Source organism: Oncorhynchus mykiss, chromosome 18 (genome assembly GCF_013265735.2).
Source record: "Oncorhynchus mykiss isolate Arlee chromosome 18, USDA_OmykA_1.1, whole genome shotgun sequence".
NCBI lineage: Eukaryota > Metazoa > Chordata > Actinopteri > Salmoniformes > Salmonidae > Oncorhynchus > Oncorhynchus mykiss.
Genome location: NC_048582.1, coordinates 30,607,565 through 30,679,421, shown reverse-complemented (window position 1 = coordinate 30,679,421; position 71,857 = coordinate 30,607,565). Strand labels below are relative to the sequence as shown.

Here is a 71,857-nt window from a genome sequence, read left to right as displayed (position 1 = left end):
CAAGCACTAGCATACTCGCACACTCACATGGTCTCCATGCAGGCAGTATCCAACAGGCCTTATTCAGAAACTGACATCCTGGCAAGAACACATAATGGCATCAGTAAATGTTTCATTTAAAAAAAAAGTTATTGCAAACCCAAATATTAATGCTGAACTGTATTATGAAAGCACATTGTGATTTAGCCTACTTGTTAGAACTTTGAATCAAAATACAAATAAATGAATAAATTACATATGTTTTATTGTCACATACACCGGAGAGGTGTAGTGAAATGTGTTGTTTTAAATGTTTTACCTGTCCATGTTGAATTTCCTAGTTATCGTTGTTCCATCTGCAAGTGGAAACGTTTATTTATAAGATGCCGGTGCCTTCCAAATCTAGAATGAAAGGATGTATCTCCAAGTAAAGGTAGGCTGAAAGTGTTCCCCCATCCATAACCCATCCTACGCTAGAACCCTTTACAGAGTAGGCCTACAGGGATCTAACTAGAGCTAGAGGTTCATTTGGTGGGTGCTATATTTTTTTCCTTCTATTTCACATGTACAAGTGTGTAATTTATATGTGTTTTTTTCTTCATTTCCCACTCCCTGAGACACCCTCAGAGAGTGGGCTCACAGCCAGGGTCTGCCATTGTGGATGGTGAAATTAGGGTTACGGTTAAGTGTCTTGCTAAAGTGCACATAGACAGATTTTTCACCTTGTCACTCTAACCACTAGGTGTAGTGAAATGTGTTGTTTTAAAAGTTTTACCTGTCTATGTTGAACTTGCAACCTGAGAAAGTAGATCATGATTGCAGTAACTTTCTCTGTTATCAACCTAATATCTGTGAAACAATGAAATGTGTGTTCTGCACAATGTTAATCTTTCCTTTTAACAATGTCAAATAATCTCCATCCATTTGATAATTTGTGTGTGTTGGGTTTAAAGTTCCTGTAGGGTGTGACTGAAACAATGTTTTCATTCACCACCCTGAATATAAATACTGTAATTGTTATTCAATAGCATCACATACAATTTACTCAGCAGCTAATGAGCTAAAAACCATGAGTCACATCTGTCTATGAAGACCAGCTCAGAAAACCAATAGGTTTAAGGTGAAAATAGTCAGGAAACATTGCAGAAAAATAGAACCAAACATTTGTTCCACATCCTTTGAAATGAATGCATATTACAGTAAGAGATGTAACCATTACATTATTATGTTTAACAACACATTTGTGAGCAGATGCATTGTGGAAATTGTGGTAAGCAAGTTAGGTCCAAAATATTTAGTATACAAGCATGTGGACACACCTTAAAATGAGTGGATTCGGCTACTTCAGCCACACCTGTTGTGTATAATATCGAGCACACAGCCATGCAATCTCCATAGACAAATATTGGCAGTAGAACAACCCGTTCTGAAGAGGTCAGTGACTTTCAATGTGGCACCATCATAGGATGCCAAATTTCCAATAAGTCAGTTTGTCAGATTTCTGCCCTGCTAGAGCTGCCCTGGTCAACTGTAAGTGCTGTTATTGTGAAGTGGAAAAGTCTAGGAGCTACAACGGCTCAGCCACTAAGTGGTAGGCCACACAAGCTCACAGAACATGACCGCTAAGTGCTGAAGTGCGTAGCGGTTGCAACACTCACTACTGAGTTCCAAACTCCCTCCGGAAGCAACGTCAGCACAATAACCATTAGTCGGGAACTTCATGAAATAAGTTTTCATGGCTGAGCAGCCGCACGCAAGCCTCAGATCACCATGCACATTGCCAAGCTTTGGCTGGAGTCGTGTTAAGCACGCCTTCATTGGACTTTGGAGTAATGGAAATGCGTTCTCTGCAGTGATGAATCCCACTTCACCATCTGGCAGTCCGACAGATGAATACAGGTTTGGCGGATGCCAGAAGAACGCTACCTGTCCAAATGCATAGTGCCAACTGTAAAGTTTGGTGGAGGAGGAATAATGGTCTGTGGCTGTTTGTCATGTTTTGTGTGAAGGGAAATCTTAATGCTACAGCATATAATGACAATCAGGACGATTCTGTGCTTCCAACTTTGGGAAGGTCCTTTCCTGTTTCAGCATGACAAAGTCGCCATGCACAAAGCGAGGTCCATACAGAAATGGTTTGTGGAGATCGGTGTGGAAGAACTTGACTGGCCTGCACAGAGCCCTGACCGCAACCCCATCAAACACCTTTGGGATGATTTGGAATGCCGACTGTGAGCCAGGCCTAATCGCCCATCATCAGTGCCCGACCTCACTAATGCTTTTGTGGCTGAATGGAAGAAAGTCCCCGCAGCAAAGTTCCAACATCTAGTGGAAAGCCTTCCCAGAAGAGTGGAGGCTGTTATAGCAGCGATGGAGGGACCAACTCCATATTGATGCCCATGATTTTGGAATGAGATGTGCAACGAGCAGGTGTTCACATACTTTTGGTCTAGTAGTGTAACTCAACCAAAGTAGATCGTTTTAAGACTGTTTTATACATCAGTTGGGGTCTCTATAAGCTGCAATATGAGGTCCTGAACCTAGCATGAAAGTGAATCCTTGTAGCTGTGTGGGCTAATATAGTCAAAAAGGTTGCTTTGGGGTAAATTGTGCCATTTGGCTAGGGGCAAGTTGAGCCAATGGCTAATCATGCTTACCCTGTCCCTATGCTCAATTTACCTCATGCCCAAGGTAAGTTGCACCAAGAGACCACTTTCTTTGGACAAGCTATGTTTTTAAACTGTCATATTAGCTGCTGGACATCTTGCATGTCCAAAAATCTTTGAAAGAAATAGTCATTTCTAAGCAATGCGGCCACATATAGAAGAAGATGACAGCACTTCAGTCACACAGCGCGGCCTTAAGAAAGATATACACACATACAAGAGGCATTTCTCACTCGGTACAAAAAGTGGATTTAATGTCTTTCTGATTATTTCCTAGTTGTCGTCGTTCCATCTGCAACTGGAAACATGCCGGTGCCTTCCAAATCTAGAATGAAAGGATGTATCTCGAAGTAAAGGTGGGCTGAAAGTGTTCCCCCATCCATAACCCATCCTACGCTAGAACCCTTTTACAGAGTAGGCCTACAGGTATCTAACTAGAGCTAGAGGTTCATTTGGTGGGTGCTATATTTTTTTTCTTCTATTTCACATGTACTAGTGTGTAATTTATATGTTTGTTTTTTTCATTTCCCACTCCCTGAGACACCCTCAGAGAGTGGGGTCACAGCCAGGGTCTGCCATTGTGGATGGTGAAATTAGGGTTACGGTTAAGTGTCTTGCTAAAGTGCACATAGACAGATTTTTCACCTTGTCACTCTAACCACTAGGCTAACCCAATAAATTTGTGAAGACAGGCCACTTTCAGCAGTTTGATGATGGTAATACATAGGTCTACACTTTACAATAATCAATTTCACCTGATGTCATAAGGATGCTGGATGACCAACTCAACTGCAATCTATTTGTTGGGGATGATATGCCATTAGATATTACATCTACTGAATATTACAATAACATTTCACAGAAGCTACCAAATGTCATCAATTTATCTATTTTTCATATTTATCAGTATGTTTTACTTAAACGCCCAATGCAGTCAAAAACGCGATTTTCCTGTGTCTTATATAATGGCCAGTTTATTAGGTACACCACCCAATTCACGAAAATGGTTTGCTCATGTGGCCGTGGCTTGCTATATAAAGCAGTCAGAAAGGCATCAAGGCATTCAGTTACTGTTCGATTGAACATTAGAATGGGAAAAAGGAGTGACCTAAGCGATTTTGAGCGTGGTGTGATCGTCGGTGCCAGGCGTGCTGGTATCTCAGAAACAGCCGGCCTCCTGAGCTTTTCACAAGCTAAGGTGTCTAGAGTTTACCGAGAATGATGCGACAACCAAAAAACATCCAGCCAGGGACAGTCCTGTGGGCGAAAACAGCTTGTTGATGAGATGGCAAGAATCGTGCAAGCTAACAAGCGGGCCACAAACAGGCAAATAACAGCACAGCACAACAGTGGTGTGCAGAACGGCATCTCGGAAAGCACAACTCGTCGGTCCTTTTCACAGATGGGCTATTGCAGCAGACGACCACAACAGGTTCCACTCCAATCAGCTAAAAACAAGAAGCATTAGCTCCAGTAGGCAAGCCATCACCAACACTGGACAATTTGAGGAATGGAAAAATATTGCACGGTCCGACAAATCCCGGTTCCTGTTGCATCATGCTGATGGCAGAGCCAGAATTTGGCATAATCAGCAAGAGTCCACGGGCCCATTCTGCCTGGTATCAACTGTACAGGCTGCTGCCGGTGTTGTAATGGTGTGGGGAATTTTTTCCTGACACATGTTAGGTCCCTTGATACCAATTGAGTAATGTTTCCATGCCCTGAAGAATTCAGGCTGTTCCGGAGGCAAAGGTACTAGATGGGTGTACCAAATAAACTGAGTGTATACTTCCACACTTTGAGATTGGAATATAAATCGTGAAAATGTTGATAATGCTGCTTGAAAAGACCGTCTGAAATTTCAGCCTATGGCATTTTTTGCCAGCCTGGTGTCATCACCAGGCAATAAATTAGTTATTAGTCCAATAAGAAATTGTATTTCTGACCAATTTAATTGAAAACAATGACAGTAAAGTACTTAATTGGTACCCAGAAATGATTTGATATTGAGATAAAAATAGCTGCATTGGAAAGTTAAACTCCGCATTGTTGTGGATACAGCAAATGGTTTTGAGTTGCTAATAGAATACACATTAACAGCAACCAAGCATCCGGATTGTGTGGGTGTATGTCTATATAAGATCTGATCAGTGATAACATCTGGACAGAAGGGTTTGTCATGTACAGAGGTGACCCCTGTCTTGGCAGGTGGCACCTGATAAAGATACTGCTCTGTACTGATTGGCTGTAATCTGGAAGACCAACCAAATATAAGGCATGCACCCAGGAGCCCATCAAGCCAGTCATCCAGGTAAGAGATTTCAGATTTTTTAAAGTTTTTTGACTAGTAGGTCTAAAAAAAATCATTGTATTACTCATTTCCCTTGACAATACTATGTTTGGGATGTTTCTGAAGTTATGTATTCTACCATATGTAGAATCCATTTGGCATGCCCTTTAGATGTTTTACTGCTTATACATTCCTGTCAATCTCACAAAGGTTGTTATGTGGTGTCAGGGGATAACCATTTGTATTTGTTTTTGGCCGTAAGGATGAAGGGGTCGCTGCAATGTTTCGCGGTTCTGCTGCTTAGTGGTAAGTACTCGATAGTAAGCAAGCTATTTTTTGTGGACATGACTGTAGGATACTGTATTATAAACTGGGAGGTTCAAGCCCTGAATGCTGATTGGCTGAAAGCCGTGGTATAGCAGACCGTATACACAAATGACAAAATATACTATTTACTGTTCTAATTACGTTGGCAACCAGTTTATAATAGCAATAAGCCACCTCGGGGGTGTGTGGTATTTGGCCAATATACCATGGCTAATTACTTTACCCAGGCACTCCTTTTTGCGTTTTGCATAACAACAGCCCTTAGCCGTGGCATAATCAACGAGGGGCTATGCGTTCTACGAAAAATAATGAACAACGTTCCAAGGAATTGCATTATTTTCCAGATTGTTTACCGTGCAAATATACAGTACGTTATAGGGAAATATTGCATGCTCTAGAATGCCCTTCAAGCCAATCAGAAATAAGTATTCAACAATGCCATGGTAATAATCAAATATATTTTTGAACTATCTGTGGTTTAATGGTCATATACCACACCCTCTCGGGACTTATCACTTAATTATACCATGGAGTTGTGGCATACTTTTTTCTGATTGGCTTGAAGGGCATTCTAGAGAATGTATTATTTACCTGTATATTTGCACGGTAGAATTCAATGGCCATAGTTCATTTTTACAAGTTATGTTTGAGCTGCTTTTGAAAGCAAAAGTTGAATTGAAAACAGTATTGGTATTGTTGAATTGATTTTCATAATAGCACGCTAGGTCTGATGGTTTTGGTTAAATAAACTAGGAAGTCTGTTTGGTTGGTTACCTTGGCAACTACTGTAGGTAGTACACTTGCTAGCTACTTCAGTAGATGTTGAACACATTCCTACTGGCAAATGTGGTAAATTATAGCCATGATGTAAAATGGATCATCAACACGGGGAGAACCTCTGCTACCTGAGAATTCCTGAGAAGACAATAAAAACCTTTGCAAAGAGTGTTGAGAAGAAGAGTCACTTCGGGGGCTGCCCTACAGCACTAGATGATCGAGGGATACTACAGTGTGTTGTATAGTATACTACAAATTAGATAGTAAGGGACAGATTGCTATTTCCAAATAGCAGGTTAGCAGGTTTTACTTGCATGTTCCTCCCCTTTATCAAGGTGTTTAGTACTTTCCTTACTACGCACTACGCTTTTTCATGTGCTAACTTTTACTATACCACAGGTCACTATAGTCTACCTGTCTAATGGTCTATGCTGCACTCTATCCACCATTCATAGTAACAATAGCGGTAGGTGGATCGTTTGTCCAGATCTGCAATAGACTAACTAGCAATCATACCGCACATAAAAGCATTCAAAACTGCATCCATTGTAATATGACTCCATAAGAACCAATAGGAAAAGCTGATAGGCAACGGAGAGGCCATGTGCATCATTGCGCATGAAAGAACAGTCAAGATGTGACACACAGCTGAAAAATATCTCCTATTGTTTAGGGACAATACAATTTTCCTACCTAGACTAGCCTACAACACTACAATGCAATGAATGATAGCATTATTGTTTTCAAGCAAGTACAACAGTGAAAATGTCATTTGAATAACTGCAACAAAAAAAACTGTTATCTGAATGTTTATTTCCATTTAGATCAGTTGTGAGTATACTCTCGACTGTAGATAAGGCACAGTAGCAGGCACGACTGTAGATAAGGCACTGCACAGTAGCAGTAGCTGTATTTTTTACTTCTGTTACTGGATGCACTGTCTGTTGCAGATCATAATTTTCCCAAGTTGTCCTATAGCAATGTGGCCACATATGCCTCCAGCAGGCCCAGTTATTCAGGAAAGCTTAACACATGCCCTGCCTCCTCTCCAATCTGAGCGGTTATTCTTTGCACAATATATCCTAAATATTTATAATTTCACTTAGAAATTATATTACTTTTTATATGTGGCACAGCACAACCAGTCACAATGTTTTAATCTGATTAGGCTACTTCAAAAGTCTCTTGAAGGCCTGCGCATTCCTCCCAAATATAATTTCATCCTCTTCAAAATGGCTTGACATTGATTAGGTTTCCATCCAAAATTTTAATGAGCGTAAAGTAGCCTACACGTCGGATAAAGAAAAATGTCACAACATCATGAGAAAGCATGCAGTTTATTAAGCTTCACAGGGTGGTGAAAGTGCACAGTGATGAGGTTGATGCTCCTTTCCAATAATTATCTAAGGTCTTATTATCCACTGTATCTGCTAACTGTTGGCTAGTGCACATACCAATACCAGAGTGGGCACATTCAGTATAGACTACCTATAATGAAATTTTTTTTGTGACAAAACCATCAGTAGGCACAGAGGTGATAATGCGATAGAAACCCATTTAACTTGTATTTTTTATTCGGTATGTGGGAATTTAACCTCAAAATAAATGTTTATGCGGACTACATATTCACGCACATACTTTTTTCTGCAACAAGTCAATTTGATGGAAACTCAACTCTGAAAAGGAGCCAGGGTTTCCCGTAGCCGATAGACCTAATTGCAGGCTTTTTACCTACAGAAAAATACAAAGCTGATAACAATATAATGCTTATCGCCAGCATATCTCTCTCTCTGGGGCTAGGCCTAAGCTTCTCTTTTTTAGATGAATATCATACAGTAGAAAACCTACAGTGCTTTCAGAAAGCATTCAGACCCCTTGACTTTTTCCACATTTTTTTACGTTACAGCCATATTCTACAAATGTATTAATTCACCCCCCCCCCCCCCCCCCCCCCCCTCATCAATCTACACACAATACCCCGTAATGGTTTTTAGACATTTTTGCAAATGTGTAAATGTGATATTTCAGTTTTTCATGTTCAATATAAGTATTCAGACCCTTTACTCAGTACTTTGTTGAAGCACCTCTGGCAGCGATTACAGCCTTGAGACTTCTTGGGTATAACGCTACACGCGTGGTACACCTGTATTTTGGGAGTTTCTCCCATTCTTCTCTGCAGATCCTCTCAAGTGCTGTCCGGTTTGCCGGGGAGCGTCGCTGCACAGCTATTTTCAGGTCTCTCCAGAGATATTCATATTTCCCTCGATCCCGACTAGTCTCCCAGTCCATGCCGCTAATAACATCCTCACAGCATGATTCTGCCACCACCATGCTTCAACGTAGGGATGGTGCCAGGTTTCCTCCAGATGTGACGCTTGGCACTCAGGCCAAAGTGTTCAATCTTGGTTTCATCAAACCAGAGAATCTTATTCTCATGGTCTGAGAGTCTTTTAGGTGCTTTTTGGAAAACTCCAAGCGGGCTGTCATGTGCCTTTTACTGCACTATCAACTGTGGAAACTTATATAGATAGACGTGTGTGCCTTTCCAAATCATGTCCAATCAATTGAATTTAGCACAGATGGATTCCAACCATATTGCAGAAACATCTAAAGGATGATCTATAGAAACAGAATGCACTTGAGCTCAATTTCGAGTCTCATAGCAAAGGGTCTGAATACTTATGTAAATCATGTATTTTGGGTTTTAACTTTTAATACTTTTGCAAAAATTTCTGAAAACCTCTCTTCACTTTGTCGTTATTGGGTATTGTGGGTAAAATGTTGAGGATTTTTATTATTTAATCCATTTTATAATAAATCTGGAATGTAACAAAATGTGGAAAAATTGAAGGCGTCTGAATATTTTCAGAATCCACTGTAAGCCGATAGGCCTATGCATGCATAGGCTATAAGGTTTTGCATATGCTACACATCAAAACCCAATGAATAGTGTTTTTGATGTTGTTATAGGCTGGTTTAAATAACTTCTTCAGGATCGGTGGGTGCCCTAATGCGATTAGCATGAGGTTGTAAGTAACAAGAACATTTCCCAGGACAAAGACATATCTGATATTGGCAGAAAGCTTAAATTATTGTTCATCTAAATGCACTGTCTAATTTACAGTAGCTAATACAGTGAAAGTATACCATGCTATTGTTGGAGGAGAGTGCACAGTTTTGAACAAGACAAGTTATTAATGAACCAATTAGGCACATTTGGGCATTCTTGATACAACATTTTGAACAGAAATGCAATGGTTCATTGGATCAGTCTACAACTTTTCACATACACTGCTGCCATCTAGTGGACAAAATCTAAATTTCAGCTGGGCTGGAATAATACGTGATGACCTTTCTCTTGCATTTCAAAGATGATGGTACAAAAGAAATACAAAATAACATTGTTTTTTTTCTTTGTATTATCTTTCACCAGATCTTTTGTGTTATATTCTCCTACATTCATTTCACATTTCCACAAACTTCAATGCGTTTCCTTTCAAATGCTATCAACAGTATGCATATCCTTGCTTCAGGGCCTGAGTTACAGGCAGTTAGATTTGGGTATGTCATTTTAGGTGAAAATTGAAAAAAGGAGTCCGATCCTGATGAAAGACATTTAAATGTGCCTCATTTGGCCAATATCCCTTGGTTATAGGCGGCACTGGCTGTGCCAGGTCAGATCTGAAAGGATGTCTGATAAATTTCTCAAATATCCAGTAAATTAAAATCTTCACGGTCACATTGTTCAGCAGAAACACTGGAATACATATATTGTTTTTATACCGATTTTAGAATATTCGCATGAAAATGTGTCTCCAATATGATGGAACCTAGCTATAGACACCCTAAAGACTATGGCAAGTGCGCTAGTCCAGTATCAATTTGATTATGCATGCACATCATGGTTCACCAGCAGCCCCAAGCATCTAAAGACTGGCCAATATCTACAGACCAGACAAACAAGCTTGAAAGAATTGTACTTAAACTCCCCCCCATTCTTATCTGGAGGTTGAGCATATTTTTGTCTGTATATCTGTAACGTGTCTGTATCTACGTAGCCTTGTATACACTACCGTTCAACAGTTTTGGGTCGCTTAGAAATATCCTTGTTTTTGAAAGAAACATTTTTTAAAAAGTCCATTAAAATAACATCAAATTGATCAGATATACAGTATAGCATTGTTAATGTTGAAAATGACTTGTAGCTGGAAGCGGCTGATATTTCATGGAATATCTACATAGGCGTACAGAGGCCCATTATCAGCAACCATCACTCCTATGTTCCAATGGCACGTTGTGTTAGCTAATCCAAGTTTATCATTTTAAAATGCTAATTGATCATTAGAAAACCCTTTTGCAATTATGTTAGCAGACCTGAAAACTGTTGTGCTGATTTAAGGAAGCAGTAAAACTGGCCTTCTTTAGACTAGTTGAGTATCTGTATCATCAGCATTTGTGTGTTCGATTACAGGCTCAAAATAGCCAGAAGCAAATTATTTTCTTCTGAAACAATTTTCAGCTATGCTAACATAATTGCAAAAGGGTTTTCTAATGATCAATTAGCATTTTCAAATGATAAACTTAGATTAGCTAACGCAACCTGTCATTGGACCACAGGAGTGATGGTTGCTGATAATGGCCATTTCTAAGTGACCCCAAGCTTTTGAACGGTAGTGTATATTAATGTAAAAAATGTGACCCACAATGGTAATAAATCCCTGACTTTTTTTGTGCAATCACAGTCACTTTTAAAAATCTTTGCCTATATATGTATTTTTTGGATTGGTTTTATCAGTTAATCCAAAAACTGTGCAGCAGCAATTTGATGAATGGACAGAAACATCTGTTACAAAACACCAAAAAGTTTAATGACATTGCGATATTGTCAAGCCTTAGATACTGGGTAATTTTACAAGGTAGGGAGTGAGGCTGTCCATGAAAAATATATATATTTCTTATAGCATAGCAAAGATTCAAAACAGCCGAAATTGTCAAATTGCGTGAGGCTTAGAACTCACTGCTCAAAAGGCAACATAAGTCGGATCTGTCTTATTTCTGTAGATATATATGGATTGTTAATAAAGCCAGGCACATTTAACTGTTAGGCTATTGATTACAGACCTAATTATCTCTCCTCACTTTTCTTAGACAAGGCAAGGGCTGTTTTCTCTTCACACTCCGCTGCTGCCTCCGTGGTTAACTTTTCCATTATGCACATAGCAACATGGTCTAGGAAAAGGCGCCAATTCAACTGCGCATAGAAGATTAAGCTACGTTTCTGAACTGCAGACCGCAACCGCTCTCCAATGCGGGTGAAATCACATTGGTCATAAAATAATGTTTTTTTTATTAGTGTTGCACCTAGGGTTGCAAAATTCCAGTAATGTTCTATAAATTCACTGATTTTCCAAAAATCGTGGTTGGAGGATTCCGGATTTCCTGTTTATTCCATCCCGATTCCAATACACCTCCATCCTGTATTTTGGGAAAACCAGGGAATTTACTGAAAGTTCCAGTAATTTTGCAACCCTAGTTGCACCATTGTTCTTACATAATATAACCATATACAATTTCAGTAGCACATGTCTTAGAGTGATGGACTGTGCCATCCCTACAGTCTCCACAATGGATTAGTCCACTGAGTCAGGCGCAAATCAGATTGGTGTCTTGTGCGCTATGAAAAAAAAACATATTTGAGACTGCTTTAATTAAGAAATCTCAGTCGACCAAAATGGGGCCAGCTCTAGTAGGGAGGGATGCATTTTCTATTTATCCAGATTGAGAGTCTACTATTTTGGTGTTAAACCAGCAAACAATTATATTGAAGTGCCCAAAGTCGGTTTGTTTTGTTAATTGGTTGTGGCACAGAAACCTGTTGGGGGAAAATTCGTTGCATATATTTTATATAATTATAAATATGGCATCAAAATGTAGGAAATCTGATTTCCCCATAGTTGATCATAGTGGAATGAAACTGTCATGTCTGCCCCCTTTCCTGCTCTCTGGTGCTCGAGGCCGCCAGGCTGTTCATCATTACGCACACCTGTCACCATCGTTACGCGCATCAGCACTTCACTGGACTCACCTAGACTCCATCACGTTATTAATTACCTCCCCTATATCTGTCACTTACTCAGATTCTTTCCTGAGTCAGCATTAATGTCTTTATGTGTCCCTTGTCCAGACGCTGCTCGTGTTTTGTTTCCTGTCTGTTTAATCATTAAATATTCACTCCCTGTATTTTCTTCTCATCTCCCAGCGTATATACTTACAGAAACAGACAGGAAGACTGAGCTCGTCTCTAGTGGTTGGCGAACCCTCAACCTTCTTGCCCGTAGCCCTGTGTGGTGTCTACTGTGCCACAAAAGCATGAAGTCACATAAACATTCATAAACACAGGATCGCTACAGTTATTGTTATTTGTTCTTGTCAACACTATTTTGAGTTAATTACATGAGGAGGGAGCATGTTCAATTTATTTTACAGTACAAGGGGAGGGTCATGTGGCAAATGTCTTTTATGTTTGGGAGGGGGTGTATTTTTGGGGGGATGACAACTTGAGTTGGGCCTGCCTCTCCCCCCAGTACATTTTGATCTATCCCCAAGTTCTACACATGATCTAGGAATACTACAGTGTGGAGCATAGTATTCTACAATATACTGTACTACACTTTACTACGGAATTTGATTGTAAACTGTAGCATTTTTTCATGTGGGGTGTTATTTCTCTCCTGAAAATGACCAAGGTTGTCTTTGTCTTCAAGCTAAACTGAGTCAGATAACAAAAGTTTTTCCCTTACTAAATCATAATAGTATCATTATCTCGCACTATTCTATCTGCACTATTAACTTTACCTTCAGAATTTATGTTGCTTCAAAAATAGATAGTGTGATGTTTGTGGCTTGCATAATTATTATCCTTAGTGAACTTGAATTTTTTTCCCATAGATTTTATGAACATTTTTGAAACATTTTTTTCTAGGACTTTGCTCTGCTGGGCCGGCAGGGAAAGAGTTTGCCACAGCCTTCATGCAAAATTATATTGAAGACTATAAAGGCTCAAGCTTTAAGATTGAAGTGGCATCTCCCCCCACCTCCCTCCAACCCACTAAGGTCAAGGTAACTGCCCTTGGGAAGGTCTATGAGAAGACAGTTGACCCTGGTAAAAGCGTGTCCTTTGACCTACCCAAAGGAGTAGAGATGATTGGCAGTAAAAAGAACTTTCCCACTGTCCTAATCGAAGCTTCCCAGGAGGTCACAGTGTTGTCACTCAACTACAAAAAGGAAACTGCTGACACCTCTGTTGTCTACCCCGTGAAAGACTGGGGAACAGAGTACTTCATCTTCACCCCCATGTCGACCGCTGGTGATAGGTTCTCCAAAGAGTTTTCCATCATCAACTACAAAGAGAAGAACTTTGGGGTTGAGGTCTATCTGACTGCCCCGGTGACATTCCAAAGGCAAAAGTATTTTGCAGGCAGCAAGCTGACAATCGATCTTTTGCCCTTTGAGAGTGTACAGATTCAGAGCCAGTTTGATCTGAGTGGCACCAACGTGATCTCTAAGTTTCCAGTAGGAGTTCTCTCAGGACACAGCTGTACTAAGAAATATACTGGCTGCAACCACGTCTATGAGCAGCTCCAGCCCGTTAAGAGTTGGGGGAAGGAATTCATTGTTGCACCACTGCCTTTCCATAAAGACATCAACAGATATGATAGTCTTTATATCCAAACATCTCAGTTCACTCAAGTCAAAGTCATTCAAACTGGTATCGATTTCCTTACACTACCAATGTTCCCAGGACAATCGTTGGAGCTCATTGTCACCTGGCCAAATTCCTATTACTTGAGTGCTGACAAAGGCATTCAGGTCCTGTATGAGTTCAACGGAGGTGACATAGGAAAGAAGCAATACTACGACCCTTTTCTGTTCACCATTCTACCAACTGATCAATTCAGCACTTCATACTCTCTAGAAGGGCAAGCTGGCTTCCACAACATGTTCGTAATGGTGGCTCTTACCAAGGACCTGGGTGGGTTCACGGTAGACAAGCTCCCAATGCCCTTAAAAATTGAGTGGCACAAAGTGGACGGAACTGAGTACTCATGGGCTGAGGTCTTGTATGGTACTGGAGCTAGCTTTCACCAGATAGCCCACGCTAACTCCCCATTCGCTATCTACAGCATTGGTGGAGCTTATGCCAATGGCTATGGATCGCCTGCCTCTGGTAACCCAGGTATGTCAATCAAATGTGTCCTATTGTGTTTCAAGCAACAGGGATTCTCCCAAGGGTGACTGGTGAACACTAGCTGTGACAGGGTAACCATACTTTTCTTATAATTTCTGCCCTTAATCCCCCCAAAAGATGCCCCTGAATGCCCAGAGAACAGCCACTATGAGGTGTGTGGAAGGGGCTGTCCTGCCACCTGTGAAGACCCAGAAGGTCCCTCCATGTGCAATACCAGTTGTGTGAAGAGCTGTATGTGTGACAAGGGCTATGTGCTTAATGGAAAAAAGTGTGTGCCCCTCTCGCAATGTGGTTGTCTTTACAATGATAAATACTACAAAAATGGCCAAGTGTTCCATCCCAATGGGCTCTGTCAGGAGGAGTGCACATGCAATGGCAAGGTATGTTTACATTGGTCTTAGTAAGGTATGCCTAATGTCATGTATTTGCCTTTTGGTCCATTTTCTGTATTTTGTTTAAATTCTGTAAATACTTCAAATGTAGCTGTATGTATATTAACATTTTGGAACGATGCATGGTTTAGTTGAACATCTTAATATTTGAGCAAAGAAACATATTTGCCCTTGATCTAATCAAGTGTTAATCTATACATCTAAACAATAAAAGTTTTGATGTGAAGGATATTTTCATGGCTTAATTATGTATGTGTTATGTTATTTACCAGGTGAATTGTGTGAAGTTCAGCTGTGGCCCCCATGAGACGTGTGAGGTGAAGAATGGGGTCAGGCATTGCCAGGCTGTTGGAAAGGGAGTCTGCACCATCTCAGGTGACCCACATTACAAGACCTTTGACAACAGCTTATATGACTTCCAAGGTACCTGCACCTACACTGCAGCTCAAGGCTGCTATCTAGAGGGCACACGCCTCAACCCCTTCTCTGTTGTGGTGGAGAATGAGAAGTGGTACGCCATGTCAAATAATCCAAAGGTATCTGTTGCCAAGCTTGTGGCTGTAGAAGTCTATGGTAATACCCTGGTTCTAAGAAAGAATCAAGCAGGAATGATAATGGTTAGTATTTCATTTGACTGTATGACAAATGCACACATACTCTTTTTGTGTTTGATTAATTAACATGAGACAATTCCGTAATCACTTTAAGAAAATAAAAGGTCATAAAGTATACAACTAACCTAGTGCATATAATTAGAAGAGGCTTGATACTAGCCATTTGTTATGGTCATATTTGATATGCCATTCATCCAGGTAAATGGAATTATGATGAGCCTCCCTGTGAATCTTAACAATGGAGCAGTGCAGGCCTACCAAGAGGGCACCTATGATGTCATCACAACAGACTTCGGCCTGAGAGTCACCTATGACCTTGTGTACCACATCATTGTCACCGTCCCTGGCAACTACCGGGGCAAGACCTGTGGTCTGTGTGGCAATTTCAACGATAACAAGAATGATGAGTTTCAACTGCCTGATGGGAAAGTAACCAAGGACCTCCTGACCTTTGGGGCAGCCTGGAAGATCAGTGTGCCACATGTGGTTTGTGAGGATGGCTGCAGCGGAGAATTCTGCCCCAAGTGTGAGGCAAAGAAGAAACTCATATTTGAGGCTGACTGTAGCATCATCACAAACCCTCAAGGTCCCTTCGTCGCCTGCCACAATGTGATAGACCCCACCTCTTATTTCAGAGATTGTGTCTATGATGTCTGCTTGTCTGAGGGAGACCGTAAGGTTCTCTGTCAAAGCATATCAGCGTACATGATTGACTGCCAGGACTTTGGGGTGAACATCAGTAACTGGAGAACAGCAACCTTCTGTCGTAAGTATTTAGTAGTCTGTGGATTGGGACACATTTGGCTTTGGCTTTCTTTTGTATATATATTCGGTCTGTATATTCTGATGATTGTTTTCAGCACCATTTCATCAGGTCAAATTCCTGGTACATGTAAATGTATTTGGCGAATAAAGGTGATTTTGATTATTGAGTGTTGTGGCTGGACACAATATTGCATGTCTAATCACTTAGTCTATTCCTGTGTAGCCCTGGACTGTCCTGCCAACAGCCATTACCAGAGCTGCTCTGAGATCTGTGCCACCCCATGTCCCGGCCTCTCTGACATTATCACCTGCCCCACCACCTGTGCTGAGGGCTGTGCCTGCAATGTAGACTACTACTTCAATGGGACAGGCTGTGTTAAGTGGGACATGTGCAGCTGTTACCACAAAGGACACACCTACAAGGTGGAGTTTACCTAGAATATACACCAACAATGTGTAGTGTTTACAATACAGTAGAAGAATATGTACCACAAATACACATTATTGTCAGATGGATATATTTCAGTAAATATGTGTATACTGTAATGTATTTTAGTGGATAGTCCAAGAAGGTATTATTCAATGTAAATTCAAAGATAAAATGTATGTATCTATATGATAAGAACTGCATCCTTATAACGCTGCCACAATAACAATGTACTGTACCTATTTTTCTCCCTCAGATTGGTGAGTCTGTGTTGTCAGAGGATTGCCAGGAGCTCTGCACCTGCTCTACCTCTGGTGATGTGAAGTGTGAGGCCACCAAGTGCAAGGCTGATGAGAGCTGCCAGGTCAAGGATGGTCAACGTGGCTGCTATCTCAAAAAGTGTTTGTTGGAGACTAATGGTGCCTTCACCCTTTTCAATGAAAGAAGTGGCGCAATCACAGCCATGGGGGCCTATGAGATCATCAAAGTTTGTGACAATGCTCTTGTGGAAGAGTGGTTCAGAGTGGTGGTGACCTTGCAGGACTGTGGGAAGACTGGCCTCAAGAGCGTTGTTGCTGTGTACGTCTACTTTAATGACCTGATCGTCACTGTCAACAGCAAGCATGAAACATGGGTGAGTCACCTCGTATATTTATTATTAAATATTGTTTATGGATAACACCAATTGCCTTCAGTATCTAGGATTGTCAGATGGTTTACTATTCCATCAGTGTTACTTTCTCTTTCAATGTTGTTCACAGATAAACGGTAAGAAGGTGACTCTACCACGCCTGATGAGTAATGAGGTCTCGGTGAAGGTTAATGACAAGACAGTGATGATTGAGAGGATGTCAGGCCTTCAGGTGTCATATAGCCTCTCTCAGGAGATCATAGTGACAGTGAGTGCCCACATGGCTGACAAGGTGTGTGGAGCTTGTGGAAGACTGAATCCTTCAGGAGACATCCCGGGCCCTAGTCTCAACCGGACTATGCAGGAATACATGGATGGCTGGAATGCACCAGACTTCCCAGCCTGCAGGTGAGTAACTGTATAAATCTGGAACTGATTCAAATCTGAAAAGCAATCAATAACATTCAAGTTGTGAAAATGTATACATGCTCTTTGACCCCTTACAGTGGCGGCCTTTGAACACCATGGAACATTATTTCATCCACAAGACATTTTAACTACTCAGATTAATCACCTCTGATAGAGAATCAGTCTTCAATAAATGTTTGTGATAACTTTAATTCTATTCTTACCGAACAATTACATTTTGTGAAATTATTCTGTAAAAACCAAACAATAAAATGTCGACAAGAAAAGCATCAAAAACTGATGTATTGTCTCTATTGTACTTCTCCAGATGATAATTCATTGGTCTTTTACTATGTTCTGCATAGGGGATTACATTAGGGACAGACTATAGAAAATAGTTGATTATGTACACAGAAGTATATGGCCTCCTTCAGATGTCATGGGAGGACATAGAGTGTATATAGGTATATAGACCTCCACTATCTTCATATTTCACTGTTTTAAAATTACATTTAAAAAGGGATTACAGCTGTGAATAATTTTGGATAAGATTCTTTCAACATTGTCAAACTCTTATGGCAACATTTATCCATTGTTTTTGTCAAAATTCCTCAAGCTCATTACATTTGGTTGGGAAACTAACTTTTTACCTGGGATTTGCTCCTTTCATATGTATTTTGATCCTGAAAAACTCTCTAGTCCCTGCAGGTGACAAGCATGCCCATAACATGATGCTGGACATTAATACAGTAGTTACTATATTATAGTAAAAGTATGTTTACACTATAGTAAAATGTAAACACTACAGTCATGTCCGCAACACTACAGTAAATACTGCATTAGTCCTCAAAAACACTACAGTGAGTACTGCTTTTTTGCAGACCTTATTAATGTAATGGCTTCTAAAGGTGCCTACACCAAGTATCAACTTTGGGGTGTGAAGACATCTTAATTTTATAAATTTGTATTAATTAGAATATTCTATCATTTTCATCTAGAGATTTCATCCTTTTTTAAATGTTATTTTAAGGCAGCAAAATGTGAAGACTGTGCAAGGGGTGTGTAGACTTTCACTGGTGACTAGTGTTTTCTGGGCATGGGGAATGTTTTATATGAACAAGGAACAAGCTTGTATTTGACTGGTCACCACAGCATTATTTCCTTGAAGTATCATACACATTTATGAAGGGAGATTTTATTTTTTATTCCAAGAATGTGCATTCGGAAGGATACTTTTATCACAACACTAATTTATAATTCAGTATAATTTAGATATCAAATTACATCTAGAGATAATTAATCCAGCAAATCCAGTTTAGTACTTTCTATTACATAGTACATATTTTGAATTGACTTAATTACCATTGTAATGATTTTACCATTCCAAGTCACTTTCTGAAATTGTTTTGAAAATCTGAGGCGAGGGTTTGGCAGAAAATGTCATTCCTTCTAAACATATTTGAAATACTGTTTGTTACAAATATTTGACAAATGGTCACAGTGATTTAGGCAAAATGTATTCTTGGTGGGATTATTCAATAGCAAATTGTTCTTCAGTTGTAGCACAGTCAGTTCTCTCATATCACTGTAAAAGAGAAAGGGAGAGTTGTTGTGAGTGCATATCATTTCCCACTGAAATCTGTCGTGTAACACCTGCTGCTATGTTTTCAAAAGACGTTCAAACCTTCATTATGGAAGTTAAAACAAGTTTCAAGTCCATAATCCCACAAACGTCATTGTTTGACACCATGCTAGTAAGGCTCTATATTTTGATTCCTTTAGACTGAATTACAGTCTCATATATTGAAGGTTAGGTTCATAATCATATAACACTATGGTGAAGTGGCTCACCATTAGAGGAAGTCAGAGGCTACATACTCAACCATGTACCCCTGCATTAAGGGGGCGGATGGGATAGAATTCCCGTATACCATCCTTGACCTGGCAGCTCCCTTCACTCTAGCATGCCATGGACTGTGACAGAACAGCTCCAGATTTCTGGCAGATGTGGACCTCAAAGCAGTTGTCTGACATCACAGATTGCCCTATCTAAAAAGATCACAGACACATATCAGTGAGACTTTTTTTTCACATAACACTTGAATAATAGGTTATCCGAATGTGAAAACAGAAAGTTATGTTGGATTGAGTGTCAACCTGGACTCTGGTGTAAAAGTAACATAGCAAATGAAAATCCGGGATACTCAAATTAGTATGTGTTAATGGGATTTATATGTTCATATGAATGATTAGAATTTCTACCCTGAAACCATATGATTGTATGAAATTGATTAGAATCATGATGAAATTGATTAGAATCATGAGATTATTCTAATGATGTGTGGTTTTAGTTAGTAGAATTATATGTCCGCGAGTGTAGTTTTTAGTCAGAATTAGAGTATAACAATATATCTGTACGATATATCTATTATAGTATCTTAAAAACAGTCTGTCTGACCAAGATTTGGTGCCGACCTTGGCGGTGGGCCACTGAGAGTACTTCCCAGGGTTTCCCTATCTTGAGGGAGGACAGGGAGTGATTTTCACGGACTCCCATAATCATTGTCGGCTGGGTAGCAGGACACTGTGTGCGTAGGATACCTAATGTTTGTGTGTGGAAGTGTGTGCGTAAGAAGCCAGTTTAAAATTAATGGTTTTGTACAACTAACCAGCGCTCTGGTGAATAAACCTTGACTATTTTAGCTGGGCCTCCCTCTGTTTAATTTCAATCAGTATCTTACAAATCCTGATTAGCAGACTGAGTAGTTTAATTAATTGAATTGGTTTATGAACACTGAGAACATAATTCTCATAACAGTATGATATGTTAATTTTGGTATGTCATGTATTCATTTGTGAAAAGGGCAAGACAAAGCCTATTCCCCCTCAGGAGACTGAGGTTTGGCATTGGTCCTCAGAACCTCAAAAGGTTCTACAGCTGCTCCATCGAGAGCATCCTGACTGGTTGCATCACTGCCTGGTATGGCAACTGCTCAGCCTTAGTCTGCAAGGCACTACAGAGGGAAGTGCGTACAACCCAGTACGTCACTAGGGCCATCAAAGGGCTACCTAGACTCCTCTTTTACGCTGCTGCTAGTCTTTGTTTATTATCTATGCATAGTCACTTTAACTCTACCTACATGTACATGTTACCTTAATTACCTCGACTGTAACGGTTTTCTTGATGAGAAGGAGAGTCGGACCAAAATGCGGCGTGTCTATTGCAATCCATGTTTAATGAAGTAACACACTAAACACAAACACTACCAAAACAATAAACTTAACGAAAACCGAAACAGCCTATACTTGTGTAACCTAACACAGAACAATGACATCAGGACACTAAGGACAATCACCCACGACAAACTCAAAGAATATGGCTGCCTAAATATGGTTCCCAATCAGAGACAACGATAAACACCTGCCTCTGATTGAGAACCACTTCAGACAGCCATAGACTTAGCTAGAACACCCCACTAGCTACAATCCCCATACATACACACCACATACAAAAACCCATGCCACACCCTGGCCTGACCAAATAAATAAAGATAAACACAAAATACGTCGACCAGGGTGTGACAGAACCTAAGGTGCGGACTCCCGAACGCACCTCAAAACAATAGGGAGGGTCCGGGTGGGCGTCTGTCCATTGTGGCGGCTCCGGCGCGGGACGTGGACCCCACTCAATCAATGTCTTAGTCCCTTCTCCTCGCGTCCCTGGATAGTCCACCCTCACCGCCGACCATGGCCTAGTAGTCCTCACCCAGAACCCCACTGGACTGAGGAGCAGCTCGGGACTGAGGGGCAGCTCGGGACTGAGGGGCAGCTCGGGACTGAGGGGAAGCTCGGGACTGAGGGGAAGCTCGGGACTGAGGGGAAGCTCAGGAGTGAGAGGAAGCTCAGGAGTGAGAGGAAGCTCAGGCAGGTTGATGAATCTACCAGATCCTGGCTGGCTGGTGGTTTCGGCAGATCCTGGCTGACTGGCAGATCCTGGCTGACAGGCAGATCTGGAAGAGTCTGGTCGACTGGCAGATCTGGAAGAGTCTGGTCGACTGGCAGATCTGGAAGAGTCTGGTCGACTGGCAGATCTGGAAGAGTCTGGTCGACTGGCAGATCTGGAAGAGTCTGGTCGACTGGCAGATCTGGAAGAGTCTGGTCGACTGGCAGCTCTGGCTGCTCCATGCTGACTGGCTGCTCTGGCTGCTCCATGCTGACTGGCTGCTCCATGCTGACTGGCTGCTCCATGCTGACTGGCAGCTCTGGCTGCTCCATGCTGACTGACAGCTCTGGCTGCTCCATGCTGACTGACAGCTCTGGCTGCTCCATGCTGACTGGCTGCTCTATGATGACTGGCAGCTCTGGCTGCTCCATGCTGACTGGCTGCTCCATGCTGACTGGCAGCTCCATGCTGACTGGCAGCTCTGGCTGCTCCATGCTGACTGGCTGCTCCATGCTGACTGGCTGCTCCATGCTGACTGGCTGCTCCATGCTGACTGGCGGCCCTGGCTGCTCCATGCTGACTGGCGGCCCTGGCTGCTCCACGCTGACTGGCGGCCCTGGCTGCTCCACGCTGACTGGCGGCCCTGGCTGCTCCACGCTGACTGGCGGCCCTGGCTGCTCCATGCTAACTGGCAGCTCTGGCGGCTCCTTGCAGACTGGCAGCTCTGGCGGCTTCTTGCAGACTGGCAGCTCTGGCGGCTCCTTGCAGACTGGCGGCTCCTTGCAGACAGGCAGCTCTGGCGGCTCCTTGCAGACAGGCAGCTCCTTGCAGACTGGCAGCTCCATGCAGACTGGCAGCTCCTTGCAGACTGGCAGCTCCTTGCAGACTGGCAGCTCCTTGCAGACTGGCAGCTCCTTGCTAACTGGCAGCTCCTTGCTAACTGGCAGCTCTATGCTAACTGGCAGCTCTATGCTAACTGGCAGCTCTATGCTAACTGGCAGCTCTATGCTAACTGGCAGTTCTGAACAGGCGGGAGACTCCGGCAGCGCTGTAGAGAAGGAAGGCTCTAACAGCGCTAAACAGGCGGGAGACTCCGACAGCGCTGGAGAGGAGGAGGGCTCCGACAGCGCTGGACAGGCGAGGCGCACTGTAGGCCTGATGCGTGGTGCTGGCACTGGTGGTACTGGGCCGAGGACACGCACAGGAAGCCTGGTGCGGGGAGCTGCTACCGGAGGGCTGGGGTGTGGAGGTGGTACTGGAAAAACCGGACCGTGCAGGCGCACTGGAGCTCTTGAGAGCGGTGCTGGCACAGGACGTGCAAGGCTAGGGAGGTGCACAGGAGGCCTGGTACGTGAGACTGGCACCATCTTCACCAGCCGACTAACACGCACCTCAGGACGAGTATGGAGCGCTGACCCAGGTGCCATCAAATCCCCGACACGCTCCGTCGGGCGAATTCCATGTTTAAAACACCAACACAGCAACTCCCTCATTTCTCTCTCCTCCAATTTCCCCATTAACTCCTTCACAGTCTCTGTTTCGCTCACCTCCAACACCGGCTCTGGTCTCCTCCTTGGCTCCTCACGATAAACAGGGAGAGTTGGCTCAGGTCTGGCTCCTGACTCTGCCACACTCTCCCTGAGCCCCCCCCCAAGAAATTTTTGGGGCTGACTATGGGGCCTCCGTCCGCGCCGCCTTGCTTGCTTCGCAAACTCCATTCTCCTATATCCTTCCGCGCACTGCTCCATCGAATCCCAGGCGGGCTCCGGCACTCTCCCTGGGTCGACCGCCCACCTGTCTATCTCCTCCCAAGAAGTATAGTCCATACTGTACTCCACTTTGGGCTGTTCCTGCCTGTTGACACGCTGCTTGGTCCCTTTGTGGTGGGTGATTCTGTAACGGTTTTCTTGATGAGAAGGAGAGTCGGACCAAAATGCGGCGTGTCTATTGCAATCCATGTTTAATGAAGTAACACACTAAACACAAACACTACCAAAACAATAAACTTAACGAAAACCGAAACAGCCTATACTTGTGTAACCTAACACAGAACAATGACATCAGGACACTAAGGACAATCACCCACGACAAACTCAAAGAATATGGCTGCCTAAATATGGTTCCCAATCAGAGACAACGATAAACACCTGCCTCTGATTGAGAACCACTTCAGACAGCCATAGACTTAGCTAGAACACCCCACTAGCTACAATCCCCATACATACACACCACATACAAAAACCCATGCCACACCCTGGCCTGACCAAATAAATAAAGATAAACACAAAATACTTCGACCAGGGTGTGACATCGACTAACCGGTGCATTGACATTGACTCTGTACTTGTACCCCCTGTATATAGCCTCGCTATTATCATTTTACTGCTTCTTTTTAATTATTTGTTACTTCTATTTAAACATTTTTACTTCACACATTATTTCTTAACTGTTAAATTATTGTTGTTTAAGGGCTTGTAAGTAAGCATTTCACTGTAAGGTCTACAACTGTTGTATTTGGCGCATGTGACAAATACAAATTTGATTTGATCATCATCCATTTAGTATGATATGTTACAAATTACAATTCACATCACGTTACGAATTGCAATTCGTACAATATGTTACGAATTTGCAATATGTATGACATGTTCCAAATTACAATTTGTTAGGGCTAAAGTTAGCTAGGTGTCTAATGTTAGCTAGGTTTCTAAAGTTAGCTAGGCTAGGGTTTAGGGGTTAAGGTTAGGGGATGGGTTAGCTAACATGCTAAGTAGTTTCAAAGTAGCTCAAAAGTAGTAATTAGCCATACCAAACGTAACATATAATACTAATTTGAGCATCCCGGAATTTATTTGAGTAAGTTACATGTATGTCTATTCTATGAGACCAGCCTGAGAGAGTTTGGTCTAGCATCAGTACAAACCCTAAACTACTTAAGGCAAAAGGTTAGGGATTTCCAGCTTTTGATCTTTACACCAAAGTACTGACAGTCTAACATGTAACGAGCAACACTGTGGTAAGGAGCGACATTGTGGCAAAGCATATTACCTCTCCCTCAGCCATACAGATGTCACAGTGGAAGTCTCTGAAGTAAGAGGGGGGTCTATCTTATGGTGCAGGCGGAAAAGGGTCCTTTAAGGATCCGTGATGATACCACAGTCAGCACCAAACACTCCTTTCTTCTTAGTGTTACACTTGGGGCAGAAGTCTCCGCTGCAGCAGTCTTCACAAACCACCCCAAGCATGCTGACCTTCCAGGTAGCCCCAAAGGAGTTGACGTCTTTGGACATCTTTTCACCAGTAAGCAGGAACTCATTATTCTTGTTACCAATAAAGTTCTTGTCTCTGTAATTGTCAGGGATGGTGGCGGTGGCGTACACAAAGTCTGTCAATATGACATCATTCGTGCTGTCCGAATAAAACTGCACAATTGTATCGGCTCAGTTAGTCAAGATGACGTTCACCTGGGGAAGACATGTTTGAATTAAACCTGTTTGGGAAAGGGGGCAGCATTGAGAAGTTTGGATGAAAAGCATGCCCAGAGTAAACTCTGTTACTCAGGCCCAGAAGCTAGAATATGCATATAATTAGAAGATTTGGATAGAAAACACTGTACAGTTTCCAAAACTGTTAAAATAATGTATGTGAGTATAACAGAACTCATATGGCAGGCAAAAACCTGAGAAAAATCCAACCATGAAGTAAGAATTCTGAGGTTTGTAGTTTTCAAGTGAATGCCTATCCAATATCCAGTGTCTGTGTGGTCAGATTGCACTTCCTAAGGCTTCCAGTAGATGTCAACAGTCTTTAGAAGTTGTTTCAGGCTTCTATTGTGAAAGGGGAGAGAATAAGACCACTCAGAGCAAGTGGCTCAGCTGAAAGTTTGTCACTCATGGCCGTGGGCATATCGTTGCTTATCTTTCTTTTCTATTGTCAACGCTGTTGTCCGGTTGAAATAATATTGAATATTTATGCTAAAAAGATCCTAATGATTGATTATAGACATCGTTTGACATGTTTCTACGAACTTTAATGGAACTTTTTGGACTTTTCATCTGGATGTGTGCCCGCGCTTTGTGCATATGGATTACTGAACTAAACGCGCAAACAAAAGGAGGTTTTTGGACATAAAGATGAACTTTATCGAACTAAACAAACATTTATTGTGTAACATTTATTGAAGTGCCACCAGATGAAGATCATCAATGGTTAGTGATTCATTATAACGCTATTTCTGACTTTTGTGATACCTCTCCTTGGCTGGAAAATGTCTGTATGTTTTTTTGTGGCTAGGCGCTGTCCTAACATAATCGCATGGTGTGCTTTCGCCGTAAAGCCTTTTTGAAATCGGACACTGTGGTTGGATTAACAAGAAGTCATCAGTTATCTTTAAAATGGTGTATAATACTTGTATGTTTGAGGAATTGTAATTATGAGATTTCTGTTGTTTGAATTTGGCGGCCTGCAATTTCACTGGCTGAAGGCCAGGTGTTCCGCTAGCGAAACCCCCTTCCCAGAAAGGTTAAAGAGAGATTATCGTTCAAAACAGATTTTCACCTCATTCTCACTCACTTCTGGTCTGCATTTAAACTCACCAAATTTTTTATGGATGTGTCTTTCATCGATATGGATGTAGCATTCATGACAATTTATTTTGTATTTTTATTATCATTAAAGTGGAACTGACAGCTTTTTAGCAACATGAAATGTTATTGAAATCCCTTCCACATACACCCCATGAAGAATATGACAAGCAAGCATTCTAGATTATGTTTTTCACAAATTCATACAATGTTTGGGAATGATGTATAGTAAGGCATTTGTGAAAAGTCAATAGCAATATAGAGTGGGAAAGCAGCCATGCATTTGGACAATTAATAGACACTGCAGTGAATTAAACCTAATAAAACATCTGTCTCATCCAGGACCAGCGTCTACACAGACTGGTGCGCCATAGCAAATCAGAGCCACTGTAGGCCTATATACAAATAAAGCATTTGTGACTTGTTCCGGGAAAATAGGTATATGTTGCAGGAGATCCATTTGAACGTAAAGTTTTTTTACATTTTATTTATACGTCTTTAGGCATAAATGCCTTCTGGAACATTTGAACTTTCATGATAAGCCTTAATAAAACAACTTGTATGCCATCTATAAATGTGACTAAAATAGTTAAATTATGAACCTAGTTGGTTTAGCCACAGAACCCAGTGGGTTTACATACACTGAATTAGTATTTGGTAGTATTGCCTTTACATTGTTCTACTTGGGTCAAACGTTTTGGGTAGCTATCTACATGCTTCACACAATAAGTTGGGTGAATTTTGGCCCATTCCTCCTGACAGAGCTGGTGTAACTGAGTCAAGTTTGTAGGCCTCCTTGCTCGCACACACTTTTTCAGTTCTGCCCACATATGTTCTAATTTTCCTGCCACATTATGCCATCTATTTTGTGAAGTGCACCAGTCCCTCCTGCAGCAAAGCACCCCCACAACATGATGCTGCCACCCCCATGCACCACGTTTGGGATGGTGTACTTCGTCTTGCAAGCCTCCCCCTTTTTCCTCCAAAAAATAAAGATGGTCATTATAGCCAAACAGTTCTATTTTTATTTCATCAGACCAGAGGACATTTCTCCAAAAAGTATGATCTTTGTCCCCATGTGCAGTTGCAAACCATAGTCTGGCTCTTTTGTGCTGGTTTTGGAGCAGTGGCATTTCAGGTAATATCGATATAGGACTCATTTTACTGTGGATTTAGATACTTTTGTAGCTGTTTCCTCTAGCATCTTCACAAGGTCCTTTGCTGTTGTTCTGGGATTGATTTGCACATTTCGCATTAAAGCACGTTCATCTCTAGGAGACAGAACGCGTCTCCTTTCTGAGGGGTATGACGGCTGCGTGGTCCCATGGTGTTTATATTTGCGTGCTATTGTTTGTACAGATGAATGTGGTACCTTCAGGCATTTGGAAATTGCTCCCAAGGATGAAACAGACTTGTGGAGGTCTACAATTATTTTTCTGATGTCTTGGCTGATTTCTTTTGATTTTCCCATGATGTCAAGAAAAGAGGTACTGAGTTTGATGGTGGGGCTTGAAATACATCCACAGGTATACCTCCAACTGACTCACATGATGTCAATTAGCCTATCAGAAGCTTCTAAAGCCATGACATAATTTTTTTGAATATTCCAAGCTTTTTAAAGGCACAGTCAATTTAGTGTATATAAACTTCTGACCCACTGGAATTGTGATACAGCTAATTATTATACAATAAATTATCATTATAAATAATCTGTCTGTAAACAATTGTTTTAAAAATTACTAAGTAGATGTCCTAACCGACTTTCCAAAACTATAGTTTGTTAACAAGAAATTTGTGAAGTGGTTGAGAAACTCGTTTTAATGACTCCTAAGTGTACGTAAACTTCTGACTTCAACTGTAGCTAAGGAGATGCAGAAAACACCTGTCTCCAGATTACATCTTCAAACTACGGGCAACCATGGCATCCGTGACAGAGAGGGAGAAGCGTCCATCCATGTATATTGGTAAGATAGTCTAGCTAGCTACATTTTAGAATGTTAATGATGTCACTGTGACAACTGTTGAAAGCTGTAGATGGCAAATTTGCTCTGGCTATCTATTCAGACTTTAGAGCACTCTCGTCTGAGTGTGCCAGAGCGCAGAATAACTGATAAAATTACGAATGCTCAACACCCGTTGAATATGGCCTGTGTCAGTAAACGTTGGTAAGAAAACATAAATTGTTGCCAGCAGCACAGTTGCAGTCACCATCGCTCTGGTTAACTTTTTCAAAACAGCCGAAATTGTCAAATTGCGTGAGGCTTAGAACTCACTACTCAAAAGGCAACATAAGTCGGATCTGTCTTATTTCTGTAGATATATATGGATTGTTAATAAAGCCAGGCACATTTAACTGTTAGGCTATTGATTACAGACCTAATTATCTCTCCTCACTTTTCTTAGACAAGGCAAGGGCTGTTTTCTCTTCACACTCCGCTGCTGCCTCCGTGGTTAACTTTTCCATTATGCACATAGCAACATGGTCTAGGAAAAGGCGCCAATTCAACTGCGCATAGAAGATTAAGCTACGTTTCTGAACTGCAGACCGCAACCGCTCTCCAATGCGGGTGAAATCACATTGGTCATAAAATAATGTTTTTTTTATTAGTGTTGCACCTAGGGTTGCAAAATTCCAGTAATGTTCTATAAATTCACTGATTTTCCAAAAATCGTGGTTGGAGGATTCCGGATTTCCTGTTTATTCCATCCCGATTCCAATACACCTCCATCCTGTATTTTGGGAAAACCAGGGAATTTACTGAAAGTTCCAGTAATTTTGCAACCCTAGTTGCACCATTGTTCTTACATAATATAACCATATACAATTTCAGTAGCACATGTCTTAGAGTGATGGACTGTGCCATCCCTACAGTCTCCACAATGGATTAGTCCACTGAGTCAGGCGCAAATCAGATTGGTGTCTTGTGCGCTATGAAAAAAAAACATATTTGAGACTGCTTTAATTAAGAAATCTCAGTCGACCAAAATGGGGCCAGCTCTAGTAGGGAGGGATGCATTTTCTATTTATCCAGATTGAGAGTCTACTATTTTGGTGTTAAACCAGCAAACAATTATATTGAAGTGCCCAAAGTCGGTTTGTTTTGTTAATTGGTTGTGGCACAGAAACCTGTTGGGGGAAAATTCGTTGCATATATTTTATATAATTATAAATATGGCATCAAAATGTAGGAAATCTGATTTCCCCATAGTTGATCATAGTGGAATGAAACTGTCATGTCTGCCCCCTTTCCTGCTCTCTGGTGCTCGAGGCCGCCAGGCTGTTCATCATTACGCACACCTGTCACCATCGTTACGCGCATCAGCACTTCACTGGACTCACCTAGACTCCATCACGTTATTAATTACCTCCCCTATATCTGTCACTTACTCAGATTCTTTCCTGAGTCAGCATTAATGTCTTTATGTGTCCCTTGTCCAGACGCTGCTCGTGTTTTGTTTCCTGTCTGTTTAATCATTAAATATTCACTCCCTGTATTTTCTTCTCATCTCCCAGCGTATATACTTACAGAAACAGACAGGAAGACTGAGCTCGTCTGTAGTGGTTGGCGAACCCTCAACCTTCTTGCCCGTAGCCCTGTGTGGTGTCTACTGTGCCACAAAAGCATGAAGTCACATAAACATTCATAAACACAGGATCGCTACAGTTATTGTTATTTGTTCTTGTCAACACTATTTTGAGTTAATTACATGAGGAGGGAGCATGTTCAATTTATTTTACAGTACAAGGGGAGGGTCATGTGGCAAATGTCTTTTATGTTTGGGAGGGGGTGTATTTTTGGGGGGATGACAACTTGAGTTGGGCCTGCCTCTCCCCCCAGTACATTTTGATCTATCCCCAAGTTCTACACATGATCTAGGAATACTACAGTGTGGAGCATAGTATTCTACAATATACTGTACTACACTTTACTACGGAATTTGATTGTAAACTGTAGCATTTTTTCATGTGGGGTGTTATTTCTCTCCTGAAAATGACCAAGGTTGTCTTTGTCTTCAAGCTAAACTGAGTCAGATAACAAAAGTTTTTCCCTTACTAAATCATAATAGTATCATTATCTCGCACTATTCTATCTGCACTATTAACTTTACCTTCAGAATTTATGTTGCTTCAAAAATAGATAGTGTGATGTTGGTGGCTTGCATAATTATTATCCTTAGTGAACTTGAATTTTTTTTGAATTTTTTAAACATTGTTTTCTAGGACTTTGCAGGGAGGGAAAGAGTTTACCACAGCCTTCATGCAAAATTATATTGAAGACTATAAAGGCTCAAGCTTTAAGATTGAAGTGGCATCTCCCCCCACCTCCCTCCAACCCACTAAGGTCAAGGTAACTGCCCTTGGGAAGGTCTATGAGAAGACAGTTGACCCTGGTAAAAGCGTGTCCTTTGACCTACCCAAAGGAGTAGAGATGATTGGCAGTAAAAAGAACTTTCCCACTGTCCTAATCGAAGCTTCCCAGGAGGTCACAGTGTTGTCACTCAACTACAAAAAGGAAACTGCTGACACCTCTGTTGTCTACCCCGTGAAAGACTGGGGAACAGAGTACTTCATCTTCACCCCCATGTCGACCGCTGGTGATAGGTTCTCCAAAGAGTTTTCCATCATCAACTACAAAGAGAAGAACTTTGGGGTTAAGGTCTATCTGACTGCCCCGGTGACATTCCAAAGGCAAAAGTATTTTGCAGGCGACAGCTGACAATCAATCTTTTGCCCTTTCAGAGTGTACAGATTCAGAGCCAGTTTGATCTGAGTGGCACCAACGTGATCTCTAAGTTTCCAGTAGGAGTTCTCTCAGGACACAGCTGTACTAAGAAATATACTGGCTGCAACCACGTCTATGAGCAGCTCCAGCCCGTTAAGAGTTGGGGGAAGGAATTCATTGTTGCACCACTGCCTTTCCATAAAGACATCAACAGATATGATAGTCTTTATATCCAAACATCTCAGTTCACTCAAGTCAAAGTAATTCAAACTGGTATCGATTTCCTTACACTACCAATGTTCCCAGGACAATCGTTGGAGCTCATTGTCACCTGGCCAAATTCCTATTACTTGAGTGCTGACAAAGGCATTCAGGTCCTTTATGAGTTCAACGGAGGTGACATAGGAAAGAAGCAATACTACGACCCTTTTCTGTTCACCATTCTACCAACTGATCAATTCAGCACTTCATACTCTCTAGAAGGGCAAGCTGGCTTCCACAACATGTTCGTAATGGTGGCTCTTACCAAGGACCTGGGTGGGTTCACGGTAGACAAGCTCCCAATGCCCTTAAAAATTGAGTGGCACAAAGTGGACGGAACTGAGTACTCATTGGCTGAGGTCTTGTATGGTACTGGAGCTAGCTTTCACCAGATAGCCCACGCTAACTCCCCATTCGCTATCTACAGCATTGGTGGAGCTTATGCCAATGGCTATGGATCGCCTGCCTCTGGTAACCCAGGTATGTCAATCAAATGTGTCCTATTGTGTTTCAAGCAACAGGGATTCTCCCAAGGGTGACTGGTGAACACTAGCTGTGACAGGGTAACCATACTTTTCTTATAATTTCTGCCCTTAATCCCCCCAAAAGATGCCCCTGAATGCCCAGAGAACAGCCACTATGAGGTGTGTGGAAGGGGCTGTCCTGCCACCTGTGAAGACCCAGAAGGTCCCTCCATGTGCAATACCAGTTGTGTGAAGAGCTGTATGTGTGACAAGGGCTATGTGCTTAATGGAAAAAAGTGTGTGCCCCTCTCGCAATGTGGTTGTCTTTACAATGATAAATACTACAAAAATGGCCAAGTGTTCCATCCCAATGGGCTCTGTCAGGAGGAGTGCACATGCAATGGCAAGGTATGTTTACATTGGTCTTAGTAAGGTATGCCTAATGTCATGTATTTGCCTTTTGGTCCATTTTCTGTATTTTGTTTAAATTCTGTAAATACTTCAAATGTAGCTGTATGTATATTAACATTTTGGAACGATGCATGGTTTAGTTGAACATCTTAATATTTGAGCAAAGAAACATATTTGCCCTTGATCTAATCAAGTGTTAATCTATACATCTAAACAATAAAAGTTTTGATGTGAAGGATATTTTCATGGCTTAATTATGTATGTGTTATGTTATTTACCAGGTGAATTGTGTGAAGTTCAGCTGTGGCCCCCATGAGACGTGTGAGGTGAAGAATGGGGTCAGGCATTGCCAGGCTGTTGGAAAGGGAGTCTGCACCATCTCAGGTGACCCACATTACAAGACCTTTGACAACAGCTTATATGACTTCCAAGGTACCTGCACCTACACTGCAGCTCAAGGCTGCTATCTAGAGGGCACACGCCTCAACCCCTTCTCTGTTGTGGTGGAGAATGAGAAGTGGTACGCCATGTCAAATAATCCAAAGGTATCTGTTGCCAAGCTTGTGGCTGTAGAAGTCTATGGTAATACCCTGGTTCTAAGGAAGAATCAAGCAGGAATGATAATAGTTAGTATTTCATTTGACTGTATGACAAATGCACACATACTCTTTTTGTGTTTGATTAATTAACATGAGACAATTCCGTAATCACTTTAAGAAAATAAAAGGTCATAAAGTATACAACTAACCTAGTGCATATAATTAGAAGAGGCTTGATACTAGCCATTTGTTATGGTCATATTTGATATGCCATTCATCCAGGTAAATGGAATTATGATGAGCCTCCCTGTGAATCTTAACAATGGAGCAGTGCAGGCCTACCAAGAGGGCACCTATGATGTCATCACAACAGACTTCGGCCTGAGAGTCACCTATGACCTTGTGTACCACATCATTGTCACCGTCCCTGGCAACTACCGGGGCAAGACCTGTGGTCTGTGTGGCAATTTCAACGATAACAAGAATGATGAGTTTCAATTGCCTGATGGGAAAGTAACCAAGGACCTCCTGACCTTTGGGGCAGCCTGGAAGATCAGTGTGCCACATGTGGTTTGTGAGGATGGCTGCAGCGGAGAATTCTGCCCCAAGTGTGAGGCAAAGAAGAAACTCATATTTGAGGCTGACTGTAGCATCATCACAAACCCTCAAGGTCCCTTCGTCGCCTGCCACAATGTGATAGACCCCACCTCTTATTTCAGAGATTGTGTCTATGATGTCTGCTTGTCTGAGGGAGACCGTAAGGTTCTCTGTCAAAGCATATCAGCGTACATGATTGACTGCCAGGACTTTGGGGTGAACATCAGTAACTGGAGAACAGCAACCTTCTGTCGTAAGTATTTAGTAGTCTGTGGATTGGGACACATTTGGCTTTGGCTTTCTTTTGTATATATATTCGGTCTGTATATTCTGATGATTGTTTTCAGCACCATTTCATCAGGTCAAATTCCTGGTACATGTAAATGTATTTGGCGAATAAAGGTGATTTTGATTATTGAGTGTTGTGGCTGGACACAATATTGCATGTCTAATCACTTAGTCTATTCCTGTGTAGCCCTGGACTGTCCTGCCAACAGCCATTACCAGAGCTGCTCTGAGATCTGTGCCACCCCATGTCCCGGCCTCTCTGACATTATCACCTGCCCCACCACCTGTGCTGAGGGCTGTGCCTGCAATGTAGACTACTACTTCAATGGGACAGGCTGTGTTAAGTGTGACATGTGCAGCTGTTACCACAAAGGACACACCTACAAGGTGGAGTTTACCTAGAATATACACCAACAATGTGTAGTGTTTACATTACAGTAGAAGAATATGTACCACAAATACACATTATTGTCAGATGGATATATTTCAGTAAATATGTGTATACTGTAATGTATTGTAGTGGATAGTCCAAGAAGGTATTATTCAATGTAAATTCAAAGATAAAATGTATGTATCTATATGATAAGAACTGCATCCTTATAACGCTGCCACAATAACAATGTACTGTACCTATTTTTCTCCCTCAGATTGGTGAGTCTGTGTTGTCAGAGGATTGCCAGGAGCTCTGCACCTGCTCTACCTCTGGTGATGTGAAGTGTGAGGCCACCAAGTGCAAGGCTGATGAGAGCTGCCAGGTCAAGGATGGTCAACGTGGCTGCTATCTCAAAAAGTGTTTGTTGGAGACTAATGGTGCCTTCACCCTTTTCAATGAAAGAAGTGGCGCAATCACAGCCATGGGGGCCTATGAGATCATCAAAGTTTGTGACAATGCTCTTGTGGAAGAGTGGTTCAGAGTGGTGGTGACCTTGCAGGACTGTGGGAAGACTGGCCTCAAGAGCGTTGTTGCTGTGTACGTCTACTTTAATGACCTGATCGTCACTGTCAACAGCAAGCATGAAACATGGGTGAGTCACCTCGTATATTTATTATTAAATATTGTTTATGGATAACACCAATTGCCTTCAGTATCTAGGATTGTCAGATGGTTTACTATTCCATCAGTGTTACTTTCTCTTTCAATGTTGTTCACAGATAAACGGTAAGAAGGTGACTCTACCACGCCTGATGAGTAATGAGGTCTCGGTGAAGGTTAATGACAAGACAGTGATGATTGAGAGGATGTCAGGCCTTCAGGTGTCATATAGCCTCTCTCAGGAGATCATAGTGACAGTGAGTGCCCACATGGCTGACAAGGTGTGTGGAGCTTGTGGAAGACTGAATCCTTCAGGAGACATCCCGGGCCCTAGTCTCAACCGGACTATGCAGGAATACATGGATGGCTGGAATGCACCAGACTTCCCAGCCTGCAGGTGAGTAACTGTATAAATCTGGAACTGATTCAAATCTGAAAAGCAATTAATAACATTCAAGTTGTGAAAATGTATACTTAATTAGGGTTAAAGCTACCTCAGTTGTAGGCTCTTTGACCCCTTACAGTGGCGGCCTTTGAACACCTTGTAATATTCTTTGATCCACAAGACAATTCAACTATCCAGATTAATCACCTCTGATAGAGAATCAATCTTCAATAAATGTTTGATAACTTTAATTATATTCTTACCGAACAATTACATTTAGAAATTATTCTGTAAAAACCAAACAATAAAATGTTGACATCAAGAACTGATGTATTATCTCTATTGTACTTCTCCAGATAATTCATTCCATGTTCTGCAATGGGGATTACATTAGGGACAGGTTATAGAAAATAGTTGATTATGTACACAAAAATATGGCTTCCTTGTGATGGCAGGACATACAGTGCATAGTGGAAGTCTATACACCCCTTGCACAATCTTCAAATTTTCCTGTTTTAAAATTTTATTTTAAAAGGGATTCAATTAGAATGTTTTTCTGCCTACAGATCTCCACAATCTCCTCCACATTTTTAAAGTGAAAGAAAATTAGAACATTTTCCTAATGAGCAAAGATGTTTTGATCGTGTACAGGCTAACCACACCGCTCGCGTTGTAAAATAAATGTAGAAATCTGTTATTCAATTATTGCACCCACACTGCGTGCCAACGAGCATCTGTGTTGCCAAGGGCTAAAATAGAAATCAGTTCTATTTCTGATGCATATCGCACTGCAAGTCCTGCCTCTCCCATCTCCTCATTGGTTTATAGAAAGGTACCCACGTGCCATATCCTCATTGGTTATACCCATGTGGGTGACTGAAAGACGAATGAGGTCAGTGGTGGTAATGCACCTAATTTATGAAAGTTGCCAATCGCAGAGCAGAAAGGGAAGAGAAGAAAAAGCCTGGAATGTGTAAGAATAAAGGCTCCAATAGGGTTATTCGGCTGTCCCCATTGTGTTCCCGAAAAGGTTCTACTTTGAAACAGGTAGACAGAAAAAAAATGTACTAAGAGAATGTCTTCACACACCAGAGTTAATACTTGATGGAAGCACCTTTGGCAGCCATTACAGCTGTAAATAATTTTAAATAATATTCCACCAGCCTTGCCAAACTCTTATGGCAACATTTATCCATTGTTTTTGTAAAAATTGCTCATTACATTTTGTTGGGAATCATTGGACAGCAATATTCAAACTTTGTCTGATTTTCAAGCTAATTTAAAATAAGGACTGAGACTGGACTACTCAGGAACACTCAACACCTTTTGGAAAGCCGTTCTGGTGTGTCATTGGCATTAAACCTTGTGAAATTGTCCCTCTGACTGTTTTCAGAAGACTGAACCAGGTTTTCCTCTAACTTTTTACCTGGGCTTTGCTCCTTTCATGTCTTTTTGATCCTGAAACATTTTAGATTTCATTTTAAGGCAGCAAAACGTGAAGTCTGTGCAAGGGGTGTGTAGACTTTCACTGGTGACTAGTGTTTTCTGGGCATGGGGAATGTTTCACATGATCAAGGAACAAGCTTGTATTTGACTGGTCACCACAGCACTATTTCCTTGATGTAATATACAAGTTTATGAACTGAGATTGAATTGTGTTTTTTATTACAAGAATGTGTATTCGAAAGGATACTTCTCTCAGAACACTAATTTATAATTCAGTATAATTTAGATATCAAATTACATCTAGAGATAATGAATCCAGCAAATCCAGCTTAGTTCTTTCTATTATATAGTAAATATTTAAATCGACTTGATTACCATTGTAATGATTTGACCATTCCAAATCGGAGGTGAGGTTTTGGCAGAAAATGTGATTCTACAAATATTTGAATTACTGTTTGTACGAATCATTGAGAAATGGTCAGTGAGGCAATATGTATTCTTGGTGGGATTCTCCAATAGCAGATTGTTCTTCAGTTATAGCATAGTCAGTTCTCTCATGTCACTGTACAAGGGAAGGGGAGAGTTCTTGTGAGTGCATATAATTTCCAACTGGAATCTGTCATGTAAGCATGAATGCTAACACCTGTTTTCAAAAGACGGTGTGTACTAACTTTCAAACCTTCATTATGGAAGTTAAAATCACAAGTTTCAAGTCCATAATCCCACAAACACAATTGTTTGACACCGTGATGGTAAGCTAAGGTTCTATATTTTGATTCCTTAGCCTGAATAACAGTCCTTCAGTCGCATATATTGAAGGTTAGTTTCATAATCATATAACATTAGTGAAGTGGCTCACCATTGGGGAAAGTTGGAGGCTACTTATTTGACCATGTATCCCTGCATTAACCTCTCTGCGCACCGAACCCTGCGCATCGAAATCCTAGAATCTTGCTAATCCAACTGCGTTGTCAGATTTAAAAAAGGATTTACTGCGAAAGAATACGATGCGATTATCTGAGGATAGATCCCCATAAAAAAACAACTCTTTCAACCAGCACAGGCGTAACAAAATCACAAACTGCAATAAAATAAATGTACCTTTGACGATCTTCCTCTGTTTGCAATCCCAATGCTCATTGTTACACAATGAATGGTCTTTTGTTTGATAAAATCCATTTTTATAGCCTAACACGAAACATTTTGTGAACCGCTTGTGTCGTGAATTCCGTCTTATTCCATTTTCGATGACACATTCGATGTAAATACACACACTAAACGTGACTTTTCCAGTCATGTTTGGTTTCATTGCAATCAACTGGTTTGTTTGGAACACAACCAAACATGATGGGTCGTTTCGTGTATATTGACTGAAAGAAACCGATTTGAAGACAACAAGTAATGACATCATTGTGCACCAATGATATGACCGCTGTTTCGTTGATTGACTGTATTTTAACACAATGACCACTGATCGTCTTGAAATCTAGCTGGGTAGATAGCCAATGAGCTGAGGTAAACGGCAATATGTAATGTTTATGTGTTGGAAGACCAACCCATGTAGTAAACTCCGGCGTAAAGAGGGTCATTCGCCATTGAAGTTTCATACTGGAAGGAGCAACGCATGTTACGCACAGAGTTGTTTTGGTAAAGCGCATTTTCAGCTGTTCAGCTGTAGATGTACACACAGATTGTTGGAGGATGATTCATTTAGCAATTGCCAAATGGAGGAATATTTTTTGGAATGGAGAGGACATTGTTTTTGGACTGGTAAGTTCTTCTCATGCTAATGCCGTTGTTTGAAATTAATAAAATATTATTTTATTTTTATTTTATTTTAATTTTAGTAGCAATATATAAAAATGTAAGGTAATGTAATGAAATGTGTGATGCGTGTGTCTGCCGCCCCAACCCAACCCCACATGAAATACAGTGCCTTGCGAAAGTATTCGGCCCCCTTGAACTTTGCGACCTTTTGCCACATTTCAGGCTTCAAACATAAAGATATAAAACTGTATTTTTTGTGAAGAATCAACAACAAGTGGGACACAATCATGAAGTGGAACGACATTTATTGGATATTTCAAACTTTTTTAACAAATCAAAAACTGAAAAATTGGGCGTGCAAAATTATTCAGCCCCCTTAAGTTAATACTTTGTAGCGCCACCTTTTGCTGCGATTACAGCTGTAAGTCGCTTGGGGTATGTCTCTATCAGTTTTGCACATCGAGAGACTGACATTTTTTCCCATTCCTCCTTGCAAAACAGCTTGAGCTCAGTGAGGTTGGATGGAGAGCATTTGTGAACAGCAGTTTTCAGTTCTTTCCACAGATTCTCGATTGGATTCAGGTCTGGACTTTGACTTGGCCATTCTAACACCTGGATATGTTTATTTTTGAACCATTCCATTGTAGATTTTGCTTTATGTTTTGGATCATTGTCTTGTTGGAAGACAAATCTCCGTCCCAGTCTCAGGTCTTTTGCAGACTCCATCAGGTTTTCTTCCAGAATGGTCCTGTATTTGGCTCCATCCATCTTCCCATCAATTTTAACCATCTTCCCTGTCCCTGCTGAAGAAAAGCAGGCCCAAACCATGATGCTGCCACCACCATGTTTGACAGTGGGGATGGTGTGTTCAGGGTGATGAGCTGTGTTGCTTTTACGCCAAACATAACGTTTTGCATTGTTGACAAAAAGTTCAACTTTGGTTTCATCTGGCCAGAGCACCTTCTTCCACATGTTTGGTGTGTCTCCCAGGTGGCTTGTGGCAAACTTTAAACAACACTTTTTATGGATATCTTTAAGAAATGGCTTTCTTCTTGCCACTCTTCCATAAAGGCCAGATTTGTGCAATATACGACTGATTGTTGTCCTATGGACAGAGTCTCCCACCTCAGCTGTAGATCTCTGCAGTTCATCCAGAGTTATCATGGGCCTCTTGGCTGCATCTCTGATCAGTCTTCTCCTTGTATGAGCTGAAAGTTTAGAGGGACGACCAGGTCTTGGTAGATTTGCAGTGGTCTTATACTCCTTCCATTTCAATATTATCGCTTGCACAGTGCTCCTTGGGATGTTTAAAGCTTGGGAAATCTTTTTGTATCTAAATCCGGCTTTAAACTTCTTCACAACAGTATCTGGGACCTGCCTGGTGTGTTCCTTGTTCTTCATGATGCTCTCTGCGCTTTTAACGGACCTCTGAGACTATCACAGTGCAGGTGCATTTATACGGAGACTTGATTACACACAGGTGGATTGTATTTATCATCATTAGTCATTTAGGTCAACATTGGATCATTCAGAGATCCTCACTGAACTTCTGGAGAGAGTTTGCTGCACTGAAAGTAAAGGGGCTGAATAATTTTGCACACCCAATTTTTCAGTTTTTGATTTGTTAAAAAAGCTTGAAATATCCAATAAATGTCGTTCCACTTCATGATTGTGTCCCACTTGTTGTTGATTCTTCACAAAAAAATACAGTTTTATATCTTTATGTTTGAAGCCTGAAATGTGGCAAAAGGTCGCAAAGTTCAAGGGGGCCGAATACTTTCGCAAGGCACTGTAGCTTATTTGAGGCTGTTGAGGGGAGGGCAGGTCCACAACAATGGCCAAAGTGAAATGGAGACAGTAGATACAGCTGGTCTGTTGTAATATAATAAAGACAGTAGATCTAGCAGGTCTATAATAATATATTGAACCTTATGTTCCCTGTACTCTATATATATGTTTATTATACCTGTTGATACAGGGCTCATATGTGAAACTATTCTAACTGAACATTTTCTTTCACAGTGACACTGACTCCGAATGGGAGCCCCCAGTGTCAAGGTGTCCATCCCCCACTGAAGCTGGTTCATCCAGTGCCTGCCACAAGTGGTGTTCATTTGCCCAAATGTATTTCTGCAGGCATGGATGTGCCTCAGGGCCAAAAGGGCACAGCATGGAGGCGTCGACGTGTTCTTTGCAAAATGAAGTCCCACATCACCTGCACCACATGCTTGGTGACTCTCTGCTTTACAACAAAAAGAGACTGCTATGGCACCTGGCATCAGCAGCACAATATTGTGTAGAGGACTGAGGGTCTTCCAAATATTGAAAGTGTTAATTTTGTAAATTTAGATATTTTTTCTTAATGTTTTTTCTCAATTTTTTTTTTTTTTTTGGGGGGGGGGGGGGGGGGAGGTGTTAGAATACCATTTTGGTATTTTGTATATAGTTATTCCATTCAATGTATAACTTCACCAATTTGGCCACTTGGGTACATTTGGGCTACTTGTGTGGGACACCTGGGTGACTTCATGATAGATGTCACGTAGCACACTCATTTTGGAAGTTATCATTCTGAAGTACTGTTGCCCTCTTATGTTTTTCACCGAAATTGTCCCCATCCTCTATCTGAATGTTTGTTTTGTCTTGTTCATTTTAAAGATGATAATACAATGAAAAAAAACATTTTATTGTTGTATCTAAACCAGATCTATTGTGTTATATTCTCCAACATTAAATTCACATTTACACAATTTTTCTTTCAAATTAAATCAAGAATATGCATATCCTTGGTTCTGAGCCTGAGCAGTTAGATTTGGGTATGTCTTCAGGCGGAAATTGAAAAAAGTAGGGGGGTAGCTGTAAGAGGTTAAAGAAATGGGTGGGGCTGGCTTAAGAGGGTGTGAATAATGCTGAATTGATGTAGACAAAGGAGAGCTCTCCAGCAGTAGTACCAAAACATTCAAAGGCCATTTTCTCAAAATTGAGGTTACAAGTTTATCAACTTTCAAAGCCAAATTACTTTCCCATTGTTCCTCAAATGCAGTGTATAATATACCATTTTGTAGCTCTTTCTCTGCTTTCATTCAAAGTAAAAAAAAAAAACACAATTTCCAATGTTGCTACATAAGACCGAATCAAGGTGGTCGGTCACATATGGACTTGATATTTTACCAAGTAGGGCAATCTGTATACCACACTAACCTTGTCACAACACAACTGATTGTCTCAAACATATTAAGAAGGAAAGAAATTCCACAATTGAACTTTTAAAAAGGCACTGTTAATTGAAATACATTCCAGGTGACTACCTCATGAAGCTGGTTGAGAGTGCAAAACTGTCATCAAGGCAAAGCGTCACTACTTTGAAGAATCTAAAATATATTTTGATGTTTTTAACCTTTTTTTGGTTATTACATGATTCCATATGTGTTATTTCATAGTTTTGATGATTTCATTATTCTACAAAATAGTAAAAATAAAGAAACCCTTGAATGAGTAGGTGTCGACACTTTTGACTGGTACTGTATATATTTACAAAAAACATCTGGGGGATTGGAAATAAAGCTACAATCTGCAATATTAAAGCTGATCTACCCCCTAAAAAAATATGTAAAGTTTTCTAAAGTATCTAATCTGATTACAATATTTTTGCTTGTAATGTAATTTATTACATTCACCTTGAATAATCAGCAATAGGGGTGTTGCAATAAATCTTCAGTTACTGTTAGTTTAGTTTAGCTTACTCTTTGTTAGTAACTTCAGGCGGTACTTCATTTTTTTAAAGGAAGATTACCCCTCTAAGATCTCCATCTCCTTGTGCAATGTTGGTGTTGTCCCCCTATCATTTGTTGCTCCTGCAGCAACAGGTAAACTTTGCAAATCCGACACGTGCGCCTTCGAGACTCGCGAGTCTCTGTGGGAGCGGGACATTCCGTAGTAGAAGGATGAGAAAGGTGACAGGAACTCCGCCGTCATGACAACAATCCGATTACATTGAGACACTTATCTGTGCAGGCTATTTATGCGCATACCAGCAGTGCTTAGGAGCAAGACCCACTTAGAAGAACCGTCGCATGCACTGAACAAGGGGTATTTATTTGTATTTTTATACTAATTGTAATAGAACTAAAGAGAAAGTATTTATTGAGCAACATTGCAACTTTTCTTTGAGCTAGCCTACCTATGTATGGAGGAATTATCTGTGGACATTTAGGCTATCAAGTGGAGGACACTACGCGCAAGAAAAGGTTGCCAAATGTTAAGGATTTAATCAAATGCATATTGTTGATTCGAAGTTTTCTTTTGAACAGTAATCATGTCAAATGTACGCATCAGGCTAAATTTATGTTGGGTTTTAGCGTGCATTCGCGCGTTTCGACGGGCTGCAGAATAGGCTGACCAAAATAGGCATAGGCCGATTTTTTTACTGTCGTCTTGTTCCTTGAGGAAAGTTCTGAAAAACATATATAGAAATCTAGTTTCTGTTTTTTATATTGGAAGAAAAAGAGACTGTGCTCATCCTCTGTCATTCAGGGGCTGATGAAGGTAACCTACATGGTGTAAAGATGGATACTAGTCCTACAAGAAGTATTGATGGACAGACAGGTATGGGGGAGAGCCCTGCCCGCAATGGGGAGTCCAGGCACCGAGGCAGCACCAGGGGCAGCTTCCACGCAGTTGCCACATGGAGCTCATCCTCCCAGTCCTCCCAAAAGGAAGATCTAGGGAGCAATGTTAGTAAGAGACTTAATTCTATTGTCAACTCCCAATACAATGACCATCACAGCACCACAGCAGATCCCAAGGGCCAACTGTGGGTGTCAGCAGAACCTGACACAACCACCACCAATACCGCCACTACCACATTCTCCAAAGGAGCAGAAGTCATCACTTCTACTCAGGCCTTAGAGACGGAGGAGAATGACCATGTGGACCAGTCCACCTACTTTCAGAGGCAGTTTGGGGCGCTGCTCCAGCCAGGGGTCAACAAGTTCTCCCTGCGCATGTTTGGTAGTCACAAGGGCGTGGCAGCGGAGCAGGCCAGGGTCAAATCCTTTGGAGTGTGGATCATCCACCCCTACAGTGACTTCAGGTAACTCAGAGAAGTGGGAGTGAAACAGGGCTACATAGAGAGCACAGAGGATTGGAAAAATAAAAATAAGCCTAGACTGGCAAGACCAATGGGGGAGGCCAAACAGATTTTTCAATGACTCAGATTAATAATCCAGTTCAAATTAAACCATCCATCATGCAATTTTGGTTCAGAATAGATAGAACCATCCATGATAACATCCTATTTCTTGTCCATAACTTCTAAACATTTCATAGCAACTCAAAAATGCTTTATTATTTAGGCCTATCACAAACTAGTTACATCAAGGGCAGTGTTCTGGACACAGATTACACCTAGTCCTGGAGTCAAAAGCAAGAAAATGCTTTTTAGTCTAGAAAAAGCCAGATCAATGGAGAATCTCCATTGAAAAAGCTTTTTAGTCCAGGAGTTGGCTTGACTTCTGTACTGGAAACTGTCCCCAAGTGTACAGTAAGTAGACAGATGTTAGAGGGTAAAAATCTGCTATGATTTATTTTTCAAGGTCAGCCTGCACTGTCGATAAGAAGATAAAGGGATTTGATTAGTGATACAGTATATTGAATGAGATCATCTGGATTAGAGCAGAACCCTGCATACCTTTGTCTCGCCCTGTCTGTAAACCTAACCCTAAAGGAAATGTTAAAATCCCATGCAATTTACTAATCCAAACTCCCACAAAAGTTGCAATCAATTGAAGAATCTTATCGTTTTCAATTGGAGCGGGTTCAGCTTTTAAAATTTTTATCCAAACACTTTTCATGGAACATATAGTAAAGCCAGTCAAAGGCTGTGGCTTTGGGGTTAATGTCTATATATACACGTCATACATTTTCCACACATACTCAACACTATATAGGTCAATGCCAGACAGTGAGGTTAAATCCATGCTAAGGGATTATTGCCAACAAGAAGAAACTCCATAATTTCAATCTTGCCCTGTATTATGTCATAAATACTGAGACAGATGAGAGGAAGATTACTGTAGGTCTGCCCTCTGCAACCTTATGTTCAACCTTCACTTTAATGGGGGTGGGTTTTGAAAACATACATCTACACATCCAATTGATTGCTTTACCAATGTTATCAATCTAAAAAGGAAATACTGTTCTGAAACAGTATTTGAGCACACGTGCTCAAATAAGGGCAAGTGAGAATATACTGTCTTGTTGTGGATTTACAGTACAACTACAAACAGCTACTTTTAAACTGCCATTACTTGAGTGCAGGTAAAAAAAACTTAGAGGAAGGGAGGCCAGGGGAAAGTAAGCCGGTAAGGTCTGGTATGGTACGGTATGGAGTAACGGCAAAATAAAAAAATAAATAGTGTCCGTACAGGGTAACGTACCGGTAAGACATGAGCCTATTACAATAATTAAAACAAAGATGTCAAGAAAACTATTAGGCTATTACACTATAATTTATCATTACTGCCTGTCAGCCGCATGAAAACTTTTTCCAAAGTAACTTCAATTAAGAAAACTATATTCTACTAGCTTTGGTGTAGATCAACTTCTTCCAGTGTGATGTAATTGGTAGCTTGGTAAACTATATTTTCAGAGCAGCTTCCCCAGCACTGCTTTTAAGCCAATAGAAAATGTTTGTACACACACAAGTGTGTGCACACATATGAGGTCCAGTACCAGGAAGAAATTAAATCTACTTTCACCACTGCTTATGTAACAGTACAAATTTAGACCGTCCCCTCGCCCATACCCGGGCGCGAACCAGGGACCTTCTGCACACATCAACAGTCACCCTCGAAGCATCGTTACCCATCGCGCCACAAAAGCCGCGGCCCTTGCAGAGCAAGGGGAACTACTACTTCAAGGTCTCAGAGCAAGTGACGTCACTGATTGAAACGCTATTTAGCGCCCACGCTAACTAAGCTAGCCGTTTCACATCCGTTACACTCACCCCCCTTTTGACCTTCCTCCTTTTTTTCGCAGCAACCAGTAATCCGGGTCAACAGCATCAATGTAACAGTACAAATTTAGACCGTCCCCTCGCCCATACCCGGGCCCAAGTGGCACTCTATTCTGGCACTCTATTACCTTTTATAGTGCACTTCTTTTGACCGTAGCTCAAAGGGCCCTTGTCAGAAGTAGTGCACTATAGGGTGCCATTGGACGCAGGCATTCAGTGGCAAAGAGATCCACTGAGTGACTGAGACCACATTGGACAGCAATTACACCCAAACCAAGTACACATTGCAAACCTAGACATGAGACAATGAGAGCTTATGTGACGACATGCAGTCATCTCTGTATGTACTGTAGAAGTCTTGGAGTGTTCCGAGCTTTAGTGTACTAACTAGTGCATTATTAAACCAATTTATATTGTACTGTAGCAGACCCTCTGTTTCTCTTCATGGAAGTTTGCTGAGGATGCTGTAGGCCTACTTGGTGTAATGTACATTTTTAATGAATGGCTTTCCTTTTACAGCAGGGAGTGTCTGTGTTAGGCTCAGTAGCACTCAGAAACAACTCATTGGACATCTATCACTGTTCTGAGTGGATGGGCTTGCTTGGCCTTTATCTTTGTGACACTATTATGTCAAGGGGTACTCCTGTCACTTGAGTTCAAATTTCACTCAACATACATTTAAATTTAGTGGCAACAAGTGTCTGACAGTTACGAGAGCATTTAGAACAGGGGAAATGCTGATGTCATACAATAGATATGGGTCTTTCTATAAATAATGGGGCCAATGTGTGACATTGGGATCAACATTTCAAAATGGGTAGAATAAAAAAAAAAAAAATGTATGCAGTTCCACATGAGTATTTCAAGGAATATATGTAAATTGACCCATAACTCCACCTATACAACAACATACATCCTTCAAGCAGGGTTCATACGGACATTGGCAAGTCAAATTCAAGGACTTTCGGTGACTTTTTCAAACACTTAATTGTAATTTAAGGACCTCAATATTATACAATTGTATAATTTATTTAATTGTACATAAAGGCCTAATATAGAACCCCCCCACCCCCCAAAAAAAGCATGTAAAAATTGTACAAGAAGTAGGCCATCGCCACTTTAAGAATGATTACTTGCATTGATATTCAAATTATTATTACATTCTAAAAGATGTAAGAATAATGTGGACTTGCCTGACTAAATAAATTGGATTCATTTTTCTGTAGCCTATGTGTGTGTGTGTGTGTGTATATATATATATATATATATATATATATATATATATATATATATATATATAGTGGGGCAAAAAAGTATTTAGTCAGCCACCAATTGTGAAAGTTCTCCCACTTAAAAAGATGAGAGAGGCCTGTAATTTTCATCATAGGTACATTTCAACTATGAAAGACAAAATTAGGAAAAAAAAATCCAGAAAATCACATTGTAGGATGTTTTATGAATTTATTTGCAAATTATGGTGGAAAATAATTATTTGGTCAATAACAAAAGTTTATCTCAATACTTTGTTATATACCCTTTGTTGGCAATGACAGAGGTCAAACGTTTTCTGTAAGTCTTCACAAGGTTTTCACACATTGTTGCTGGTATTTTGGCCCATTCCTCCATGCAGATCTCCTCTAGAGCAGTGATGTTTTGGGGCTGTTGCTGGGCAACACAGACTTTCAACTCCCTCCAAAGATTTTCTATGGGGTTGAGATCTGGAGACTGGCTAGGCCACTCCAGGACCTTGAAATGCTTCTTACGAAGCCACTCCTTCGTTGCCCGGGTGGTGTGTTTGGGATCATTGTCATGCTGAAAGACCCAGCCACTTTTTATCTTCAATGCCCTTGCTGATGGAAGGAGGTTTTCACTCAAAATCTCACGATACATGGCCCCATTCATTCGTCCTGGTCCCTTTGCAGAAAAACAGTCCCAAAGCATGATGTTTCCACCCCCATGCTTCACAGTAGGTATGGTGTTCTTTGGATGCAACTCAGCATTCTTTGTCCTCCAAACACGACGAGTTGAGTTTTTACCAAAAAGTTATATTTTGGTTTCATCTGACCATATGACATTCTCCCAATCTTCTTCTGGATCATCCAAATGCTCTCTAGCAAACTTCAGACGGGCCTGGACATGTACTGGCTTAAGCAGGGGGGACACGTCTGGCACTGCAGGATTTGAGTCCCTGGCGGCGTAGTGTGTTACTGATGGTAGGCTTTGTTACTTTGGTCCCAGCTCTCTGCAGGTCATTCATTAGGTCCCCCCGTGTGGTTCTGGGGTTTTTGCTCTCCGTTCTTGTGATCGTTTTGACCCCACGGGGTGAGATCTTGTGTGGAGCCCCAGATCGAGGGAGATTATCAGTGGCCTTGTAAGTCTTCCATTTCCTAATAATTGCTCCCATAGTTGATTTCTTCAAACCAAGCTGCTTACCTATTGCAGATTCAGTCTTCCCAGCCTGGTGCAGGTCTACAATTTTGTTTCTGGTGTCCTTTGACAGCTCTTTGGTCTTGGCCATAATGGAGTTTGGTTTGGACTGTTTGAGGTTGTGGACAGGTGTCTTTTATACTGATAACAAGTTCAAACAGGTGCCATTAATACAGGTAACGAGTGGAGGACAGAGGAGCCTCTTAAAGAAGAAGTTACAGGTCTGTGAGAGCCAGAAATCTTGCTTGTTTGTAGGTGACAAAATACTTATTTTCCACCATAATTTGCAAATAAATTCATAAAAAATCCTACAATGTGATTTCTGGATTTTCTTTCTCATTTTGTCTGTCATAGTTGAAGGGTACCTATGATGAATTTAACTAGGCAAGTCAGTTAAGAACAAATTCTTATTTACAATGACAGTCTACCGGGGAACGGGCAGAACGCCAGATTTTTATCTTGTCGGCTCGGGGATTCAATTCAGCAACCTTTCGGTTACTGGCTCAATGCTCTAACCACAAGCTACCAAAAAAACAGGTTCCTTTTGTAATGGAAGGATTTTTATGGAAGGCCAAGTTGAAGCCAGCATTGGATGTTGTTGTCCTCGTCATAACCGCACATGGTTTTACGGCAACAGAGTAGCGCAACACCACTCAATTGAAGTGGCGGGAAAAAAACAAAAATGGCCAGGCACATCTCCAACAAAAACTGATTCACGGAAACGTATAAGGGACCAGGAGAACTTATACATTGGCTACGCTAATTACAAGGCCTTTTCAAATACCACATTGAGGAAATGTAGACTACTTCAAGCCCCTTGTATTGTTTAAAATAGCAGGTTAACTTATTCTGTTGGGGTGAAACCATTTCATTTACTAGATCATATTTTGAAGAAGCCCACGGCCATGGTAATTTGTTGGAAATATAATTAATTTGGGATACCGTAGGATTTTGCGCATTACACAATTGCGCACACTGCACAGTATGACTCGGTGTCCAATCCGAGGCACAAAAACATTACCTTGATGCTTTTTCTGTTAAATCTAACGAGACCATACTGTAAATCAAGCAGACAACAACAGATGATCAGCATCAATTCGCTAGGGATATTAGATCCAACGTGGATCCAGGCACAACTGTCTTCACCGGTGTAACGAATAAGACACCAAAGTATTCTGGACATTCCTCCAGAACACCTTTTTTTCCTGCACTTTGGCTTTTGTTGCATCACATGCGCTATGACTATGACAACAGCCAGGGCCGGCGTTATGGGCCTTACACGGAACCCAAACCGGCTGCGCGCGTGCGCCATCGTGCATACATTTATTTTGTCCCCCCACACCAAACGCGATCATGACATGCAGGTTAAAATATCAAAACAAACTCTGAACAAATTATATTAATTTTGGGACAGGTCGAAAAGCATTAAACATTTATGGCAATTTAGCTAGTTAGCTTGCACTTGCTAGCTAATTAGGCTATTTAGCTAGCTTGCTGTTGCTAGCTAATTTGTCCTGGGATATAAACATTAAGTTGTTATTTTACCTGAAATGCACAAGGTCCTCTACTCCACCAATTAATCCAAGCATAAAACTGTCAACCAAATTGTTTCTAGTCATCTCTCTTCCTTCCAGGCTTTTTCTTCTCTTGACTTTATATTGCAAGCTTGTCGCTTGGACAAATATTCCATTGTTTGGGCGGAGACATGAGCATCTCGTCATTATATATTGATCTCTGGTTTCAACCTCTTGCGAATTGGAAAGGAAAGTTGGCGGGAGCACAGTGCAATGTTAGGATGCTGGATTGCCCTAAAGTTAATAGATGATTCGCCAAAATTCTACAATTACTTCTGTCTAAATAAAATCCTTCAAAATACTTCCCCAGGGAGCATGACTTAGCCTCAGAGGATCATTCGCTTTTTGTGGTGGATTGTTTCAAATCACAAGTGTGTTTGGGAAGCCCGAAATGTGGGTAGTGCACGTGACAATAGGTCTAGCTGATTGAGTTGCACCTGTCAGTGAAACGCGTCTAAAATATGTGTGAAGGTAATGTGTATTGAGTATAATAAAAAAGGTTGCCTCAAGAAGAGGATGGAACTGTGGCGAAGATGGTGCGTCTCCAGAATGCATGCATACAGTACTGTATGTAAGAAAGTGCCCATTTGGCAATGTATTATTCCTGATTGTTTTAGCTCACCACAAATTTTTTCTTCGCCTCAAACAAGTCAACAAAGTCTGATTTTTTTAACATCCATTGGGAATGATAGTTCCTCAGTATTTGAAAAATCACTCCCTGCCTCGATAATCACCAAGCCTCGATGTGAAAGAGCAATATATCATGATCTGATGACCCCATATATCCAGTGGAAACGTCATTAAAAAACAGCTTTCTGTCCGGAGTTCACCGGCGCAGGAAAGTTTGAGGTCACGGCTGAATAGGCTAGTTGATACAATGTTGCAAGTTCGTTAAAAAACTTCTTGATGCACCCATCCCGTTAGCGGGATCATTTTCGTCAACCATCGTTGAATTGCAGAGCACCAAATTCAAATTAAATCACTAAAAATATTTAATTTTCTAGTTTTTTAGTTTAGCTTGTTGTTAATCCACCTGGCGTGTCAGATTTCAATAAAGCTTTTCGGCGAAAGTATACCAAGCGTTTATGTAAGCACATCTCTCTCAGTATGCAAAATATTACAAACATCTAGCAGCCAATAAGATTGATCACGAAAGTCAGAAAATAAATAAATTAAATCGCTTACCTTTGATGATCTTCGGATGTTTGCACTCAAAAATATCAATAATACCTCAATTTGGTTATCGCGTTATGTTCAGAAATCAACAGGCTCGAGCGGTCACGACATCACAGACGAAAATTCCAAATAGTATCTGTAATGTTCGTAGAAACATTTCAAAAGTTTTTTTATAATCAATCCTCAGGTTGTTTTTACAATATATAATCGATAATATATCAACCGGGAATGTAGCTTCTTCAATAGGAGAGAGAGAAAATGGCTGCTCCAAGCTGTTGCGCATACAAAACGCTGCTTGCACCCAGCCATGTGATCTTTCTAGCTAATTTTTAAAAATAAAAGCCTGAAACTATGTCTAAAGACTGTTCACTCCATGGGGAAGCCATAGGAAAGGGAATCTGGTTGATATCCCTTTAAATGGAGCAAAGGCAGGCAATGGAACATGGAGCTTTCAAAATAGAGGCCACTTCCTGGTTTGATTTTACTCAGGTTTTTGCCTGCAATATCAGTTTTGTTAGACTCACAGACAATATTTTGACAGTTTTGGAAACTTTAGAGTGTTTTCTATCCTAATCTGACAATTATATGCATTTTCTAGATTCTGATTCTGAGAAATAAACAGTTTAATTTGGGTATGTTTTTCATCCAAAAATCAAAATACTGCCCCCTGCACTCAAGAGGTGTTAACTACAGCGTGAGCTCTTGATACAATGTTGAACTTCACAAGCCATAGCGCAAGTCAAGACAGATAGAAAGGGACAGACAGACGGAGAAGAGATTCATTTGATTGAAAGAACCAACATTTTCATCAGGATATTTTCTACTGTTTTTATTTTGTCGGCTTTAGTCCTATGTATTTTACTTAATGAATGATAGAGTATAGGCCTAGAATTTCCATCTCTGAGTTACAGTATATGCTCTCATTTATTTAGCCGCCAGCAGACAAACCAGAACACGCCATACACTCACCTAGATGAGCTGGATCACAGTCCAGGCCTAAGGGTAAGGGGCGCAGAATTGAGACATGAGCCAACTGAAGGTGAGGCTTCTACCCCACCAAGCTCTTCAGCTCGTGGCCCCTGCCCAGTAGTTACTCACGGGTGGGTCGGCTGTGCAAGCCACCGGACAGGCTTACTCTGTAAGCAAGAGACTGTGTTAACTTGTCCTCTGTTTGTATAAAAAAAGGAAGATGACAACTGAAGTAAAAATAAAATGTCATGCTTTTTCAAATGTTATGACTTGACTGTTAAGAACTTAATGTTATGCCGTTATGTTTGCACTTTCTATTGAAAAGGATGATGTTACGGAGTCTAGTTGATAGGTAATCGACTAGCAGATCACAGTGTATCAATTTGTCCATATTGCAGAGGCTAGATCACAGTGTATCAATTTGTCCATATGGCAGAGGCTAGGCTATAGCCATAGTTGGAATTTTTTTTTTTTTATCATTTTACTTCAGATTTGTATGAGTAACCACGTGACAATGATTTTGAGAAACGAAAATGGAAATTAAACTGTTCCACGAAAATGTGCATATATTAATATTCATAACTGGCACGCAGAGCGGTAGAAATGGTAGGATAAATTGTAAACTTCCCCAAACCTGAAACTCACGAGTTGCCTATGGTCTTTACTATTACACCCATTTAACAAATGTGTGCAAGTGCGCACATAGGAGGTCCCGTGAAAAAATGGGCCCGTCTATGAAAATCAAATAAATGCCTGTCCAACTGATTTTGGGGGGAGTTGTGTGCCAATGAAAACTCTTTTACCCCATAACCGGCCGTCATTGTAAATAAGAATTTGTTCCTAACTGACTTGCCTAGTTAAGGTTAAAGGTTAAGTAAAAAAATAACAAAAAAACAAAACAACATATTATTTTATTATTATTATTATTATTTATTATTATGAAATGTTATGGAGTTACACTGCATTTTTGAGACCTCTATGCAAAAAAATTGTCCAACAACTATATCCAGGATTCTTACAGGGTTCAAGTTAGATGTGTGATTTCAGTGATTAATGCTTAATATATGATATAACAACAATTTACATTGCCATAAATGCATTGACAGAACAGTAATGTTTTTTGACACAGATATAACAAGTTGCTCGGTGTAGTTAAGCCTCTCTGGTACCTACGTTTATAGAAAGAGCCATAGTCAATTTCACTATTCTGGATCCTGAAGTTTGACAGTAACTTTACAGTACATACTGTGGAAACACAATACTTTAATTTGATGTGGAAATACAAGATGTAACAATGGACTTCTCTCTCAGCCTGTTCCCAGATCTATTTGTGCTCTTCCCAACTCCCTGACCTCAACCCCCCGTCCTATCCAGGTTCTATTGGGACATTGTGATGCTACTCCTGATGATGTGCAACCTGGTCATCCTCCCCTGGGGCATCACCTTCTTTGAAGACCAGAAAACTTTGCCCTGGATCTCATTCAACGTCATCTCTGACACCTGCTTCCTGGTCGACCTGGTCCTCAACTTCCGCACGGGCGTCCTAGAGGGAGACGACCAGATCATCCTGGACCCCAAGGTTACATTTCACTCATTTTCAAAACAGCTGGAAACAAAGGGGGATATTGGCAAATGGGAGAACAGTAAGAAGGGTGGACACAGGTATTTGAAATCAAATTTTATTGGTCACATGTTGAGAATACAACAGATGTAGATTTTACTTTGAAATGCTTACTTATGAGCCCATTCCCAACAATGCAGAGTTAAAAACATAGTAACACAATTAAAACAATAAAGAGGCTATATACAAGGAGTACCAGTGCCGAGTCAATGTGCAGGGGTAAAAAGTAGTTGAGATAATACAGTATGTACATGTGGGTAAGGATAAAAGTGGCTAGGCAATCAGGATATATCATGTAAATTGTCCAGGTAGCCATGTTACTAACTGTTCATTCGTCTTATGGCTTGAGGGTAGAAGCTGTTCAGGTGCCTTTTGGTCTCAGACTTGGCACTCCGGTACCGCTTGCTGTGCGGTAGCAGAGAGAACAGTCTATGACTTGGGTGGCTGGAGTCTTTGACAATTTTTAGGGCCTTCCTCTGACACTGCCTGGTATATAGGTCCTGGATGGTAAGGAGTTCGGCCCCAGTGATGTACTGGGCCGTATGCACTACCCTCTTTAGCTCCTTACAGTCAGATGCCGAGCAGTTGCCATACCAAGCGGTGATGCAGCCAGTCAAGATGCTCTCAATGGTGCATCTGAACCCCAGTCTCCGGTGGGGAGTATATGTGCGTGGCCGGGAGTGTTATTGCTAGTGACAGGCTTTGCTGCATTAGCCTCTCAAGTCCACTGTTATTTTACTACCAATATCTATTTACACCTTGTCTAGAAATTATTATTATATATGTTTTATTTGTTATTCATTTTGTAGCTAGGTGAAACCCTTTGCACCGATGCATTTTATTGTATGAAATGTGCTTAACAAATACAGTTTGAGTCAGTGATTTAATGAAGGTCAAATCAATCAGTCAATCAATAATTTAATCATAGGTGATCCGTATGCGTTACCTGAAGACTTGGTTCGTGGTGGACTTCATCTCCTCCATCCCAATGGACTACATCTTCCTGATAGTGGACCTGGAGGCCCAGATGGAGGCTTCGGATGTGTATCGCACGGCCCGTGCTCTCCGTATCGTCCGCTTCACCAAGATCCTCAGCCTGCTGCGCCTCCTGAGACTGTCCCGCTTCATCCGCTACATCCATCAGTGGGAGGAGGTGAGGGAGAGGGGAGCATATTTCATGTAGGATAAGGCTATATACTTAAACGCTGTGTACTTACACACTCACATTGTAAAATCACTCAGTCAAAGATTCACTCATACTCATACTGTCTAGAAATTGATCCAATAGCCATACCTCTCTATTAGCATGAGCTCCAAAAGTATTGGGACAGTGACACATATTTGTTCATTACACTCTGTACTCCAGCAACTGCAGTTGAAATTATTTAACTTAAGGGTATTTTAATTCATATCAGGTGAAATAACAGCACTTGTTGTACATAGTCCCCCCATTTTAGGGGAGAAAAGGTATTGTATAAAATACACAAAAAAATGTCACTGTCCCAATACTTTTGGAGCTCACTGTATTCATGCTAATAGAGAGGTATGGCTATTGGATCAATTTCTAGACAGTATGAGTATGAGTGAATCTTTGACTGAGTGATTTTGCAATGTGAGTGTGTATACCAATTATTCTGTGTCCCAAATGGCACCCTGTCACCTATTAAATGCACTACTTTTGACCAGAGCCCTATGGGACCTGGTCAAAAGTATTGCACTAATAAGGGAGTAGGGTGCCATTTTGGAGACAACCATTGTAAGTCCTTGCCAGTGTTGACATTCCTCTCTATAACTCTATAACAAATTTTCTCCCTCTCAGATATTCCACATGACCTATGACCTGGCCAGTGCTGTTGTGCGTATAGTAAACCTGATTGGTATGATGCTACTGCTGTGCCATTGGGACGGCTGCATGCAATTCATGGTGCCCATGTTGCAGGATTTCCCACCAGATTGCTGGGTTACCAAGAACAACATGGTGGTGAGTGAGTGAGGACTGGAAGGTGGCAAATTCCCATTGTGGTTTATAACAATAAATAATCATAATACATTTTATTTTAAGCACCTTTCAAAACACCCAAAGTTACTTTACATAGTTAGCAAGATAATCAGCCAGGTAAGAAAGCAATCAAATTATCCTGCACATTGAATTCATCCTATTCAATATGACACCCCTTTGCTACTTCAGTCTTGCCTCCTCACCCCTTGTTTCTCTCTTTCACAGAATTCCACATGGCATTTACAGTACTCATATGCCCTGTTCATGGCAATGAGCCACATGTTGTGTATAGGATATGGTGCCCAGGCTCCCGAGGGCATGACGGACGTATGGCTGACTATCATGAGTATGATTGTGGGTGCCACCTGCTATGCCATGTTTCTGGGCCATGCCGCCAACCTGGTTCAGTCCATAGACGCCTCCCGACGACAGTATCAAGATAAGGTCTTTGACTCACATGAGCAGAGTACTTTTACAAATAGATGAGAAAAATATACTCTAGTACATTGTTGTTCTTTCTTGTTGTTTACATAAATCTACATTTTACATCAAATATGTACAGTTTGCTGCCCTCTTTTTTAAATATTGTTTTAATTAACCTTTATTTAACTAGGTAAGTCAGTTAAGAACACATTCTTATTTACAATGACGGCCTCTTAGCCAGGTCTCCCTTGTAAAAGAGTTATTCTGACCTCAACAGGACTTACTGGATAAGGTTCAAACAAATTAAACACACCCACTCACAATGTTCTCTGTCTGGAACCCATGTTTTCAGTATAAGCAGGTGGAGCAGTACATGTCGTTCCATAAGCTGCCGGCGGACGTGAGGCAGAGGATCCATGAGTACTATGAGATTCGCTTCCAAGGCAAGATGTTTGACGAAGACAGTATTCTGGGAGAACTCAGCGACCCGCTCAAGGAGGTCTCTTCCATTACACCTCAATCTCTTCTCTGTCTCTCTCTCTCTTTCACTCTCTCTCTGTCTATACCCTTACATTACTTGCCATTTCCCCTTTCAAAACAGTTGGAGCAAACATACACTAACGGACAAAAGTTTTAAAACACTTACTCATTCAAGGGTTTTTCTTTATTTTTACTATTTTCAACATTGTAGAAAAATAGTGAAGACATCAAAAATATTAAATAACACATATGGAATCATGTAATAACCAAAAAAGTGTTAAACAAATCAAAATATATTTTAGATTTTAGATTCTTCAAAATTGCCACCCTTTGCCTTGATGACAGCTTTGCACACTCTCGGCATTCTCTCAACCAGATTCACCTGGAATGCTTTTACAACAATCTTGAAGGAGTTCCCACATATGCTGAGCACTTGTTAGCTGCTTTTCCTTCACTCTGCGGTCCAACTCATCCCAAACCATGTAAATTTGTTTGAGGTCGGGGGATTGTGGAGGCTAGGTCATCTGATGCAGCACTCCATCACTCTCCTTCTTGGTCAAATAGCCCTTACACAGCCTGGAGGTGTGTTGGGTCATTGTCCTGTTGAATAACAAATGAAAGTCCCACTAATCCTCAACCAGATGGGATGGCATATCGCTGCAGAATGCTGTGGTAGCCATGCTGGTTAAGTGTGCCTTGAATTCCAAATAAATCACAGATAGTGTCACCTGCAAAGCACCCCCACACCGTAGCACCTCCTCCTCCATGCTTTTACAGTGGGAATTACACATGCCGAGATCATCCGTTCACCCACACCGCATCTCTTAAAGATATGGCAGTTGGAACCAAAAATCTCTAATTTGGACTCCAGACCAAAGGACAGATTTCCACCGGTCTAATGTCCATTGCTCGTGTTTCTTGGCCGAAGCAAGCCTCTTCTTCTTATTGGTGTCCTTTAGTGGTGGTTTCTCTGCAACAATTCGACCATGAAGGCCTGATTCACTCCTCTGAACAGTAGATGTTGAGATGTGTTTGTTACTTGGGCTGCAATTCCTGATGTTGATAACTCTAATGAACTTATCCTCTGCAGCAAAGGTAACTCTGGGTCTTCCATTCCTGTGGCGGTCCTCATGAGAGCAAGTTTCTTTCATAGCGCTTGATGGTTTTTGCGACAGCACTTGAAGAAACTTTCAAGTTCTTGACATTTTCCGTATTGACAGATGACTAATGTCTTAAAGCAATGATGGACTGTCATTTCTCTTTGCTTATTTGAGCTGTTCTTTCCAAATGAACTTTTAAAGAAGGCATACCTGTTAATTGAAATGCATTCCAGGGACTACCTTATGAATGTGTGCAAAGCTGTCATCAAGGCAAAGGGTGGCTATTTGAAATATAACATATATTTTGATTTGTTTAACACTTTTTTGGACACTACATTATTCCATATGTGTTATTTCATAGTTTGATGTCTTCACTATTATTCTACAATGTAGAAAATAGTCAAAATAAAGAAAAACCCTTGAATGAGTAGGTGTTCTAAAACTTTTGACCGGTAGTGTAGAAAGACAAAGAAAACTATTTATATTTGCCCAAGATGTGGTCTATCTCTGTTTCACTGTCACAGACTATCTACAGTACTCTTGTACTGTACAGACATTCTGTTCTTAATGATTCCTCTCTTCTCTTCTTTTCTCCATTAGGAAATTGTGAGCTTCAACTGCCGTGGGTTGGTAGCCAACATGCCACTGTTTGCCAATACAGATCCTCATTTTGTAACAGTGATTTTGACCAAGCTGCGCTTTGAGGTCTTTCAGCCTAATGACTTCATCATACGGGAGGGAACACTAGGGCGGAAGATGTACTTTGTCCAACACGGCTGTGTTACCGTGCTCCCCCGTGGAAAAAAAGAGATACAGCTTAGCGATGGAGCCTACTTTGGGGGTGAGCTGTTTGCGATTTTGGTTTCAAAGCGCTCTTCACCAATGTGTTACACCCTCTTTTCTCATTCACCCCTTTGATTTACACTTCTCTCAACTCTCTTCCTTTGTCCGCAAGTCATGTTTCTACTCTCCCCTTTCTCTTTCTTCTATCCTTGCCTTTCTCTATATCGCTACTCTTCTTCACTACTCTTTACTCAATTCTGTTTAATACCCTAGCATCCTAACACTGCGAAACAATCAATGTAACTGTTTTATACAGACAACTTTATTGGGAAATATTATTTACCTTAAACATCACATGTATGTTGAGTACATGGGGATAAACTGAATTAAATCTCCTCTCCTCCCTTAGAGATCTGCCTGCTGACCCGTGGACGTCGGACGGCAAGCGTGAGGGCTGATACGTACTGCCGCCTCTACTCCCTGAGTGTGGACAGCTTCAACGAGGTCCTGGAGGAGCACCCCCTGATGAGGAGGGCCTTTGAGAGCGTGGCTGTGGACCGTCTGGACCGGGTACAGGGGCGAGAACCCTTCATGAGCTTCTCCGCAGACTGACTGACACTTATGGGCTCATAGAGGAGAGCTGACACAGGCAGCACAGTGGAAACCTATATGACAAGATGGAGGGCATTCAACTGATAAAAATCTGACAGTCAATGGACATGTTGCTTTTGTTTTTAGTTTGGGAACCTACTTATAGAAAGTTATGCTTTAAATATGTTTATTAAGAAGCATATTACAATGGAAACAAGTGTATAAACATATCAATGAGCTTCCCTTTTTAACAGATAAAATAACAGTAATGTACATCAAAACAAAATATTAAATAAAAATTAATAGTACCCCCCTCTTCACACCCAGTCCCCCACATACAGTGCATTTGGAAAGTATTTAGACCTCTTGAATTTTTCCACATTTTGTTACGTTACAGCCTTATTCTAAAATTGATTAAATAGGTGTTTTCCTCATCAATCTACACACAATACCGCATAATGACAAATAAAAAACAGGGTATTCAGTCCATATACTCAGAAATTTGTTGAAGCACCTTTGGCAGCGATTACAGCCTCAAGTCTTCTTGGGTATGACGCTATAAGCTTGGCACACTAGAATTTGGGGAATTTCTACCGTTCTTCTCTGCAGATCCTCTCAAGCTCTGTCAGGATGGATGGGGACCATCTCTGCACAGCTATTTTCAGGTCTCTCGAAATATCTTCAATCGGATTCAAGTCCGGGCTCTGGCTGGGCCATTCAACGAAATTCAGAGACTTTTCCCAAAGCCACTCCTGCATTGTCTTGGCTGTGTGCTTAGGGTTGTTGTCCTGTTGGAAGGTGAAGCTTTGCCCCAGTCTGAAGTCCTCAGCGTTCTGGAGCAGGATCTCTCTGTACTTTGCTCCATTCATCTTCCCCTCGATCCTGACTAGACTCCCAGTCCCTGCCGCTGAAAAACATCCCCACAGCATGATGCTGCCACCACCATGCTTCACTGTAGGGATGGTGCCAGATTTCCTCCAGATGTGATGCTTGGCATTCAGGCCAAAGAGTTCAATTTTGGTTTCATCAGACCAGAGAATCTTGTTTCTCATTGTCTGGGAGTCTTTAGGTGCCTTTTGGCAAACTCCAAGCGGGCTGTCATGTGCCATTTACTGAGGAGTGACGTCTGTCTGAACACTCTACCATAAAGGCCTGATTGGTGTAGTGATGCAGAGATGGTTGTCCTTCTGGAAGGTTCTCCCATCTCCACAGAGGAACTCTGGAGCTCTGTCAGAGTAATCATTGGGTTCTTGGTTACCTCCCTGACCAAGGCCCTTCTCCCCCTCTTCAAGCTCTGTCAAGCTGGTTGTAGCCATAGATTTTCAAGCCGATTTAAGTCAAAACTGTAACTAGGCCACTCAAGAACATTCAAAGTCATCTTGGTAAGCAATTCCAGTGTATATTTGGCCTTGTATTTTAGGTAATTGTCCTTGTGAAAGGTGAATTTGTCTCCCAGTGTCTCTTGAAAAGCAGACTGAACCAGGTGTTCCTCTAGGATTTTGCATGTGCTTAGGTCTATTTCGTAAATGTTTTTCCTAAAAAACTCCCTAGTCCTTGCCGATGACAAGCATACCCATAGCATGATTCAGCCACCACCATGCTTGAAAATATGAAGAGTGATACTCAGTGATGTGTTGTGTTAGATTTGCCCCAAACATAACACTTTGTATTCAGGACATGAAGTTCATTTCTTTCCCACGTTTTTTGCAGTTTTACTTTATTGCCTTATTGCAACGGGATGCGTGTTTTGGAATATGTGTATTCTATACGGGCTTCTTTCTTTTCACTCTGTCATTTAGGTTAGTATTGTGGAGTAACTACAATGTTTTTGATCCATCCCCAGTTTTCAGCCCAATCATAGCCATTAAACTCTAACTGTTTTAAAGTCCCCATTGGCCTCATGGTGAAATCCCTGAGCGGTTTCCTTCTTCTCCAGCAACTGAGTTAGGAAGGATGCATGTATCTTTGCAGTGACTCTGTGTATTGATACACCATCTAAAGTGTAATTAATAACTTCTGTCTGCCTTTTAATTTTTACCCATCTACCAATAGGTGCCCTTCTTTGCAAGACATTGGAAAACCTCAATGGTCTTTCTGGTGGAATCTGTGTTTGAAATTCATTGCTTGACTCAGGGACCTTATGTGTGGGGTACAGAGATGTGGTAGTCGTTCAAAAATCACACAGAGTGAGTCCATGCAACTTATTATGTGACTTGTTAAGCAAATTGTTACTACTGAACGTATTTAGGCTTGCCATAACAAAGGGGTTGAATACTTATTGACACAAGACATTTCAGCTTTTCTTTTTTAATGAATTTAGAGAAAAGAAATCATAAAATGTAATTCAACTTTGACATTATGGGGTATTGTGTGTAGGCCAGTGACACAAAATTGCAATTTAATCCATTTTAAATATAGTCTGTAACACAACAAAATGTGGAAAAAGTCAAGTAGTGTGAATACTTTCTGAAGTCACTGTACATGTGATGTTACTAAATCTCACGATGCCAGAGATAGTTTGCATTGGCTTCACTGGCTAGTAGTTTTCGGCATTAGGTTAGTGAGGACATTTGCGATAATGCTGTTTAATATTTTACCTTTTGTAACCCCTTAAATTAGGATTTACCAATGCTCAACATAAATATAAATGCAACATGTAAAGTGTTGGTCCCATGTTTCGTGAGCTGAAATAAAAAACAAAAATATTATTTATCAAAAATGTTGTGCACAAATGTATGTATATCCTTGTTTATGGAGTATTTCTTCTTTGCCAAAATTATCCATCCACCTGACAGGTGTTGCATATCAAGATGCTGATTAAACAGCATGAGCATTACACAGGTTCACCTTGTGCTGTGGACAATAAAAGGACACTCTAAAATGTGCAGTTTTATAACACAACACAATGCCACAGATGTCTCAAGTTTTGAGTGTGTATTGGTATACTGACAGCAGGAATGTCCACCAAAGCTGTTGCCAGAGAATTTATTGTTAATTTCTCTACCATAAACTGCCTCCAATGTCGTTTTAGAGAATTTGGCAGTACGTCCAACCGGCCTCACAACCACAGAACATGTGTATGGCGTCATATGGGCGAGCGGTTTTCTGATGTCAACGTTGTGAACAGAGTACCCCATGGTGGTGGTGGGGTTATGGCACTGTATGTGCAGGCATAACAAATGGACAACGGACACAACTGCATTTTATCGATGGGAATTTGAGGTATCTGTGACCAACAGATGCATATCTGTATTCCCAGTCATTTGAAATATATAGATTAGGGCATAATTTATTCATTTCAATTGACTGATTTCCTCATATGAACTGTAACTCAGTAAAATCTTTGAAATTGTTGCATGTTGCGTTTATATTTTTGTTCAGTATAGTTTATTTCTATTTACTTCTGTTGCCCAAAATGTAACTTACCTATTTATCTATCCTCTAAGTTACGTTTAGGTTCTATTGACATAGTCTGTCTTATCAAATCAAATTTATTTATATAGCCCTTCGTACATCAGCTGATATCTCAAAGTGCAGTACAGAAACCCAGCCTAAAACCCCAAACAGCGAGCAATGCAGGTGTAGAAGCACGGTGGCTAGGAAAAACTCCCTAGAAAGGCCAAAACCTAGGAAGAAACCTAGAGAGGAACCAGGCTATGTGGGGTGGCCAGTCCTCTTCTGGCTGTGCCGGGTGGAGATTATAACAGAACATGCCCAAGATGTTCAAATGTTCATAAATGACCAGCATGGTCCAATAATAATAAGGCAGAACAGTTGAAATTGAAGCAGCAGCACGGCCAGGTGGACTGGGGACAGCAAGGAGTCATCATGTCAGGTAGTCCTGAGGCATGGTCCTAGGGCTCAGGTCCTCCGAGAGAGAGCAAGAAAGAGAGAAAGAGAGAATTAGAGAGAGCACACTTAAATTCCCACAGGACACCGAATAGGACAGGAGAAGTACTCCAGATATAACAAACTGACCCTAGCCCCCCGACACATAAACTACTGCAGCATAAATACTGGAGGCTGAGATTATCAATTTATTTCTCATTAGCTGAAGGAGATGATGCTTTATTTGATTGTATATTATGTGTATTATGGCACATGTAAATACAATTTATTTAGATCTTATGGGGGAAAAATTGCACTTATGAATTGAAAAAGGACATTGCTAATGACCGATATGTTGACAGACAGACAGAGACAGATAGACACAAAATGAAGGTGCCTCGTTGAATAAAACATGAGGGGGTGGTATACACTCAGAGGCCAGTTTATTAGGTTTGCCGTTCACGAAAATGGTTCACTCCTACAGACAGTGAGTCACATGGTCGTGGCTTGCTATATAAAGCAGGCAGACGGGCATTGAGGCATTCAGTTACTGTTTGATTGAACAAAAATAGTGACCTAAGCAACTTTGAGCATGATTTGATCGTCAGTGCCAGGCGCACCAGTTTCAGTATCTCAGAAACTGCCTTAGAGAGGTCAAAGGAGAATGAAAAGAATCTTACAAGCTAACAGGCGGGGCATAAACAGGCAAATAATGGCACAGTATAACAGTGGTGTGTGTTCAATCTAATACTTACAACTCGTATTAAGTTAAGATATTATACTGAATGAAATTAACCAGACTCAGAGGTAAACTTCATGTCTTTACTCCATCACTATCTGTGTAATTTACATTCCTTTACTGACGTGGTGACGTCCTATCTCAGTATGTCATGTCAATACACGACATCCCTCCTTTACATGGATATGAACGTCAATGTCACCCTGACATACACAACAGCACTTATTCTTTATCTGTATAGCAACCTTTATCTTATCAATAAACAACTGAAATCTGTTCAATGTCTTATTATTTCTGTCTCCTAATGGACTTCCCTTTCTTTTGTGACAAAACATTTTTCACATTTTCTTTTTCAAAACATAACTAAAATATTCAGAGTCTTTGCATCAGGATAATTATTTAATGACAAAGTCTGTTAACTTCTGTGGCAGTTGAATTTGTCTGTGAGGCCTGACTGGCATGGGTGTCTGGTCTTTGTAGTGGTCCCTCACAGATGGTCTCTGGTTTGGATTCTATGTACTGTCTCAGATTAGTTGTCCTTAGATTGTGGATCCGGCTCCTCAATTATATACCTCTTCACGAATGTTGTATTCCTTAAATACCTGGCTCCAGTTTGAGATTGAACAACCACATTGTTTCCCTCTTTATTGATCACCGTGTGTGGTATCTTGTTGAAAGTTGTTGTGAACTTGTCTGTTTTGTCCTGTTGTAGGAGAACCTGATCTCTGACGTCCACATCAGAGTGTTTGGTTCTGCGACGGTTGTCTGCATAGATTTTGGATTTTCCTTTCTGCTCGGCATCATACTCCCGTGTGTCCAGGTAACTCCGTGGTGTAGCTATATCTGGGAGCTTTCCCCTCATTTTCCTTTTGAAAAGGAGCTCAGCTGGGCTCCTGCCCGTGGTAGAGTGATCAATGGATCCATATACTGTCACGTACTTGCGTAGCTCCCGCTTTCAGTCCAGCCCCTCAGCTTGTGCAATGCGAATCCATTTCATGAGGGAATCCATTTTGCCACTCCACTTCACCATTGCCTGTGCCCATTTTTGCATTGTTTTTACCTGCTGTATCCTATTTTCCTGGCTGAAGTTCTGGAACTGCGATTATATGTACTGTGGGCCACAATCAGACCGGATTGTTAGTGGTAGACCATGACGACTGAAAATAGTCTCCAATCACCTTTTCTGTGATAGTTGCATGATATTATATTCATAATATCTGCTGTAGTAGTCTACAACTACTAGTATTGAGTGTACTGTTGGTAGTGGACCCAATAGGTTAGTGGCAACGTCCTGCCACGGCCCATCAGGTAGCGCTGTGGGTCTCAGCGGTTTTGGCACATCTGGTCGTGGTACAATCTGACAACCATGGCATGACTTGAAGTGTCTCTTTGCAGCCTTGTCCATGCATGGCCACCATACCTTACTCCTGAGGTTCAATGCTCGCTGATTTTGCTTTCCGATGCACAACAGAGCAATACAATTCCACCTCTGGTCACTCTCACAGACTCCACAGCACACAATGCATTCTTCACCATTTTGTAAACATAGAACGGATTCCCAACATACATCTCCTTATCCCTAAACCCTACTCCCACTACAAACTGAGAAGTTGGAGCGTGAGCCTGCTTACTAAACTGCATTTCAACTGACACTTTGGCTATCTTACTCCGACGTTTAGCGACAGTCGTCCATCCAGAATTCTCATTCTCTTCACTCCTCTCACTGGTAGATGCATCAGACTCAATCTTGACATCTGCCATTTCCCATGCATTCCTACAACCATCAATAGTCTGGTTAGTGCTGATCACCCAATCCCATAGGCCCAACATGTCATCTTCCTATCATACATTTTGTGTGGGTGGGGTTTAAGGATCACAAGTGCTGGTCCGCTAATACCGCTAAAGTGAATTTTCTGCATTCATCCCAAAACCCTGTTCTTTCCTCATTCATTTTCCCTATAGGAACGGCTGAATGAACCTGAGGTAACTCATTTTTGGATGTTAGAAAAGTTTCAAATACCTTGCAATTGCGGCACCCGGACCATTTCCGAGGCAGACTGTTTCCGGGCGAGAGGTATTAGCTTCCGCTCATGAGGCGAAATGCTACAATTGTGGTGGCGAGCATGCGCCAGAATTCATGAAGTGCTCTGTTAGGGTGATGGAGACCGAGGTGGCAAGAATAAGGGCATGTCGCCTATCTGGAGGTGGTGAGAAGAGTGGAAGAAGGGAGTAACATTGAAGAAACAATGGTAGTTGGATTAGAGACATCACTAAATATCACTCGCCAACAGGATCCTGACATAAAAGGGTGGACTTTGTATTATTTATTGCATTGGTTATAAAGTGCACAGCGCAAACAACGATGAAATCGGAGAAAATAGGCATCATTGTTAGTGCAGCTGAAGGTTTTTTGGGACTCAGGGATTTTACAGCAGAGGCATTACAAGGAATCCCGTCGATGAATGTTGTGTCCATACAGGCACCTGGGAATGTGTAGGGATGTGATTTGTATTATCACTGAAGGAGTGGGGTGGGGATGTTTTGGATTTATTTGATTTTTGTATTGTATAAGATGTTTATTTTTATATTTCGTTCACCTCCCATAGAGTAGGTGGTAGCAGTACACCAATAGGTGTAGACTGCCATGAAACCTTAAAGAATAATAAAAAGCTAAAGAATGGGAAATGTAGCTGTTCAATGTAAAGGAAGGAAAATATGTGCCAAGTGTTGGAGGCGAACATGATTACGGTGAATGTGGGAGCAATGTGAAGGTTACGTGTTGTAAATGTGGGGGGTGGTATGGTGTGGTAGAAGTTAGTAGGGATTTTTTTTTTTTAAACATTTTTTTCATGGTAGTACAGAATTGGACAGATCCTGAGTGATCGTACAGATCATGAGTGATCGTAGGTGGCGGCATGCACTTAAACGATTGTTTGCGGACCGCCAAGCTATTACAGAAGAAGAATCTGCTGCTGCTGCTGCTTCTGCTCATTATTTTGTAGGGAGGTAAAGAAGCACATCAAGACGAAGCTGCTTTATGAGTGGGATGCACTGTTGAGCGCCACATCCCAAGGGGTTTGTGCTGATTGTATGGAGATTGTGACAGCCTGTTAAATGGCGTACCTTGAGAAGGCAAGAACAAGATGTATGTCAGGAGAAGTGCAGTATTATCATGTATGAGCTTTTGTACCAAATACATTACGTTGTTACAGGTGTCAAGCTTATGGGGATGTGGCAGCAGTGTGTAGGAGGGACGTTCCTAGGTGTGAGAAGTGTGCAGAAGGGCATGAGACAAAGGAATGTGTAGCATTGGGGAAAGTAGTGGAATGTGTTAATTGTAGGGGTGCCCATGGGGCTGGGGTTCAGAAATGTCCCGTGCGAGAGAGACAGGTTGAGGTTTCCAGGGTCAGAGTAGAGCAGAAGTTGTCATATGCTGAGGCAGTGAAGACAGTAGAGGAAGATGGGTCAAGGGGGAGGGATCCTGAGAGGAGTGGTGTGAGTAGTAGATCTGTACCAGTACAGAGGGATAGGCCATCAAGTGAATGTGTTTCAGTAAGATTGGATTTTTAGCATTTATAGTTATGGTTATCAATTGTACTGCAGTGATGGAATGTAAGTCACAGAACATTTAAGTTGTGATGGTAGTTGCAGAGAGGTATTTGGGTGTACGAGATTTGACATCAAGAGTTACAGGGTGTGTGTTAAGTGGTGATGTCCCATCCTTTCCTTGGGGCTGCAGGTAGGCTAGTGGTTAGAGTGTTGGGCCAACACACTTTTCATGGCATGGAAAAGTTGCTTGATCAAATCCCTGAACTGACAAGGTAAAAATATGTTGTTCTACCCCTGAACAAGGCAGTTAACCCACTGTTCCTAGGCTGTAATTGTAAAAAATAATTTATTCCTAACCGACTTGCCTGATTAAATTGAAAACAAATTAAATTTAAATTCAGGATGATGAGGTAGGAATACATGCATTTAATTAGTGCAGTAGGGTGGTGTAAATTGTATTTGATATAATTTTGAAATTTGTGAGCGTAGTGTTAGAGGGTATGGTATTTATTTGTTACATTTTATCTATCAAGCGAAGTGTAAATTAGGGAGTTGTACTCCAGTCTAGTAGGTGGCAGTAATGCAACAAATTGGATGCCTCATAGAAACCTCATAGAAGAAGAAGAACGTAATTTTGTAACACAGGTTCGGGATTCAACACCAAGGTACGAAGACCACTTTTGCAACAAAAACATTGGGGATTTTGTTGTTTTCATAGCTACATTAATATATCATGCAAAACGTAACAAAAATAATACGATTATTATGAGACTTGGAGCAGTTTTATGCATCAGAAGTCGATTGTCGTAGCCTGTTTAGCATGCTAGCTAGCTACTGTAACGTTAGCTATCACAAAGTGGAGGTCATGGTGGGACGTTTGCAGGTCCTGGTACTGCTGTGCCAGGGGAAATGTGTTTGGCTTTTAGCTAGATATTTGACGATGTCTCCTTACACACCTTTGAACATTTGGCCTGTGAAATGTTACAATTTCAGTGCTATGCATCCTTATCTAACTAACACATCTGATTAGCTAGCTAAGTTAATGTATTGAGTTGACAATGACAACAGTATTCTTTGTTCAGTGGCGACGAAAAGAGTTGCCTGACATAAGCAATCGGTATGCTTCCTTGGCATGGATTTTATGATGGACATTGATGCTATTCATGTAACGGCGCCTAATGTTTTTGTGTTGTATTTGGGTCGTGTCACATTGCCATTGGGTTTTGTAATGTTGTTGCTTGAGCTTTTGTAATGGGGATGGAACTGAAGCCTGCCCTGGATGTTGACCAATGAATATAATTGTATTGTGGCTACATTTGAAATGATTTGAACTATCGACTTGACTGCTTCCTGTCCTGCAACCAGGTATCAGGATGCTGTCCCTGTCCCGGTTGGCTTTGGTCTGTGCTGCGGCTCGGGGCCCAGTTGCTGTCTGTCAAGGCAGAGTGACGTCCATCACACGATTTAACAGCACAACTGTTGAGGTATCCTTCCACAAGCTGTGTAAAGTGCAAATTTGACAGTTCCAGACTATTGGTAGCAAATATTCTGTATTGTGTTTAGACTATTAGGCCTAATGTTTTGCAATCTCTTTAGGCACCACCAAAGAAGACAACATTTGGACCCCTGGCTGACCAGGATAGAATTTTCACCAACCTGTATGGCCGACATGACTGGAGGTACCATTACGAACTGTTCTCTATACACAATTAACACTCTACACAATGTCAGAAATGCTGGCCTTTGGCGTATGAGAGCTTGGACCATAATTTTTCATCTGTACAATTATATAACATTCATGCATATTACTTAATCAATCAATCGTATAGTATTCTTAGGAATTAGGTGTCATATTATTTCTCTCTCCCTATGTCGCTCCAGGCTAAAGGGAGCTCAAAGTCGTGGTGACTGGTACAAGACCAAGGAGATCCTGCTGAAGGGAGTGGACTGGATCCTCAACGAGATCAAAGTTTCAGGGCTGCGGGGGAGAGGTGGAGCAGGGTTCCCCACCGGCATGAAGTGGGGCTTCATGAACAAGCCCAGTGATGGCAGGTCAGTGGTACTGCCTATGTTGCTCATGTGATGCTCCGTTGTGATGTTTCCCCTAGGTACTGATCTAGGATCAGCTTTCCCTCCCCCAATACTAATCTTAACCATTAGTGGGGAGAATGCTAAGCTTACCCAAAATCAGAATCCAGGTGCAACTTTACCCTACACCCCCATTTGACACTGCCAACTTTGACCTGAGAAAGGAATCTAAAACTCCTATCCCCCCTTCATCTGATCCTTAGACCAAAGTACCTGGTGGTGAATGCTGATGAAGGAGAGCCTGGCACCTGTAAGGACAGGGAGATCATGCGTAACGACCCCCACAAGCTGGTGGAGGGCTGCCTGGTGGCCGGGAGGGCCATGGGAGCCCGCGCTGCCTACATTTACATCAGGGGAGAGTTCTACAATGAGTCCTCCAACCTGCAGGTGAGAGCGTGGACTGCATGAAAAGGGAAAACAAATTCATAACTACAATGGTTTACAGGTTGATCTCTAAACAGTTATGCTTACTCTTCTTAGATGTGGCACACTTTTTCACCTTTTCCAATGTTCCTAGTACGTTCAACACATATATGGTTCCTTTTAAGGTAATTGATTTAGATTTTGAATGATGTCTTCTTTGATCTTGGCCATCTCCACCCGGCACAGCCAGAAGAGGACTGGCCTCTCTCGGTTTCTTCCTAGGTTCTGGCCTTTCTAGGGAGTTTTTCCTAGCCACCATGTTTCTACACCTGCATTGCTTGCTGTTTGGGTTTTAGGCTGGGTTTCTGTACAGCACTTTGAGATATCAGCTGATGTAAGAAGGGCTTTATAAATACATTTGATTTGATCCTGGTTTTGACCTCAGGTGGCCATCAACGAGGCCTATGCAGCTGGTCTGATTGGGAAGAACTCCTGCGGCTCTGGCTACGACTTTGACGTGTTTGTGATGCGTGGGGCTGGTGCCTACATCTGTGGAGAGGAGACGGCACTCATCGAGTCCCTTGAGGGCAAGCAGGGGAAGCCCCGCCTGAAGCCCCCATTCCCTGCTGACGTTGGTGAGTTTCTGAGGTGGAGAGGAAGATGGAGTCCCCCCATGATGTAGTAATACCAGAATATGGAACTAATCATGGCATGGCAATGATATCTTTTTGATGATAATAGGTCAATTTAGAGGTTCAACAGAACACCCTCTGCATCAATAACATCCAAATATCCTTTAATTTTTCTCTTCTCCTTGTTCCCTCCAAGGTGTGTTTGGTTGCCCAACAACTGTCGCCAACGTTGAAACGGTAGCCGTGGCGCCCACTATTTGTCGCCGTGGTGGCACATGGTTCCTAGGCTTTGGCAGAGAGAGGAATTCAGGCACAAAGCTCTTCAACATCTCAGGTCATGTCAACACCCCCTGCACAGTGGAGGAGGAGATGTCTATTCCTCTCAAGGACCTCATCGAGAGACACGCAGGTACGTCCTTACCGTACACCACGCAAGCATTTAAAACTGAGCTGCATCTCTCTTCCCAATTTATAATAACCACCTCACCATTGTTGCTACAGTTAGCAAACATGTCAGTTCAAAGATATCCATTATATGTACTGTATGTTGTCTTAAATTAGTAATAAAGCAATCCAGAGGATTTTAACATTATCAGGTGGTTTTGTATCAAAGTCCTCAATCAGGTTTCCTAGTAAACACTAATGCCACAACAGACCTTTCTCAGTATTAAGGTATAGTATATATATCGTACTTGCTCATTAACACACGTGCAGCCTCAATTCAACTGACCAAAGTGAATGTCTCTCTCTCTCCCAGGTGGTGTGCGCGGTGGCTGGGACAATCTGTTGTGTGTGATCCCTGGAGGCTCTTCCACACCCCTCATCCCCCGTTCAGTGTGTGACACCGTGCTGATGGACTTTGACGGCCTGGTCCAGGCTCAGACTGGCCTTGGCACTGCCGCTCTCATCGTCATGGACAAATCTGTAAACTCTCATCCACACTGTATGGGCTGGTTTCCCAGACAGTGATCAAGCCTAGTCCTGGAATAAGAAACACTTTCAATAGAAAATCTCCATTGAAAAGGATATTTTGGACAGGTCTAGGGTTAATCTGTGTCCGGGAAACTGGCCCTGTATGTATAAGTATCAGTATAACACTGATGAGAAAGTGATTCTTACATATAGGGTAATTGAAATTAGATCTGACACATTGAGATATGTTGTTGAGAGATGTACTCTCATTGCAGACTGACGTCATCAGAGCCATCGCCCGCTTGATTGAGTTCTACAAACATGAGAGCTGTGGCCAGTGCACCCCCTGCAGAGAGGGTAAGGAAAGCTACTTACTTAACTATTTTGATCCATACGTTGTGCCTTTTAAAGACTACTACAAGTATGTTTGTCTCTCTTTCTACCCTATTCCCATATTTATCTTACTTATTTTCTCCATCTCTCTTTCCCTCTGTGAAGGAGTGGACTGGATGAACAAGATGATGTGGCGCTTTGTGAAGGGTGATGCGCGGGCGGCTGAGATCGACATGATCTGGGAAATCAGCAAGCAGATTGAGGGGCACACCATCTGTGCCCTGGGTGATGGAGCCGCGTGGCCCGTACAGGTAAAAATACATGAGATACTGTATACAAAGTGCATTCAGAAAATATTCAGACCCCTTTTTTCACGTTGTCATGTTACAGCCTTATTCTAAAATGAATTAAATAGTCCCTCCCCCCTCCCCTCAATCTACACACAATACCCCATAATGAAAGCAATAACAGGTTTTGAAATTTTTGCAAATGTATAAAAAAAAAAAACTGAAATCACATTTACAGAAGTATTCAGACCCTTTACTCAGTACTTTGTTGAAGCACCTTTGGCAGCGATTACAGACTCAAGTCTTCTTGGGTATGACACTACAAGCTTGGCACACCTGTATTTGGGGAGTTTCTCCTATTCTCTGCAGATCCTCTCAAGCTCTGTAAGGTTGGATGGGGAGTATTGCTGCACAGCTATTTTCAGGTCTCTCCAGAGATGTTCGATCGGGTTCAAGTCCTGGCTGTGGCTGGGCCACTCAAGGACATTCAGAGACGTGTCCCGAAGCCACTACTGTGTTATCTGGGCTAGAGATCGACTGATTTATGATTTTTCAACGCTGATACCGATTATTGGAGGACCAAAAAAAGCTGATACCGATTAATTGGATGATATTGTTTTATTTATTTGTAATCATGACAATTACAACAATACTGAATGAACACTTATTTTAACTTAATATAATACATCAATAATATCAATTTAGCCTCAAATAAATAATGAAACATGTTCAATGTGGTTGAAATAATGCAAAAACAAAGTCTCCAAGTCTCAGAGCGAGTGACGTTTGAAACGCTATTAGCGCGCACCCCGCTAACTAGCTAGCCATTTCACATCGGTTACACCAGAATAAATGTTTTGTTTCCGGATACGACCATATTAATGATCAAAGGCTCGTATTTCTGTGTGTTATTATGTTATAATTAAGTCTATGATTTGATAGAGCAGTCTGACTGAGCGGTGGTAGGCAGCAGCAGGCTCGTAAGCATTCATTCAAACAGCAT

General features: G+C 41.4%; 4 protein-coding genes across 4 annotated transcripts in view; all 4 read left to right on the top strand.

Annotated features, from left to right (window-relative positions):
- The first annotated feature begins 4,872 nt into the window (after nt 1-4,872).
- Nucleotides 4,873-17,821, top strand: LOC110496794 (IgGFc-binding protein). The gene is made up of 10 exons (XM_036952481.1): nt 4,873-4,956; nt 5,198-5,241; nt 13,022-14,275; nt 14,405-14,667; nt 14,952-15,296; nt 15,492-16,059; nt 16,282-16,481; nt 16,742-17,119; nt 17,247-17,524; nt 17,623-17,821. The coding sequence occupies exons 2-10, from the start codon at nt 5,199-5,201 to the stop codon at nt 17,633-17,635; spliced, it is 3,342 nt and encodes a 1,113-aa protein (XP_036808376.1). The 5' UTR covers nt 4,873-4,956; nt 5,198; the 3' UTR covers nt 17,636-17,821.
- Nucleotides 17,822-30,309: 12,488 nt separating this feature from the next.
- LOC110496793 (IgGFc-binding protein) lies at nt 30,310-34,912 on the top strand. Its single transcript, XM_036951037.1, has 9 exons — nt 30,310-30,708; nt 30,792-31,515; nt 31,645-31,907; nt 32,192-32,536; nt 32,732-33,299; nt 33,522-33,721; nt 33,982-34,359; nt 34,487-34,764; nt 34,892-34,912. The coding sequence occupies exons 1-9, from the start codon at nt 30,310-30,312 to the stop codon at nt 34,902-34,904; spliced, it is 3,168 nt and encodes a 1,055-aa protein (XP_036806932.1). The 3' UTR covers nt 34,905-34,912.
- A 6,649-nt stretch (nt 34,913-41,561) lies between these two features.
- hcn3 (hyperpolarization activated cyclic nucleotide-gated potassium channel 3) lies at nt 41,562-58,692 on the top strand. The gene is made up of 8 exons (XM_021571553.2): nt 41,562-43,057; nt 52,501-52,705; nt 53,676-53,900; nt 54,567-54,728; nt 54,972-55,190; nt 55,522-55,668; nt 57,350-57,590; nt 57,942-58,692. The coding sequence occupies exons 1-8, from the start codon at nt 42,531-42,533 to the stop codon at nt 58,142-58,144; spliced, it is 1,929 nt and encodes a 642-aa protein (XP_021427228.1). The 5' UTR covers nt 41,562-42,530; the 3' UTR covers nt 58,145-58,692.
- An 8,071-nt stretch (nt 58,693-66,763) lies between these two features.
- ndufv1 (NADH:ubiquinone oxidoreductase core subunit V1) overlaps nt 66,764-71,857 on the top strand; it is a 5,965-nt gene continuing 871 nt past the window's right edge. Inside the window, exons 1-10 of the mRNA XM_021571552.2 lie at nt 66,764-66,904; nt 67,605-67,723; nt 67,836-67,918; nt 68,121-68,291; nt 68,531-68,714; nt 69,136-69,325; nt 69,519-69,731; nt 70,080-70,246; nt 70,510-70,591; nt 70,733-70,878. Coding sequence (XP_021427227.1) covers nt 67,613-67,723; nt 67,836-67,918; nt 68,121-68,291; nt 68,531-68,714; nt 69,136-69,325; nt 69,519-69,731; nt 70,080-70,246; nt 70,510-70,591; nt 70,733-70,878 — 1,347 coding nt within the window. The 5' untranslated portion in view covers nt 66,764-66,904; nt 67,605-67,612. The remainder of the gene's footprint in view (nt 66,905-67,604; nt 67,724-67,835; nt 67,919-68,120; nt 68,292-68,530; nt 68,715-69,135; nt 69,326-69,518; nt 69,732-70,079; nt 70,247-70,509; nt 70,592-70,732; nt 70,879-71,857) is intronic.

What these genes read in the sequence shown, in the direction of transcription:
- hcn3 (XM_021571553.2), top strand. Translation starts at nt 42,531, where the DNA reads ATGGATACTAGTCCTACAAGAAGTATTGATGGACAGACAGGTATGGGG. An exon ending in TTACCAAGAACAACATGGTG is followed by an intron (nt 54,729 to 54,971) that starts GTGAGTGAGTGA and finishes TCTCTTTCACAG; the next exon opens with AATTCCACATGGCATTTACA. An exon ending in TCAGCGACCCGCTCAAGGAG is followed by an intron (nt 55,669 to 57,349) that starts GTCTCTTCCATT and finishes TTTCTCCATTAG; the next exon opens with GAAATTGTGAGCTTCAACTG.
- LOC110496793 (XM_036951037.1), top strand. Translation starts at nt 30,310, where the DNA reads ATGCAAAATTATATTGAAGACTATAAAGGCTCAAGCTTTAAGATTGAA. An exon ending in ATCAAGCAGGAATGATAATA is followed by an intron (nt 32,537 to 32,731) that starts GTTAGTATTTCA and finishes CCATTCATCCAG; the next exon opens with GTAAATGGAATTATGATGAG. An exon ending in ACAAAGGACACACCTACAAG is followed by an intron (nt 33,722 to 33,981) that starts GTGGAGTTTACC and finishes TTTCTCCCTCAG; the next exon opens with ATTGGTGAGTCTGTGTTGTC.
- LOC110496794 (XM_036952481.1), top strand. Translation starts at nt 5,199, where the DNA reads ATGAAGGGGTCGCTGCAATGTTTCGCGGTTCTGCTGCTTAGTG. An exon ending in ACAAAGGACACACCTACAAG is followed by an intron (nt 16,482 to 16,741) that starts GTGGAGTTTACC and finishes TTTCTCCCTCAG; the next exon opens with ATTGGTGAGTCTGTGTTGTC. An exon ending in ACAGCAAGCATGAAACATGG is followed by an intron (nt 17,120 to 17,246) that starts GTGAGTCACCTC and finishes TGTTGTTCACAG; the next exon opens with ATAAACGGTAAGAAGGTGAC.